Raw genomic sequence first — 69,408 nt, forward strand, 5'->3', positions numbered from 1 at the left:
ATTTGGAGCCAAGGTGCCAGCGATAACTCTCTGACTCTTCGTGCAGTAGGATATTTAAAATCCATCAACTAATGCTAGTCGATAGGACACCCAGTTGAACGACCATCTGAGGGATGGCACACATATTGATGTATTGCTCTGCCAGCAAAACATCAGGGTGACAGTATATATAGCTCTTCTGAGATTTAAGCCAAGGCCAGACAGCTCAGTGGCGAGTGTTCATACCTCTAGGTCTAGGATATCCTGCTCACCCTCAATTTTTGTGCTGAGAACAGGTTGCTTCTGTGGCAGTTAAATACTGAATCTATAAAGATACAATCACAATGATACACAGAAATACTGCAGAATAAACAGATTGTGCTCATGACTCGCTTTGTATCATAATGCAGTACTCAGCCATGCGACCCCCTCTATCACTCCCCTCTTTGCCCACACCCAACCTACAAAATAGACAGTGCAACACTGCTAACTTTACGGATTCATCTTATTTTAGGAGATACAGTCTTTATTCTTGTGAATGCACTCACCCAATGCACAGCCATACTCTTGATGCCAACCCAGATGCCTTTCTAGTGACAGGTACTCAGTACAATTGAAAAGACCAAGTTGACATGATCAACAGCTGCTACATAATATATATATATATATATATATATATATATATATATATATATATATACATATATATATATATATATATATATATATATATATATATATATATACATATATATATATATATATATATATATATATATATATATCTGTTAGTTATGGTAAGAAACAGGTGGCTACTTGGCACAAAGATGAATGCAGCAAAAAGGGTGGGTGAGACCAAGCATCGTTGTCCTCGAATTTGAAAGTCACAAATGTCATGTTCTTCATGAAATAATGCATTGTCAATGTAGAAGGTACAAAATTGTTCAAAATATTTGTTCAAAATTGCGATTGTTCAAAATATTTCTCCCCTTGCTTAAGATGGTTGATTAAATTTACTGTATTCTGCAGAACTTTGGTATCTCCCGCGATGAGACTGAGTCTTTGGGCCTCTCACTCTCTCACCGCAGGCAGGCCAGTGGTCTTTCCATCTTCTACCGTCTCCTCCCTGGTTTCGCCCCCCCTGCTCTGTTTTCGATTTGTCCCCACCATATTTCTGCAAGGCACTCAAGGTCTGCCAACAACCCCCTTCTGGTAAAACCACCAAAATCACGAATCACTGCTCACCTTCATTGTTCATTCCTCTTTTTCCCTGCCTTTGGAATAAACTCCCACACTCTCTTCAATCCCATTCTTCCTTTCAGACCTTCAAAACACCTGTTCACCACCACCTCTTATTGTCTCGCATCTAAATCCACAATCTTTTCTATCCCCGTTAATCCACCCCAAACCCACCTCCTTCAAATTCCCTGCTTTCCTTCCTGAAAGTCCCTGTAGTACCATCTTGTTTACCCCATGTACCCCACGCCCCATCCCTCTCCCTTCTACAAATACCCTATTGTCTTTGTTCCTCACTATTTTGTGCTTCCCTCTTCCACCCCTGCCTTGTTATATGTTTCTGTGTACTAGCTCCGACACGAGCCTCGACTTGGTATACCCGTTAAACCACCCCCAACCCTTCACAAAATTTTGCTTCTGTATAATCTTGTCCACCCCTTGCGTTCTCCCTTCCCCCTCATCATTACTTGCATCGCTTGTTTGCCCGTCTCCATCTATTTTCTCCCCCTGTGCCCTGCTGTTGGAATTTTCCCCTTCTCCTCCTGCTGTTCTTTTTATGTGATGTCATATCCTGATCTGTGTTGTGTTCTCGCTCTTCCACGAGCCTTGACTGTTTCCAAAAAAAACTTAAATATTCAACCTGGTGGTGGTATAAGCTCCACCGAGTGCCGTTTTACTTTTTCATCACGTTTTTCAACAGGAATTTTACTTTAATTCTCTTGTTTTTTTTCACAAGAGCAATCACCTATTTATTGTCAGGTCTGGAACCTTTCTAATGACCCTAATATAGATCTGTTTACCAAAAAGCTATGCATTTTATGAAGGAGACCATGGTTCAATTCCACAACGAGAACCCCTTGTCAAGCCACAGAGTACAGAGGGCGAGTGTTCAAATTGGCAGAATTTCCAGGTGTAATTCAGCGACAATAAGGGCTCAAATATTCATGGTTAAACAATGGATCATGAAACAGCCTTTTCAAATAGCCATTGTTCCACAACTTGCTGTTCCTCAAACATTAGCTTTTGTTCCCTTTTTCACGTGTTCATAATGCATAAAAGAACAAAGCTACAAGGACAAAACTTCGCTCAGACTTGTAATGACATGTCTACAATTGCAGTCAAGTTGTGTTTGGATAACAACATGCACGACAAACAGCGAGGTCCAATTTTCTTTGAACGTGCTCTTGAAATATAATGCAAGTCAAACAATTGATCAAGATTGTCCTTGTAAAAGTCATGCAGTCGGTTTTCTTTTCTCATAGAAGAGAATGCCTAGCTGTTATGACGGCTCTCGTCCTCACGGTGTCGGCAGTATTCATTCATGAGCTTGAGTGGCCTCATGTGGATACGGATATACTGCACTGCAAGGTTTAAGAGTTCCTTGTGAAACTGGGAAAGTTGCTGCACTTGTGCAGGAAGGTGCAAGCATTGCTGCTGGAACATTATTTGTGTCTGATCTTGCAATCTTGATCTGACCCATGTGTATCTACATTCTAGATTTCCCACTTCCTGCAGTTAGTGCTAATTATACAGCTAACCCCAAGAAGGATAGTGACACACCATTGGTTATTGGCTTTGTAAGACACTGCGGGGTCTTGTTTATATCTGTACTAATAAACCCCAACTCATGGAAAAGGAAGTAACTAAGATGAGGAGTCACAAGCGATCATTGGTGTGAAGTGAAGCAAAGTTTCCCGTGTCGATGGCAATGTGCGGACTGGCATCAGGTGTGTGAAAAGTGTTTGTGATGAAACCACACCAAGCAGGGGAGAGAGATTACCCCCATTCTAAAGTTTGTTAATGATCTGGGTGGGATTTTGCTGACATCACATTTGTGACATTTATTGAGATGAGCCCAAATTCCAGAAGCTGGGATGCTAGTCCAGATTCCTCACCTGCAAGGCCATACTATACCCACAAATATTAACGTTTACAGTCTAAATGCAGACAGTTACTGCCAGCTTTAAATCTTCTTTAAAAGCATGGTGTGCTACGCTTCACGATCCACCCCCCCCCCCCCCTGCTCGCACTGCATCAGAATGGGAAGCTTTGAATATAATTCAACCTTCATGGGAATCAAGCTTGGAACTCACTGGCAAGCATGCCAACCGACTGAGCAATAAATAACACAAATGTAGACCATCTTCAGATAGTAGACCACCTTGGGATAGCCACTTCTGAAGCCAAATCCCATTATGGGCGACATTGTATGAAAGACAATCATGAACCTCAACTCTCTTCGAAGCTGACAATCAAAACGTATCATTGTTGTGGGTGGGAGCACATTGAAGAATTTCAGTCACGTGGAAGTGGTTACAAACACCACCTTTTATAACAATTCGGACCCAGCAGGGTTCCTTTAATGGACTCTGTTTATGAAGTTCCCTTTTCTGGCATTGCACCAGAACAGGAGTTTTAAACAAAGTCCAGCAGGAATACATCCTTCCATTGGGACCATACTCTGTGCAGAGGGTTCCTAAGCAGTCTCCTCGGCTATTGGGTACAATCCTGGACGGGTCACCACACTGACACAGTATACCAGCAAGCTGGCACTCATTTTGCCGATCTCGGAAGGATGACAGGCAGTCAACCCCACCTGGTATTAATTCAACAGCCGAGGGGGATTTGAACTCAGAATTCTCGGATCCCAAGCCCACCACCCTCACCATTATGCCAACACCAGGCATAGCATGAATTGAACCAGCATAATTCAGGTTTAATGGCAACCACACAACCAACAGCCATCTATCTAAAATTGCAGCAATCTCTGTGTATCTGTCTGTCTGTCTGTTTGTCTGCGACTGCCGTTTCTCGATGACCGCCGGTCCGATCTCATTGAAACTTGCCAGGAATATTTCCGGGGACCCGCGGATGTGCCTTTTCAAGGTTTGATATCGATCGGACGAGCAGTTCCCAAGTTATGGCCACTTATCTGTCGACCAATGACAGGACACGGTGCTATGACATCACGAATGACGTCACAATTAATGTTTATTTATTTATTTATTATTTATTTAAAAAATTTGCACAATTGACGGTCCGATCTGATTGAAACTTGCCAGGAATATTGCTGGGGACCCGTGGATGTGCCTTTTCAAGGTTTGATATTAATCGGATCAGCAGTTCCCAAGTTACGGCCATTTATCTGTCGACCAATGAGAAGACACGGTGCTATGACATCACAAATGACGACACAATTAATGTTTATTTATGTATTTATTATTATTTTTTTTTGCACGATTGACGGTCCGATCTGATTGAAACTTGCCAGGAATATTGCTGGGGACCAGCGGATGTGCCTTTTCGAGGTTTGATATTAATCGGATGAGCGGTTTCCAAGTTACGGCCATTTATCTGTCGACCAATATCTGTGAGAGAGGGGGACGGGAGTGGGGGGGATGAGAGTGGGGGCAAGAGAGAGGGGCGAGAGAGGAGCGGGAGAGAGGAAGGGTGAGACTAGGGGGCAAGAGAGGGGGGAGAGAGAGGGAGTGGGAGTGGGGACGAGAGAGAGAGCGAGAGAGGGGAACGGGAGAGGCGGTGTGAGAGGGGGTGTGAGAGGGGGTGTGAGAGGGGGTGTGAGAGGGGGGGATGAGAGAGGGGGAGATAGAGGGGGAGAGAGAGGAAGAGTAGAGGAGGGGTGAGACTAGGGGGGAGAGAGGAGGGGGAGAGAGAGGGGCAGTGAGAGGGGGAAAGAGGGGCGAAAGAGAGAGGGGGCATCACAATTCAAGAGAGGGGGAGAGAGGAGGGGGCGAGAGAGGGGGGTGAGAGTGGGGGTGAGAGAGGATTTTTTTCTTCATTTGATATGATTCTTCTTCTTCATCACATCACAATTCTTCATTTGATATGACGTCACAATTGATGCTGGAGACCTGAATATGTTTCCCAAGTTATGGCCATTTATGATACGGTTGGTCCGATCTAATTGAAATAATGCCCCAATCCAGTCATCGTTTACGCACCTACGAGCCCGCCCCTACGGGCCCATACTAGTTTTATAAATGTGGAAAAAAACCCACTCCTTACCACCCAAATTTCATCTATATTCTCCTGTAAATATGTTCAACGTCATCAACAAGGCATTCACATCTCTAATACAAGAAAAAAGTGGAAAATGAGAAATAATAAGCAGAAATGATTGCTAAACCCAGTTGGGCCTACACTAGTGCCTAAGAATCAGCAGCTGAAACCCAAGGGGAATGCCTTGAAGCATAACAGTGATAAGACCCTCATGGGTTGTGAGGGGAGGGAGGCAACAATAGCCAGAGGGAACAGCATCCCTCAGCAACTCTCCAGGCTTATACATGGCCTTATCTCTCAGCTGCCAGGCCCTGGGCCTACAATCAAGGTCATGGTATCAGAAGGTTGGTAAGTCTTACTTCATAAATCAGAAGGCTATCCGCACTTTATAAAGTACACAAAATGTTCTGTAAGAAGACCACTATACAGATTAAATTAACTTTGACCAGTCAGACAATTATGAAATTAAAGTAAAACTTAACGAGCAAAGTAATCACGTCAAGATTTGTTTTGTTTTCTTGATATTTATAAGCGGTGAAAGACTAGACAGGGGATAACTGCAGTATATGTCAATCAAAGATAAAGATTGCATGTTGCAGGCAATGAATGTCATTATGTTAAGATGTGCAAACCTCACAATCATTCCCTCTGCTAACACACCATGCCTGGTGTTGGCTTATCGGTTCGGGTGGGCTGGCTTGGTATCTTTAGGTCCTGAATTTGAACCCCTGTGAGCTGGTGAATTAACACCAGGTGGGGTTGACTCAGCCTGTCATCCTTCTTCAGTTGGTGAAATGAGTACCAGTGTACTGGTAAGAGGGGCATTGCATCAGTGGCACAGCTGCACCATCAGCCAATGATGCTACCAAAAGGAGGAGAATGAGCTAACACTCATCCACTATGCTTTCAATGTACACAGAATGTATGATCTTTGGAAAATTTCAACAAATGTGATGACATATCAAGATTTTTCAAAGTGGCGTTACGTGTGTGAACGACAGTACTTCTAAACATCCACAAATGATATAATTGTCGAAAGGCTACATACAATAATATTTTGCACAGATACAACAAACTCATGGACTTCAATCTCATGTTTCATGGCATTCTGATATGATGGACTGGGGTCAATATGTGACTGGAATTATAAATGTGAACGTCTAATGAAAGTCATTCATACATAATCAAGTGGATAAGAAATGCAAAACTGTTTCAATAGTGGATGTATTGGAGTAAACTCTCAGTTATCCTTGACTCTTCTATTTCTTCAGCATTAAGTTTGGAAGTCTCTTTGGTCAAGATGCATTTCGGAGAACACCAAACTTTTAAAGCGGACTTAAAGCCGGCTGAACATGAATGTCGAGAAAGGTGACAGAGTTACCTATAATTTCCCACGTGAAATTGAGTTCAGGATCGAAGGAATTGAAAAGTTTGATAAACCATTCAAGATCTTCTCTACTGCAGGATGCAGCATCGATGAAGTCTTCAATGTAGTGGGCGAAGAATTCTGGGGTGGGATTGTAAATCTGGTCGAAAATTTGTTTATCAGTGAAACGGAGGAAAAGATTTGCATAGTTGGTACCCATTTTGGTAACCATGGCAACACCATTCATCTGCTTGTAGAATTCGGAGGCAAACGAAAAGCAGTTGAGTGTGAGGACCAGTTCTGCGAGGTAGAGAAGAGTTTCTGGATTTGGTACCTTGGTAGTCCAGGGGTTGAAAAAAATGTTAGGAATTACAATGTATAGAAATTTGACATCCATAGTGAACAAAAATTTGTTATCAGAGGAAAACCTGAACTGTTCAAAGATTGTGAGTGCATAATTGGTGTCGTTGATAAGGAGGGTGGAGATTGAACAAGAGGAGTCATCTTATAATGATAACTGGAGATCAGTTTGGTGAGGCAGCTACAAGTAGAAATGAAAGGAGGGGGGGTCTGGGTTATTGGCCTTGTTGATCTTTGGTTAAAAAGTCAAGGTTTGATGCTCTTGGACTGGTAATGATGAGGTTGAAAGTAATCGGTGGCAGTTCCTGTTTGGAAACCGTCTTTAATGGACTCCTTGACAACATTTGGTTCATCGAGTTAAGGTTTTTGCTGAACTTGGAGTAAAAAACCAGTTTTGTAAATGGGAACGGATTCCCGTTTTTAAAGGTCGGTGTGCCGAACTGTTGCGGCACCACATTTGTCACTTTGTCGGCCAGTTTGACGACAATATCCAACCGTCTCCAGAGAGATTTGTTTTCAATTCTCTTTTGGTAACGTTGGAATGGATGATACTGTGGTTTAGGTTCAGCTTTTGGATGTCGATTTGACAAATGTGTCTGCAGCGAGGTAAGGGGTTCAGTTTAATTTCCAAATGTTGCACAATTCGAACTCATCTTTTAGGGATTGGTCAGGATTATGTTGCTCATTCTGAAAGAAAGCTTTGAGTTGAACACAACAGAGAAATGTTTCTGTTTCTTCTTTCGCAGTAATTTGGTCCACTGTTTTTGATGCGGGTTCAAAGTTAAGCCTTCACTGAGGACCAATTTTTCAGCCTCCGAAAGGCCTTTTAGTAAATTTAAAGTTGTTTTAGATTGTTTATCTGACGGTTTTCTTTCTCTTTTCGATTGCTTCCCTATTATACCCCCCTTTTCTTCTAGACCCCTTGATCTTTCACTTTTGAATTCTCACCCTCCCTCGAGTGAAATCAAAATGAGACATTCCCTCTCCAGACCCATGATGTCGCTCTGACAAACACACACCTCTGACTCACCCCCATTATATAATCACCATTCATCCCTCTCCCGTCTTTCACTTTTGCTCCGACGAAGGGTTTATGCCCAAAATGTCAGTTTATTTTTGCTTCCCATACTTCAATCAACATTCTTTTGATTTCTTCAATTGTTCTACCTTTCCACCAATGCAGAACGATACTAGAATTCACGATCAAGATCATGTAGTTCTCCATTCTACTTTGAGACTCATGGAACCATCAACCTCAAGATGCCGAGTTTGAAGTTTCACCAAGTTGCTGAGCCACAAAATCAAGGACGTTTTATAGTCACGTCAACTTTATTGGCCGGTGCTTACAGTCTAATATCATCCTTCAATGTTTCCATTCCACATTACAACCTTCTGCTTCTTTCCCTCTCGTGTGAGCGTTACCTACAAGAGGTGGAGAGTACTTGTTTGGCTTTTTTCAAGGTGTCTCATTCGATCCACGATATAGACCGTCTTCAAAACGTAAAGGACTCAACCTGGAAATACTTATCTCGCACTTAGGTTAAATTAAACTGTTAAAACTGTCACTTAAAACACTTAGGTTAAATTAAACACTTAAATGTTAAAAAACACTTAGGTTAAATTAAACTGTTAAAATTAACTGTCCTGCCATCTCAGTTAACGCCATACATCTCAACATTATGGAACTCAACTCCAAGCTCTTTCATCATCTATAACTAAAAGGAGCAGTGTGTGTGTGTGTGTGTGTGTGTGTGTGTGTGTGTGTGTGTGTGTGTGTGTGTGTGTGTGTGTGTGTGTGTGTGTGTGTGTGTGTGTACACGTGTCCGTGCCATCACTCTTTTTTTTTTTACCATTTGAGCTTATATCAATTTTTCAACAAAGCTTTATTATGAGAATATGGAGAACACAAATTAAGAATTTGGTCAAAACGTCAAAAGTCAGTGTCACATAAAATCATCAATTTTTATCCAATTGACCTGAAATTTCAATTAACATTTGAGCTTTGATAAGCAATTTTTCAACAAAGCTTTATTATGAGAATATGGAGAAGACAAATTAAGTATTTGGTCAAAAGGTCAAAGTCACATAAAATAATCAATTTTCATCCAATGGACCTCAAATTTTAATTATCATTTGAGCTTTTATAAACAATTTTTCAACAAAGCTTTATTATGAGAATATGGAGAAGACAAATTAAAAATTTGGTCAAAAGGTCAAAGGTACCATTTAGCAAATGGAAGAAGAAGAAGAAGCCTGAATACAAAGTGGATTTGCTTTGCGTTTCCAGATGCTTTCTAATTTTAGATTTGGATAACTCGGTCTGTGTAATCAATCGTCGTTAGTAGCAATTTCTGCATTTATTTACTTTAAAAAAATGTCTCTGAGATGAATTTAGATAGATATAATTTTCCCATTCAAGGAAACCATCCAGTTATCTTGGTCGGTAATAATTCCTTCATTATATGTTTTTTGCTGACAGTGGAATATAAACGAGATTTTTAGGTTCCATATTTAATTTTGACCTAATTAGGGTTGAGTATACGCTTAATGATAATATTACTTGTCTTACTCCATCATTATAAGTTTCATCAATGAGTTTGCATTTAATCACAACTGAATTTATACCTGAAGATGTATGAATAACATCATCGCTGGAAAACACTTGGTTTCAATCTCTTTTTGAGGTGAAACCTAATAACTCGAAATGAATATTGTGATTTGTGAAATCAACTGTGTAATTATTTTTTAAGCTCAATACTTGATTTTGAAGTATGTTTTTGAATACCTGCAATGATATTATCTGGATCATCACCTTATTTTCATTAAGCAAGCAATTTCAGGAGATATCTGGGCAATTTAATATGCACCGAGTGGGACTGACAACATTTTATATTCACCTGTCCCGGGTCTAAATTTTATTGTTTTTGTGATATTAGAAAGGGCATAGTAGGTTTCCATAGACAAGAATGTTGCTTCATTTTCTTTTTTGGGACAAGTTGTAGTTGGTATGGGAATGAAGCAGTGTAATCAATCATTATTAAATTAAAGCCAAGGATTGTGCATCTCCGCTTATTTAATACTATCAACTACAACCCGTTACTTTGCTAACGGGAATATTAAGAGGGGGTGTAATAAGGAGGAGATGGAAAGAGGAGGGAGAGAGAAGGGAGAGAGGAGGTGGAGCAAGGAGGGAGGGAGATTGAGGTGAGGTGGAGGAGCAAGGAAGGAGAGGGAGTGAGGAGGGGTGGAGGAGTGAGGAAGGAGGGGAGAGCAAGGAGGGTGCAGAAAGGGAAGGCAGTGTAAGGGGAGGGTCCGTCCGTACATAACCACTGCCCAGACACGTCCGGAAACAAACACCATCCGAATACATCCCAAGACAAACACCATCCAGACATGTCCGGAGACAACCACCGAGATAACCAATGTCCGGACACATCCAGAGTATCAAAGAATTGTGGATACAGCTCTCTGGACATTTATATGCATCACAGCTTAACCTGAGTCAAATTTCAAAATTTAAACTGTGGAATTGACCTTAGCAGCAGTTACAACTGCAAAAAAAACATGTTCATCTGTCCAATTTGCAAATTGTTTGACACTCCGGAAGTCTCTGGTCGTTTCAGCTCAGGTTATATTATATAAAAATGTTTTTTCAAAGTGAAAAATCATTTTTGAGAGCTTTATCGTTAAGAAACCTTTGCAGCCTGTTCCAAATCAAGGCATTGTTGAGCAGGCCAAAAAAAAGAGGCGAATTAACACCCAAGTGAGGGAGAGGGAGGTGGCGAAGGATGATGCCTTTATAAAGGATAATTCAATAAGGCTGTAAATTATCTTTAAAAGGGGTGTGTAAATAAATCCAAACACAGTTTTCATCCATACACTACTTTGGAGTTCCCAGAGTATGCATGCACAGTTTGGGATCGCTAGGTTTCAAGGCTTTGGAATTATGGAGGACACACACACACAAACACAGACACACACACATTATGATAAGATATGGGATAAATATCTTTGTATTGAAATTTATGAATCAGTTTTCATTAACTGGTCTAAAATAGCAGATGCTTCATTAAAACAGTTGCTATTTCTGGCCTCATCACTGCCTAATAGTAATAACAGTTGACTTCCAGTTCTGGGTCTGTGCACATTAGACATTGGATTGTGCAGTTCCTCCTTCCAGGTCATCAAAGCCAAGTCTTCCGGATGAGATCCACTGTGTCTTTCTGTTATATTTTCCTCCCTGTTTTGCCTTTTGTGCTCATCCAATTTTCCATGTTGAACTGGACCTTGCTGGGGGCCATTCAAAAATTATGTAATGCATGGGATTAGGGGGTGTATGTTTAAGTGTTACGGAGTGCAACAGGGGGAGGGAGGGTGTTTCCAGTGCCGTTACGTCACGCTCAATGAATCAATGACAACTTTATTCCAGGCACACTATATTTATATGCCTGGTGTTGGCTTAATAGTTAGGGTGAGTTTCTTGGGATCCAAGCATCCTGAGTTCAAATCCTGCTCAGCTGTTGAATTAATACCAGGTGGGGTTGACTCGACCTGTCATCCTTCTGAGGTTGGCAAAATGAGTGCCAGCTTGCTGGTATCCTTTGGCGGAGTGGTGACCCATCCAGGATTGTACCCAATAGCCAAGGAGATGACTTTAGCAGCACCAACGCTCTGCACAGAGTATGGTCCCAACGGATGGACACTATTTAAAGATGCAAGTATTACATGATACACTTATTAAATACATTAATGATAAAACAAATCGCTTTGTTTAAATTCCATCATTGCTCTTCCATAATCGCTTTTTCCACAGACACTATATCTCATTTGCAAATGAAAACAATTGAACATATTTAGAAAGGATGACATCACCCTGAGCGATTAGTCTGATGATGTCATTACAGGGATTCCTGTAATTACAGGGATTCCGACTGCTGCCTGGTCTTGTTGATGGTATACTGTACCACCTTTACTTTATCGAATATAGTTCACAGGAACTGAAGAAAACGGGAGAAATAGCATCCTAGGATTAAGGTACTAAATCGGAGGAGGGACGTCTTCATCAAGGGTTACATAATATTTTAGGGGTGTCTGTTGAAGCATCACAGAGCGTTACAGTGGGGTGGGATGGTGTCAGAATTGGGGGGGGGGGTGGGTTGCATAATTTTTGAATGTCCATTGTGTTGTAATGTCAAATTTGTGTCTGTTTGATTGCCTGGCCTACTAGCCCATGTCTCAGCTAGTTGGCGTGCAAATTCTCTGCTCCGATGCCACATGCCTCATCCTACTTCCTTTCACCCAAGTATTGTCATTTCAGATTTTTCAAGTTTATCCTATTCCCCCTCCTTGCTTCAAAAAGCTTTTTTCACTCAAAAAAATCACAAACTTATTCTGCCTGTACTTCCTTCCTTTGTTCCTTCTTTTTCTCAATTTCTCCAAATTGCATCTTAAACAAATTGCTTCTTACTTTTAAAGCTGTTATACCATATTAAAATGCCTCACTTTCCTTATTTCTCCATCAGGAACACCCTGCTTGCTCTTCTTATTCATCATGATCAATTCCTCCTCCTCCTCCTCCTCCTCTTATTCTTCACAACGCTGATTTTCCAAACCTGTCTCACTCCTAAATGCTTGGTCAATCAACCCTCCCATACATACAGCACCATTTTCATTCATGCCTTTAACAACCATTCATTTCATCCCTCCCATGATGTCTGTCTTCATATATCCAGATTGGGAATCTTGAGGAGTTTAGTTTGCAGAGGTTATCTACATACGGAAAATAATTCCCCTTCACATCCATTAACTGTGTCAAACCGCTCAATGTCAGTAACCCCCCCCCCCACATCTCCTGCATGCCCGGATCACACCCTCCCAACCCCATCCCTTCTGTGTGTCTTCCCTCTTCAGAATCCCTCCACTTCATGTCCCCTCTTTCTGAATCTCCCTCGCCCCAACCCATCAAAGCTTCTCCCTCACCCTGCTTCCTACCTCCTTAATCCTCCCCCCATATTCTTACATGTCCCTCCTCACCCCATCTCCTCCAATCACCCTACTTTCTCTCAGCTTCACCCTCGCCCCTCCCAGATTCCCTCTTGGCATCCCACACACTCCCAACTTCCCCTCTGTCCTGCCCCTCTCCTTTCTCCTTTCTACATTCCTACACTCTGCTTACAGCTCCTCCTCCTTCCCTGTCCTTAACTGGTTGAGGCTTCTGCTCTAACCTGATAAATTTCTCAATCCATGCCACTGCTGATAAACTTGAAATCATCTGTTTAACAGAGTCCTTCCTCCACAGGATGTCCCTGACTCTGTTGTGTCTCTCCCGAGCTATTGTCTCCTCCAGTTTGATAGGCCTGAACCCCATCCTAGTGACACAATTGCACTTTACATCATGATCTCCATTTCTCACTGTCTGTGTACTGCTCTTACATCTCCAACCCAGAGTATATTTGGCTGCGACTTCGTCTCCACACCCCCCTCTTGTTTGTCTGTGTTGTACGGTCCTCCAAATAGTGACGACTCCATTTACATCTCTCACTCAGACAACACTAACCCACATACAGTTGAACCATGCTCTATCCTTTAAATGCTGAGCATCAAACTAGGAAGCAGCACACACCATTATTAAAGTCTCTGGTAGGAATCAGCCAGGGTTGGAATCAAACAACCGACTTCCCAGACTCAGAGCAGCTGCTCTAACCATTATGCCACTGATTGGTTTGAATGTTCAAAAATTTTAAATTTTAAAGTTTAAAGCGAAAGGAATTATCGAGAATCTAGATGGTGACACAAGGAAGATGAAGAGGCGAAAAAGGATAATGAAGAAACATGTGCAGCTGGTAGTCTAACGGTTCGGTACATATTTAATTAAAGCCCTTTACCTTTGAAAGGACTACTTCCCAGGGCTAATGAAGGTGTGAAGATTTTATTAATATTAGAAAGGTTCAACCATTTGTTTTACTGAAAACTCTGCCTTCATTAATCTACATGTCAAACATGCACATTACGTCACTCCCACACAGATTCTTTCTTGGTCTTGCTTTTTAACTGGTTTACTTGATTTCTAGCCCACTTTTCTGTTGAATTAATACCAGGTGGGGTTGATTCTGCTTGTCATCCTTCTGAGGTTGACAGAATGAGTGCTAGCTTTCTGATATCCTGTGTTGGAGTGATCACCCATTCAGGATTTTGTCCAATATCCAAGGAGACTGCTTAGGCAGCACCAATGCTTTGCACAGAGTATAGTCCTGATGGAAGGAATTCCAGTTTAAACCAACATTAAGATAACTGGTCTTCAAAATGTGTCCATTTATCTTAGATGTACATGAGACAGCATCATGAAACATATTCTCACATCAAGTCACCATTTTGGAGAACGAGATTCAAATCATAGTGGAATTATGTATTTTTGGTTTCAATACAAAAGGTGTATAGATGTGGGATTGAGACCACAAAAGCCATCCCAAAGGTTCACAAGGTTGAGCTACAGGTGTCAAATCTTGTATTTAAGGTGGGTGGGAGAGTACGGTCCACTTATTATTTGTGATGGTCATTGACGCTGTCGCACGACAGTCCGGAGGTGGGACATTGTCGTGGTGAAATTGTCATGTCGTTTTTTTTAGCTGCATTAGAGTTCCATCTCTCATGCCTTCATTTTATACTCTGAGTTAGTGATTGCGCCTCCACGAGTTGTCTTTAATTTCCGAATGGGTGCAGATTCATGACACTTTAGCTTGGCACTTCGTTTTCAAAATCAAATTGATGGACCATGAATCCATCACTGTGACAATGCAAGAAAGAACACTGGAGTTGATAAATGCTTTGCATGACCTGAATCGAGAAAGATTCCAAAATGACAATCAAAGAAAGGTGATGAAAACTTCTGTCAATCGAAACTCTCTAAAATTGAGGGAAAGTATGATATAAAGTATGATATATGAATTTGATTTGGAAAGAGGACGTTGTGTGTCAGGTGTCCGATCGAAGCGGGGCGGCATGGTTTTTTTTTAACCATAGAAATTTCATGAAATTTTCACCATAGATGCAACTACTCATGTAGAATGCTTATGCGATAACTATGACGTTATAGGTCACGTGTTGTGGCAGCCATGTTGAAAGAAAGGAAAAACTTTGGACCTCTGCATCTCCAAAACCGCGACATGGGAAAAAATTGAAACTTGGCACGTGTGAAGTACTACTTCCCATGGGAAATAAGGGTGATTTTTTTTGATAATGTCATATGTGCCTTCCTTATGACATCATAATTTCATGTCAAACACTTTATCCGATCAGTATGAAAATTTTTGAGGGTCAGATAGGGCTAAATTGTAATTGGCAAAACAAAAATGATGACATCATCGGTTACGTGGTTTGGCAGCCATGTTGTTTTTAAAACGTAAAACCTTCAAAAATGTTCTTCTCCGTAATGGCTGAACAGATTGAAGCAAAACTTTACAGGTGTGATCACAGATCCATGAGGAACCAAAAGTTCTCCACCTCTGACGTCATAGGTTACATGGTTTGGCAGCTATGATGTTTTTTGAAGAATAAACCATTAAAAATCTTCTTCTCCAGAACGGCTTGACAGAGCGCGAAGAAACTTCACTTGCATGTTACCCAAGCCTTGGGGATACTAGGGTATCCACAAATATAATTAATGTCACACGGTCTGGCAACCACATTGGTTTGAACAAAATTCTTTTTAAAAAATCGTTCTCTTGAACTGCTTCATCAATCGATGTGAAACATCCTAGTTAGGATTGAGTAGACATGTGGAATATATGTTTTAAATTTCAACCTGATCAGATGCATGGTCTGGCAGCCAGAATTATTTCATATTTTAAATCAGGGTTCAGGGATTTAAATCAAACTTGGTACAAGCATGTATAATGATGTAATAATGTTAGCAGAGGCATATCTGGTGGCATCATGACATTGAAGGTAGTTGTTCTAGTTTTTATATGTGTTTATATTGAAGTGATGGGTAGATAATGAAAGCCAATGGCACAAAAATGTTAAACAAAGCGATGTCGTCGAAAAATAAAATTGCACATTTTCGGTGGGCAAGGAACTGCCTGAGGTACCGCACGGCACCATCGGACCTAACACAAGAAAGTTGGTGAGTCCTGAACTGTACGTCGATTAATGTGTTCAGATTGACAGTGTGGGTACTTTTGCCGTGTATCACCCTTGCTTTGAAATAAACAACCAAGCAGCTTGTGGAGTACTCGTCAAGTAGCTTAAGCACCCAAGAAAGCACCTCAACAAAATGGTTGATAAGGAATGGCTGGCTTTGCAAGTGATTTGCCATCAGTTATAACACACCACTCAGAGATGCCCGGAATGTCAAACAATGTCCGAATTGAACAAATGAACACATTTTTTCTCGCAGTCGGAACTGCTACAAAGGTAAATTCCACATTTTAAATTTTGAAATTCGGCTCAGGTTAACGGACCCAAATGCAATACTCTCTCCTCCAGCGAAGGTAATTATCGGATCCACATCTTCACCAAAATCGAATCAATTCTTCTTTGTCACACACCCATCCAGTCCACCAAGTTTTGTCCGGATCCGTCCATAACCTTTTGAGATATCGTACGATATATCGTTTTTTTAGCCCTGTGTCTCAATGGTGAAGAATCACACAAAAAATTATCGGATTCACATTTTCACCAAACTCTAATCAATTCTTCATTGTCATACACCCAACCTGTCAGCTAAGTTTCGTCCGAATCCGTCCACAACTTTTTCAGATACCTGTTCACAGTCAGATAGACAAACAAATAGACAGAAAGGGGTGAAAACATAACCTCTGTCCACCTCAGTAGCAAAGGTAACAAGAGATGTTCATGGTCATAACAAAGAACAAACTAGAGAGTTCAGAGAACACCTTATCCCACGCAGTCTTCAGAAAAAAAGGACACGGCGGGGATTTATTGGTCATGATGATATAAAATGCTGTAACATTTCGTCTAAGTACTTGCCACACTGCTAAAAGGATGGTTTTTGAAAGTGGCAATAAGACGATTTTTGTCCGACAACGTTCAAGTGTATAATTCAATTAAAATAAAATAAAGATTGTAAAGGTCGATGGAAAAAGTTTTTCAGAAGTTTACCGCCATTGATGCAGCGTCTTTCACACCAACTTATGGAACATGTTACATTAGTTACTCGTGCCTGCTGTTTGTTTCCTTTATGACATACTTTAAAACCAAGTTTCCTCTTTGGAATGATTGTATGCTGCTCTTTCCCAATTCCATTTCCAAACAATGCATGACGTCATCACCAGGCACCGAAGGAAGGTATTACTCGGTTTTTACTCTGTTTGTTTGTTTTCTTGTTTGTCCGTGCGATATCTCAGCCATCCTTTGAGCTCGGAAGCTGAAATTTGGGGACTAAAGTGAAGATGTGCTTTGGCGAAAATGCTATTTTTTATTTTTTGTTCAATTAATTACTTAATTACTTAATTGTTATCGATTTATTAATTCCTTATTTATTTTCTTTCTCATCTGGGCAATATCTTAGGAACCTTTTGAGATAGGAAACTGATATTTGGACATGACAGTGACCAAGTGATTTGGCTATAAATGGTATTTTGATTTACTGGTTAATCAATTGTCGATGAATTATTCATTTTTTGATTAATTATTTAATTTTCAAAAAGTTACAGATTCAAATGAAACAGTGGTGGTTTAGGTATGCTATTTGGCGATTGATTGAGAAATCAATTATTTTATGATTATTATTTATTCATTTTAATTATGCAATTAATCAATTATTCCACACCGCTCCCTCCCAGTTCCGTCTCCATGTGCTGCACGGTCACATTACCAGGCGCCAAAGCTTCCCCGGCAATGTCACGCGCTGGAGGATTTGTTATTTATTATTTGTCATGGGGGTGGTGTACTTTGAATGTACCTCGACTTGTTTTTAATATTTCTTGGCTGCCAGACAGGAAGACAGAGTCAAAAAATATCATCTCACTCTTCTCTGCTTCTGTGCGATCGGATCAAATTCAGAGCCAAAATACTGTTAACCTGCAGGTTTGTTTTCCAATTCATGTTCGAAATGTAACATTCAATTGAAATTAAGTTGTTCCTCAATCATAGGCTGACATTTGTAGACAGAAGAACAGACAGACAGACAAGAACGAACCAATTGTTTAACCCCACTTTTCGCTTTGTGCGCATGGGGTAATTACCGCTTACTGTAGCTACAGGTGAAGAATATTGTAAAAAAAAAAAAATTCAAGACACTTGCAGAAGAAAGCATGAAAGCATTTCACAAGATAGTTCAATATGTGATTCTGTTAAGGAGAGAAATTAATTAACATACACCGGTGATTCCTTGTCTTGGTTTGTACTTTGCTGTAAACATGAAGCGAAGGTAGAACAACTGATTTGGTTCCCACCTCCTTCGAAATTTCCAATTTTTCCCTCCTGAGAGATTGCTTCTGTTTCCATCTTGTCCACATCGTGTGTCCTTCCCTACCACTCATTCCTCCCCACACCCATTATTTGTCCAAGTCTCTCTCTATTTTATCCTTCAAGCCCACTGTTGGTGTTTCCTCCCTCTCTCTCTCTCTCTCTACTGTTGCGTGCTGATCCGTTCAGTGTTTTAGCTCTTCCACAAGCCTTGACTGTAAACAAAAAGCCTAAAAAAAAACCAGCTCCATGAGCTCAACTGTGTCCAAAAATCACTCAATCAAGCAATAGAGAAACCCTTTATAACTCTATTCCTTGCTTGTTGGTCAGACATTTCTCTTAATCTTTAGAAGTTATGTTACATTACCATTATTAACCATCAGACAGTCTGTTCAATGAGACAATACCATAATGGATATCATTTTCAACTTATCCAACTGGTTGCAGTGAAACAGAGCATGACTCCAAATTTCGAATTGCAATTCCACCAAATACTACTTGTGCTATCTTGCTCCCCACAGCACCCACTGAAAACTAAAACAATTATATGTTAAAAACATGAAAGTAAATCTTCTTTCCTATGAAGCACAAGGTTGTGGGGTAGCATCATTGACTGAGGGTATGGCCCTCTGTAGTTTAGGGCAGGAATTTGGAATATGTTCCTGGTGCTGGTGATCGCTCACCTACTACACGTGAAGGACACCGTGGGATCTTTAACGTCCACCAACGAATATTGGCAGACTAAATGCCAGATTAACGTCCATATGAGGGATGGCACACACCTTGATGAATCGCTCTGTCTGTGAAACACCAGGATGGGACTTTATAGCTGGGTCAGGATTCAAACCCAGGCTACACAGCTTGGAGCCGAGTGTGCGTACTTCCGGGCTCTCCTGCCAGCCCATTAAAGCAAGTAAAAATGTAATTTGAGATTTTATACCAACTGTATCTTCATATTTACCTCTCTTAATTAACTCTTGAGCTCTTTGTTTTTTGTAGATTGAACTGATTTTAATCATACAGACACATAAATGCAGGCAAATAACTCTTCTTTGGAATTATTTCAACTCCTCTTCAATTTCAAAACATCACTACTTACACAGAAATATATTTGTAGGAATATAAACAAACACACAATAGCTTATGTAAATATCAGCCTGCATGAATGCATTAAACAAAAGCACAGACAGACAGAGAAATCCATCAGTGTAATCTTCTCTCATAACCATGACAACAGACCAGCTATGGTGTTTTAACATACTCCATTACATTGAATTTGTTTCGAATTAAAATGCCAATTAGGCTTTGCCAACAACATGTGGACCTAGCATCTTGGTAAGATGACTGGAGCAGAAATCTGCATTAGAGTGGTTGGTTTAGGCATTGAGTGGGAATGGCAGACATTGAGCAGTAATAGGATATATTGGTGGAAAGACCAGGTTCTCATCAACAAGACTGGAACAAAGGATATAATTAGTCATCTTACTCTCACTGCTTTCATCAACTTTGCTTGAGAGTTCAAAATTAATATTAAATTAACAAAAAAACAACATTTTAAATAAAATATCAAACAAATATTTTTTTGTTTTGTAAGTCATATGAAAAAACAATCGTGTTGCAATAAGGATTTTGCTCCAAAACACAAGCTCAGGAACCAAAGAACATGAAAAAAAAATGATGTTTCAACACCCAGTGCAATGTCATGAGCAGTATCTATTGATCTGATCTCATCCCTCTTGTGAAGGTTTGACCATTCATGGAGTTCGACAAAGACACAAAAATAATGACATATCAAAGAGGTCATAAATGAAGAAAGATTGTTAATAACATGGCCAACTCCGAGGGGATTTATGCATGCTATATCAAGGTAAAAGCTTATTCTTACAAAATTATACGATTATACTAACATTGCAGATTACACAGCTGGCTTAACAATATCTTCAAATGTAAGCATGATTCGCAACGTAGCACACTTTTATTGCATTTAATAGAACTACAAACAACAGCTCCCTTCGGAAGCAGCCTTGGGGTGGAGGGCGAGATTGTGGGGGTATAGTGGGGGTGGTGGGGCAAATATATTTTGCACTGCGGCTATTAATCAATCTCCTGTCTTCAGCAGGGGTCAATAAACCACTTGAACTGTGGCATGTGCATAGGCAAAAATTGTTAGTCGTCTCCCACCCCCTCTTGCGAGAGGGATTTTGTTTGTGCCCATAACATGACCCTGGGTACTCCCAACACTTGTGCAATTTATTTTATTATGCACTAAAAGGAACACAAACAAACGGATAAATGCTGTTTATTTATTACGTCATAAAAGGTGCCGTTACTATTCTCCCATTATTTTGATAGAAATTTTATTCTGATGAAATAACACTGAAATCAAACCCAGAATCAGTTTAATATAGTAAGTATAGGAACTCAACCATTTGTCCTTTATATTTTTAGCACTTTTTTTTTTTTACAGGATATAATTCTCATCGTGGAGCTGACACACACACACACACACACACACACACACACACACACACACACACACACCCACACACACACACACACACACACACACACACACACCCACACACACACACACACACACACACACACACACACACGACAGGACTGTGAGACAGGACAAACACAGCTACTGAGCTTTGGGGAAGCACTGTCAATTCCCATGGCACTCTCACACCATCACTTCCCGGCTACTAGTGACGTCACAACAATAGCACTGCCTTTCTCACCACACTCAGTGGGGCATTTCCTAAGCATGAATTTCCTCCTCCCGATGGATGCCAACATTTGGGGATTGTCTATGCTCTATCCTTTTAAATGCTGGACGTCAAGCAAGGAAGCAGCACATACCATTTTTAAAGTCTTTGGAATTACTTGGCCAGGGTTTGAAACTCCAACCTCCCAGACTCAGAGTGAATGCTCTAAAAATTACACCACATACTCTGTGTTTCCAGAAAACATTTCATGTAGAAACTACAACATTTTAGAAAGCAACCCTTTATATTTTGGAATTTGTGGCTCCAGAGTCAGGGTTACCCGGAAGTAGAATTTTAAAATACCATATTTTGAAGGCAGCAGCTAAAACTTCAAACGATTCGAGACATTCAAAAATTACTGTGCTGATTATAGAATTTGTATAGATCACAAATCAAAAGACAGCACAAAGGTCAGGTCAGGTCAGGTATGGGAGCATGCGCCATAGCAGCGCATTGCTGTGTCCACTTTCCACCCATACTCCAGGGGCCTCAATATGGCCATCGCCCAGGCAGATGCCTGGCCCATCCCCATCTCCTTGAGATGCTAATCAACCTGCTGCAACCATGAGGCACGTGGTTGGCCCGTTGGCCTCCTCCACTCACGAGACTCCCACGCTGAGAGAATCTGGTAAGCAGGATCAGCGTCAGGAAAACGAGCCACATGTCCATACAGCCGCAGCTGACGCTCACGGATTATGTAGGTAATACATGTCATTTGAGTCTCTCTCAGCAACCGCTCATTGGACACAAAGTCCGACCAGCGATAGCCAAGGATTCTCCAAAGAGACCTGGTACCAAAGGAATTAAGTCTCCCTCTCAGATCCCTGGTCAGAATCCAAGTCTCACACCCATAGAGCAAGACTGGAAGCACCAAGGACCTGAAAACTCGGACTTTCGTCCTCCCGCATAGGTAGCGACAGCGCTATGACTGAATCCATGACTCCCCAGGCCCGACCCAAACGTCTGTTGACCTCTGAAACACAGCCAGCAGAGACATGAATATCCCTGCCAACGTAAGTGAATCTCTCTGTGAGCTCAACATCCTCACCACAAACAGGCACAGACAGGACAGCATCATCCAAGATGTCATTGAAAGCCTGGATCTTAGTTTTTCCCCAGGAAACCCATAATCTCAGTGGTTCCGACTGCTCATTCTGCACCTCGAGAGCCCACAAAAGGATATCCACAGTCTCCGCAAAGATGACTGAATCATCTGCGAAATCAAGGTCAGAGATCTTGACATTCCTAAATGATGCACCGCAACTTGATATCTCAGACATCCTCCCCAGAATCCAGTCCCGACAAGTGCTGAAAAGTGTGGGAGCCAGTACACACCCCTGATAAACTCCAAGAAACAACTGGAAATAAGTCTGAGATGGTATCACCATGCCTCACAGCACTTTCAGCACCAGAGTTTGTTCAGACATCAGATCGATCAGTTTTGGTGGCACCCCACGAAGACCAAGAATCCTCCAGAGGGCATCCCGATTCACTAACTCAAACGCTTAACGGAGCCCAACATAGGCTGCAAGCAGCCCCTGCCGAAACTCTCATCTGCGTTCGGTGAGGTCCTGAAGAGCAAGGATACGGTTAATCGTTGACCTCTTTGGTGTAAAGCCTGACTGCTCTGGACGCTGGTGCTCAAGCAGATGGTGGCGAACCCTATCAAGAATTATCCGAGCAAAGACCTTGCCCGGCACTGAGAGCAGCGTCACCCCTTGGTAGTTGTTGTAGTATTGGCGATCACCCTTCCCTTTCCAGAGAGGGACAACAAGGCCTTTCTTCCAGTCAGTTGCAATGATGCCTGTGTTCCAGGCAGAGTACAGAACTGTATGCAACGACATGGGTGCAGCATTTCCACCAGCCTTGAGAAGTTCAGCATGAATGCCACAGATCCCTGGAGCTTTACCCCATTTCAACCGGTTCACGCAGTCTGTGTTTCCACAAACTAAGGTGGACCACAGTTGATTGGAAGGTCAGCAACAGGGATTGTAACACCACTGATGTCCAACTCGACAGCTGGTGGATCAGCCTGGTAGAACCGCTCAAAGTACCCGGCCCAGCAGGCCTTCACGTCGGACTCCTCTGTCAAGAGCCCACCACCCTCTGCTCTAACTGCAGTACACCGAGGGATGGGTTTGGACGAACACAATGCGTGAATTCCCCTGTAAGCGGGACGAGAATCACTTTACCACAGGTGATGCTCTACCCCCTCACAGATTCCTTGCACATAAGCCTCCTTGTCCACCCTTCGTGCATGTACAGTTTTATGCCTCAGCTCCCTGAACAGCTCAGCTCTGCCATTCAGCCTGGCCTTGCGACTCCGGGCAATGGTATCCAGTGTCCCTTGAGACAAAATCCTTCTTCACCCTCCGGTAAGTTCCAAGACATCCACCAGCAACAACAAGGATGGTGGTCTTGAAGGCACTCCACAACTCTTCAGGATCCCCCAAAGCACCCAGACCTCCAAAATCTACACTCAGTCTGTTCGCAAACTCCTCAGCGACCATCTCATCCTTGAGCTTGCCAACATCCAGCCTAGGCTGGGATGGTACCATTCTCCTGGATTTAAGGTGCAACTTAACAGTTGTTACAACAAGCCGGTGGTCAGTATGGAGGAACTGAGCACTCCGGTGGACCCTGCAGTTCTGGATCATCCTCCAGCGACCATCAACGAGGACGTGGTCAATCTCCTTTGCCACACCACAAGCATTGGAATAGCACAAAGCTTGGTCAGGATTTTCACTGCATGTCAGGCAATTGTGTTCTCATATTTTTCTGTACTCTCAAAAAGGTTAATTTTTTTCACTCAAAAAAGGTTGCACTCTTGGTTTCACTCAGCGTCAAAACCGTGAGCTACCTATACCGCCCACCACTAAATGGTGGTGCATCATTGGGTGGGGGAAGTTGGATTTGTCTAAAAAGAGGACAAAATAAATATATTTTAAATTGTTTTATACTCCATGAAGATCTCTATTAAATGTCCTTTAATCCAGCTCTTCATGGTGATATTAAAGATTGCTGGAAGGGACAATAGAGTGACTATATTTTATCAAGAAAAGTGAAATGAAAATGCAAAATAACCAATCGGTAGCTTTTCAAATGCAGCACAGGAAGTAGCCACCATAAACAGGAGACAGACGCGCAGACATAACAGTTGACAATATTATATATGATCATGTCGTCAAAAAAGAGATTTTCAATAACGTACCTTCGGGTTGTTAAATACCGAGAAATAATTGATTTCTTGCCTCGACTCACGTAGCATGACCTGGTAATGTCATGAATGGCCTTTAGACGAGACTTTAGATATCAGTTTGTGTTTACCCAATCTATCAATGAGAAAATTCTGTGATGGAATTTGATATTCTATGAATTTTGAGCTTAACACACAATCACTGAATCCCTGCAAGGAGTATCAATTTGAGACTGTGGAAGAAGTTTCCATTAAAAAAGGAGAAACTTGGAATTATCTTCTTTTTTTTTTATCAGACTCGTCATCATGGTTAGAGCATCCGCTCTGAGTCTGGCAGGTCAGCGGTTTGATTCCAATAATGGCCCAGTCACACCGAAGACTTTAAAATGGTATGTGCCACTTCCTTGATTGATGCTCAGCATTTACAAGGATAGAGCATGGGTAAATCCTGTGGTTTAGCATCCATGGGTAGGAGAATGTTCCTCATGAATCGGGAAAAGCTGAGTACAGAAAGAAATGCAACATCATGAAGATCGCTTCACTGATACCAACCAAGAGTGCTCTGAGAAGCGATGTCCCGCAAGTTCTGCACTGTTTGTCCAAAGTCAAGTTCAGTGTGTCCTCATATATTTATCTGCATACGTTTGCGTGATTTTTGTTGCCACTCTTCCACGAGCCTTAGATACTACAGGAAAAAAAGACCTACAATTAAGAGTTTAAAAATATCTTCCGAATTGGCATATTTTTTGCATCAGGATGAAGAAGTAAACGGTGACCAAGATAACAACACTAACTGGTAAGTTGTACACTCTGTGCTGCAACACAATTTCTATCTTGTTTTTGGCAAATTTGCTTTAAAAGTACAATATTTGCCTTAAATTTCTCCGGCTTCTCAGGCTACAAAATTTGCAATCAAAATGGTTCATCATTCATGGCAAATACTGCACATCCCTTGTTATTTTAAACAAAAAGAAGGAAACGCACTCCTCGTGGCGTTGTCATATTTTGTATGCCCCTCGAGGCATGGTGGTTCGGACAGCGACTGTCATGGCTGACCTCGTTGGCAATTCAGCATTTTCCACATTTTACTCTTGACGTTTGATTTACCACTTATATGTTGAATATTGTTGGGATGGCATCTGGCTTCAGTCAATTTATTCCCAAGTGGTCACCAATTCTTGCCAGATCTTCAACATTTCTGGGTTTTTTTTTTGGTGGAGCACAATCTGCTTTGCTTCATTGGAGTGAAATCCTTCTGTTTAATATTATGTATCCAGGCCTTTCTAATCACCTGACCATTCGGGAGCAAAAAACAATTCTGAACCCCTTTTCCTCTGTTGTTATAAACCTTTTGCTGCACAAAACACCATTTTGCCACTCAATAGTACAATGTTCATACGCACCTCACTGACATGATAATGGGCAGCTGTACCCTTGCCGATCATTGATGTTGTCATGCATTGATGATAGATAGTCGAGTGCTTCCAAAGAAGATTGAAATTACAGCTAACTATCGATTCTTTTTTCTCTGTCAACCATAAGTAAACCACTTTTTCTCCCCACCCACATAAACATATTGCTGTTCTTGAAATATTTCTTTCCTTCTTTCCCGTCCTTTATTCTCCTGCTCACTGTTTATTAACTGATTACATATTTGCTTTTATTTTGCATCGTTTACAGCTTGCTTCTGTAATCCCTGCCACAGTTTACTTAGGCCTCAATATTGTGCGTGCCAATAAACGACTGAAATATTTTTCGTATTAATTTGCTTATCTGTCTTTATTCTTTTGTTCTCTTTTCTTTACCTTGCTCTTCTTTTTTTCTGTGAAAAATATAAACTTTTCCCGTCGCTTGGGACGGGTACTCTTCCTCGGTTTTTTTTTAAAATCAGAAAGAAATATACTTGTGAAAGGCACGGTATAAATGTACCAGCAGATAAACCCGTTACACCAGGCTGTTGGAAGGGAACCCGTTCCCAATTGAGAGTGGAATATTTATGGAGTTTGACAGGAATATCCTTTGACAGCATAATGGCAAGGACCAGTGGATATTACACGTAATGTAAAATGTGACTTCAAGTCCTCAACCCCTTTCTTCTTCAAGTACTTACTCCCCCACCTCCCCCCAGCGTCAACGCCACCTGCTATTACTTCAATAGCCAAGTGGGATGTGATCCTAGGATCCCAAGCCTACCACCCTAACGATTAAGCCAACATCAGGCAGCCCCATGTCCTCAACCAGTCTTCAATCCCACCCCAAGTCTTCAAACCCCCCTCTCCTATGCTCTCTCACTCCAACTCTCTGTCCTCCACTCCCCCTTTCTTTTGCAAGTTCTGAACCCCCCCCCCCCAATCTCAACCCCAAGTCTGCATAATCGTCACCAACTGTCAAGACTGCTGAGATTAATCAGTGAAGGTTACATTGACAGCATTAACTGAAGAGTTTGTGGTTATATATTTTTTGCTTCCAGAAGGTATGTGAACCAATAACAATGTATGTGTATATATATATATATATATATATATATATATATATATATATATATATATATATATATATATATATATATATATATATTGTTGCGGCCACGGGTACCAAGACACCAGCTTGTCACTCAGGGGGATTAATCCCCGGTTGTCCTCGGTAGAGCCGGACCTGGAGTCACCGCTCTGGTCAAATCTGTGGTAATTGCCTCCTAGTATATCTCGGTTCGGACAATGCTAGGACCAATGGAAGGAAAGGACAAACATGGACAGGTTGGAAATCGACAAATAATTTATTAATAATAAAATAAACAAATAAAAATAACTTTATTTTCTGAGGTAAATAAAGAATGAATTTCAAAGCAAAATCAATCAAAATGCCAGGAAAGAGACAAAGAGCAGATGCTTATCGGGGGTCGACTTACAGCTAAACACAGACAAGGGTACCAAGCAGATCATTCAGGGGGAGGGGAGGGGGAAAATCGTGTCGCTCACCAGAAAGTCGTCCGTGAAGCAAAAACATCCTGAAAGTGCGTGCGTGTCACGTCCGTCGCCAGCACCCAGCCCCGCTCACCCCGCCCCACTGGGGCACGGTTACCATGACGACCAGTGCGTGCGCTCTCAAAAAAGGCGGGCGTCGGAGCTCACGAAAGATTGCCGCTGAGGAAGAATGGGGCGGGCTTCAGAGCTCGTGAAAGAAATGTGTGTGAACGTGTCTGTCGTAAAGAAACAAGGACAAATGTGTCCAAGGGCCGCGTCCTGAAGGTTTTGTCTGTCCTGTCCTGAAGAAGAAGAAGATGAAAAAAAAACAACTTCCGATATTTCGTCACGTGCCTTGACTGAGCCAATAGCGATACCCGTCCTGGTCGATCGTCGTTCATGACGAGAAAATAATGTATTTACGCAATAACTACACATTAAATGGAATAATCTTTAAATAGTAACGTGAACTTTTCGAAACTTTAAAGCAAATGTCCGAATATATTTAAAAGTTCATGATAGACGCTCTCAAAAGGCACCCTCAATGCGAGGATGTGTATAGGTGTTTAGTATTTAAGGCGATCCGGATTCCACGTATAAAGAGCTGCGTTCTGAAGGTTTTGTAAAAGGAGAAGGAGAAGGAGAAGGAGAAGGAGAAGGAGAAGGAGAAGGAGAAGGAGAAGGAGAAGGAGAAGGAGAAGGAGAAGGAGAAGGAGAAGGAGAAGGAGAAGGAGAAGGAGAAGGAGCTCTTTCCAGGAATAACTGTCTGAGGACCTGGATGTGTGAATACATTCATCAGACCGGATTTCCCGTTTATATATTTTTTCCAGCCTTTGGAACAAATATTCATGTTCTCTCCAATTGGTTCACGAGTCAGTAAGTGACCACTATATTCGTTATTGTTGTCTGTCTGTCTGTCTGTCCCAAGCATAGCTCTGTGGGTTTTGATCCGATCCTGATAAAATTTTGGTGCAAGTTTTATATCATGATCTCGTGTTTTCCTGAGAATGGGCGTGGTGCACCCATTATGGGTGGAGCCACGCCCAAAAAACGTGTTTTTAGGGGGTAGCCGATTTCAATTTACATCTTCTCCAAGGGGGTTTGTCGAATCTGGCAGGGGTTTTCGGTATTTGGTTAGCCCAATGGCACCTGCATAGCCCCACGGAGCTCGAATTTTCATTTTCGTCACAAGTTCAAGGTCACTAACTTAGAAAATTGCGAATTTTGACATAAAAATCATACGACCACCCAAACTTTGAGAGCTCGGATGACAATATTTTTTATGCATAATCTGGAGGTCATTCCCCACCTAAAGTCTTGAAACCATTTTTGCTCTATCTCGAACACCTTGCCCATGGCGCCCCCTTCAAGTTTGTTTTTACACTGATTTCATCAAAGTATGGATAATCCGAGGAGTGTGAAATGCCATATAGCCTATATGACGTTATATTGTTCCTGGAATGTTCCAGAGGAAGTTTTGCACCAAAGGTCATAATCTTTGACCTTTGACCTTTAAAGTTCACAAAGGTCAAATTTTCAAAGTTGTGGGAATCAAACCGGGATTTCGACCTTCTTCGACGAATTAACTCCATTAAGCTATAGCACGTATCCTGTTTCCTTATTTTAATGTCCACAACATTGTTTTGTGACCTTTAAAGGTTATGCAAAGGTCAAATTTTGAAAGTTGTTGAACGAAACCAGGTTTTCGACATTTTGCAGCGAATAACCTGTCACCCGTACCACATCATGTTGATCATTTTTATAACTTGATCAAAAATAATCACATTGTCTCATCCTTGACTTCTGAAACAATCTACATCGTCAAATACCGCTCGTGAACCATCATCGTCTTCAGACTTGTCTCATTCTTCCATCCAAGTCTTCAAGAGAGTTGTTCACCACCATTGCAAGTCATCCAAAACCACGATCTTTTCTCCCCCCCCCCCCCCCGTTAATGCCCACCAACTTCCAAATTTCCAGATTTTCCTTCCAGAGAGTTTGCTTCTTTATCCAAAATGTCCACCTCATATGTCCTTCTCTACCCCTCACCACAACCCCTCCCCTTCTGCTCCTGTTCCCTCTTTATTCTTTCATTATTATCGTGCCAAAACTAAGTTTTTGCAAGATATGTTAGTCAGCTTGTATGTTTTTTTTTTGTTTGTTTGTTTGTTTGTTTGTTTGTTTGTCTGTAATCACGTATAAAAAATTCTGCATTTTTTCTGCAAAAAAAAAATTTTGATCGGATCATCTTCAAACTTCATGGGAATATAGTTCATGTTCTGGTGTTCAGCTGATTAATTTTTGGTGGCGATTGGCCTTGACCTTCATGGTTAACGCCTCAGGTCAAATTTTGAAATCTTAGATACCATATCGAGTAATACCTCATATGAAAGCGCTTGATAAGTGCTTTCCAGATCTGTCAAAAGTTTGACGCTATAACGTCATCAAATCACGTTATGACGAAAAAACGGATTTTTAATGAAAATTTTATCATCTTGGCAAAACGAAGTTTTTGCAAGATATGTTAGTCAGCTTGTATGTTTCTTTTTTTGTTTTTTTTTGTTTTGTCTGTAATCACGTATAAAAAATTCTGCAGAGCACAGTTATCATCGGAAATTTTTGTAACTTCGCATATCAGAGGCCAAAAGAGGTCCCTTTCTGCGCACAAAATTTTGAAGGTCAAGGTCAAAGGTCAAGGTCACTTTGTCGCAAATTAGGGGAGTCGACGAAACCCTTATTTTTTGAGTAATTTTGATCGTATCGTCTTCAAACTTCATGGGAATATAGTTCACGGTCTGGCGCTCAGCTGATTAATTTTTGGTGGCGATTGGCCTTGACCTTCATGGTTAGCGCCTGAGGTCAAACATATTTGACCCAAAGGTCAAATTTTTAAGTTTTAGGAACCATATCGTGTAGTAGCTCAAATTGAACACCTCGATGAGTGCTTTCTAGATATGTCAAGCTTGAGACATTATGACGTCATTTGGTGACGTTATGAGGCAAAAACATATTTTTCATGGTTACTCTGTAGAACGATTCTCATCGGAATCTCTCGTAGGCAGATATTCCTCAAGGAGTCGCTCCTGGTGGATAGCAGCTCTGTTCACCTCAGTGTGACCTTAAATAAGTCACACGTGGTCACCTTTTGGCAAGATAGGGTCACCCTGCGGGTGACATTGGTTTATTTTTTTGTTTGTCTGTAATCACGTATAAAAAATTCAGCAGAGCACAGTTATCATTGGAAATTTTTGTAACTTCGCATATCAGAGGCTTATAGAGGTCCCTTTCAGCGCATAAAATTTTGAAGGTCAAGGTCAAAGGTCAAGGTCACTTTGTCGCAAATCAGGGGAGTCGACAAAACCCTTATTTTTTGAGTAATTTTGATCGGATCGTCTTCAAACTTCATGGGAATATAGTTCATGGTCTGGCGCTCAGCTGATTAATTTTTGGTGGCGATTGGCCTTGACCTTCATGGTTAGCACCTAAGGTCAAACATATTTGACCCCAAGGTCAAATTTTCAAGTTTTAGGAACCATATCGTGTAGTACCTCAAATTGAACACCTCAATGAGTGCTTTCTAGATATGTCAAGCTTGAGACATTATGACGTCATTTGGTGACGTTATGAGGCAAACGCATATTTTTCATGGTTACTCTGTAGAACGATTCTCATCGGAATCTCTCGTAGGCAGATATGCCTCAAGGAGTCGCTCCTGGTGAATAGCAGCTCTGTTCACCTCAGTGTGACCTTAAATAAGTCACACGTGGTCACCTTTTGGCAAGATACGGGTCACCCAGAGGGTGACATTGGTTTATTTTATTTTTGTTCCATTTCTGCTTCATCATTTGTTTTCCCTTCCACTTCTGAGATTGAGTTTGCACCTGCATCCACCCTGTGCCATCCCCCTCCCTCACTTTGCTCTCATTACCTCTGCCACTAAAGGTGGATGGAGGTGATGTTTTCACCCCTGTCCATTTGTCTGTTTGTCCCACGATTTTCGTCAACAGTTTTGCATCAACTGTTCTGAAAGTTTCTGTGTATGTAGTTGGCTGGCCAATGACAGCAACATGCAAATTTTGTCACCATCAGGATCTGCATTAAGTTATGGACGGATATCTCACGATATCTCAAAAAGTGTCGCGAAACTTGGTGGACAGGTTGGGTGCATGAGAAGGTAGAATTGAGTCAATTTCTGTGATGCATACATAGTGGGGTCGATAAAGGCCACAACAGCTGAAAGCAGCTTTGTGTTGGTTTAATGGTTTAGGTGGCTGGCTGGGGAACTTTGGTTCCTGAGATCGAGGCACTGTTGGCTGTTGAATTAATACCACGTGGGGTTGACTCAGCCTGTCATCCTTATGAAGTTGGTGAAATGACTACTGTAGCAGTGTACTGGTAATTGGGGCTTTGTATCAGTGGCACAGCTCTGCCCTCAGCCAATGATGCTACCTGCAACCTTGTGCTGCACATGAAGGAAGAAGAGGAGGATCCGATGGAAATATACAATGACAAAAAAAGATTCTAACGCAGTGCTTGATGTTATATATATATATATATATATATATATATATATATATATATATATATATATATATATATATATATATATATATATATATTTATATTCTCATTAAAACAGAAATGTAAGCATGTTTACTTTCAAGGAATCTTGCGCTGCCTCTTTCTCTTTTTACAATTGTACTTTGTGTTGGTGGAAATCTTTTCCAACTTCTTTATCCACTTTTTCAAAGAAGAAAAAATCCAGGATAGATCCAAAATTATGAACATAACACCAACAATACTTTCCCACGACACTTCCACAATCTCTTCTTATTATTCTTCCACATATTGCGGTGAATCGAAGTCCAGACATTCTGAAGGATTTGGGTATGGGATGAGCAAACAATGGGTGAAAGGAAAGAGAAATTTTTACTTGGGTGACTAAATTCAAATTGAGCAAAACAAACACAGAGCAGTCATTCCTCTCTCCAGATTTCTCATTGAGGTTTAACACGGCGAAAGCTGTTACCACTTGCAGGTATGGAAAATTATTTTGATGCTAACATTACAGTGTGAAACTACAAGGAGGCATTAAATGATTTAAAACTGCAAAAATTATAGTTATATAAGTAGTTCTTCGCAAACTGTTGTTATATCTGAAATGAGGAAATTATTCATGAAAGGTACCACATTGAAACAGTGTGCTCATTTAGTTACTGCTACTTTCTTGTTCTTTCAACACATTTTCCGATCACCATTGAAATGAACTTCCCGTGCACATCCACATCATCCAGAGATATGGGTTCCGGCTCAGTTCCAACGATCTCATTCACTGGTGTCATCAAAGGTGTTGGTGCATCCATTTGGGGAGCTCAATATCGAGGTATCGTTTTTCATCGAGGCTGGGGAAATCAGGTGTTGGAAGAGGAAATTATTGAGGAAAATGTGAGTAAAACAAATTTTATAAAGTGATCCATCGAATCATTCAAATGAAGGAAAAATGAACGGACTCAGGTGATTTTTGCTGTTTTTGTCACTGAAGAGTGACAGCACTGATGTTATGTAATGAAAAAAAAAACAAATTAAAACCATCTAAAAATAGAATAAGCAAAATTAGACATAATAAATAAATAAATAGTTGGGTCTCTCAAGTGGTTCTTCCAAACCTGTTGTTATAATAATTGCTATAAATAAGTAATTCAGGACAGTACAATGCAATGAAATGAGAAAGCGTAACTACTTGTCCAATGTCGTCTGATACAACTCTCAAGCAAACAATCTCAACATACTTTACAATCTATACTAATAAGTGTGTGTATGTGTGTGTGTGTTTGTGTGTGTCGCCATTCTTATCAGGGATGGCTGAACAGATCTTCGCTAAACTTTCAGAAGTTCATCAACACGGAGTGTGTTAGGCAAAAAAAAGTTTGAAAATTTTGAGAAAAAAAAGTTAGATTTTAGGGGATTTTTTTTTATCGTTCTATAGTACTGAAGCCTTTGTGGCTTTATGAAAGGTAATATTAAATGATCCCCGAGCCCATTCCTTTGTGGATATAGGGAGTTTTTTTTGGCCCCCACAAAAATATCTCTTCAAAACACCAATAGGATGAGGACAGCACCGGCAACGTCGGGTACCCCTTGCTGATAGCCAATAAAGCACTGTTCAGAGGATGGCAACCTCAGAGGATGGTCAGAACGAAACAACACACAGTTACCATAGCACATTCAAGGCCTAGACCCTGAATGATGCGAAACTCAAACTTTCTCACAAGCTGAGAAGAAGCGGTTGTCACCAGTTGTGATACAGTGCTGGTTACTCCCTTGCCTTTTATAAAATAAGACAAAAATAAATTTAGCCCCATCACCCACCCCAACACAAAAAGATTAACATAATTGCAATACAAAATAGCGAAAGCTGTTGTAAACTGTTCTTTATGAAATAAATAAATCAATGGTTATGAAACACACGGTATAAACACAAGTCCCGGAAGCCAAAAGACAACCAATCTCTTACTTCCACCCCATCTCTCCCTCCTTCCCCCAAACAGGCTACACAACACACATAAATTGAGGCAATAAAACAAGACCCAGGCAGTGCAACGAGGAAGGCGTGTCGCAGAAGCATGTATCGCTGAGGCAGGAAGCTGGAGCATACATAACACAGAGTAGGAGACGACGCACAGAGTCTCGTCTCAACCAGTGCACGACCATGAGCATAAGAAAGAGATGAAGAAATGGAAGGAAAGTGAGAGCGAGGATAGAGGAGAGCAGTTCATGTTGGATCCAGATTTATCAACACAACGACTGTCATAACAACCTGCAAGGGATCCCCCCCCACGCTTTCCAAACAATCGTAGACCCCCAGGCATTCCACCAATCAATGTTCTGAGCCCACAGAATTCCCCGCCCTGATACCCTCGTGAATCTCTGCCATGCGACGCCCACCATTGCCAAGACCAATCCCCACCCTGAGGACAATGACCAATCCCAAACTTGGAAATTAACAAATTGCTGCTTCCCATGTACTAATGGACCTCTGCAAGAAGGGCACAATTCAACACTGGGGCCTCTGGAGACATAACGTCACCCGGTTCTGCCTTGATGTTGCAGAAGTAGAAAAATACTCAATGGCTTAATTGTTAGAACCGTCTGCTCTGAGTCTGAGAGGTCGGCAGTTCGAACCATGGTAGAGTCATACCAAACATGAAAAATGGTATGAGCTGCTTCCTTACTTGAGGTTCAAGATGTGAAGGACAAAGCATGGAAAAAAAACACCCATTGGTTGGAATCCAAAGGGAGAAGGAAATGTCTTCTTGATTTCCTTGCTAAGTGCAGAGAGAAAAGTGATGTCACAAAGATGACGTTGCTGGTACTCAGGGTGTTCTGGGAAGTGATGTCACTACCCTCAATATCAGCGGCTGTTTTTGTATGAAAGTCACATGTAACGTTATCCCATGTATCTGCTTGCATTGGCGTTTGAATTGTCACAGCTCCTCCATGAGTCTGAGAGACTGTTTCAAAAAAAAATTAAAAACACTTGAAACCACAAAAACCAAATTCTGTCTCAATCAGACAACACCTGTCCTGTTGCAGGCAACATTTAAACACACCTTATCGAAAACACACACTAAACACAGGTTAAGAGGTACTAAAACTACACAAACATTGACACCTTTTATGGCCTCAATCGACCTGTTGTTCCCTTCAACATAAACATATCAATTTATTTACTCATCACACACAAGCAGATCCTCACCGCATGCAGAATTGTAGGGACACGAGCTGATGTCAGCTGGTATTTTCTCAGGAATGATCGAGAAAATAATGGAAGAAAACCAAGTTCAGGAAAATGGCATTTCGTCCCAATGACATATTTTACCCAAAGGATTATTAAATGTTCAATAAATGTAGGTGAGTGTGATCTTTCCCCCACCACCCCACACCCTTTAGAAGGCAATTTCCCCCCAACTATATGATGGTGTACCCAACATATTTTTTCCAAACTTACTTGTTCCTCTCCAGTTGTCGATTTCAAACTCGTATTCTTCTCAAGCTCCAGCGCATTGTCTTTCGGAAAGGCTGTGGAAGTGAAATGTTGCATAAGGAAGATATTCAGAACATTGTAAATAAAACAACAAATTAAACAAAGGGACAAAATCAAAACAAATGAAAGAAAAACAAAACCTTGTCGAGTCATTTTAACTGTTTTTTTGCCAACAATGAGTTTTAGTATTATGATAGATGTTATCTGCGATATATATAAAATGATGATCACAAACATCTCACAGGAGAATCAGCAAAATCACACAAAATTATCCCCCATCCCTGGGTTCATACCCCATCCCAAACCATGATATTTTCAACCCAAATTAACCCCCATGTTCAGTTGAGGGTTCTCTCTCTCTCCCCCATGAGACTTGACTTTGAAAACAAAAAATGATGAGATCTCGCAAGAACAAGACATTCATAAAAACTTGTTGTTATAACTGAAAATAAATAATTATATTCATGATAGTGGAATAAGAAATGCTGACTGTCCTCCAATCGAGTCTGTCACTACTCGTTATGTCAAAATTATTTCCAACGACCAACAAAATATATTTACTAACCGGACACAAACAGATCTTCCCAATACACAGATGTGTTGCTTGAGGCCATCGTCATGGGGAACCTCCAGCGAGTGGGTGCAGCCCACCTTGTGGAGCTCCATATCAGGGGCTCCCTTGGACAGGTGTCCACAGGTACTTGTTCTGGAAGGATCTACAAAATAATGTAAGAAAATTCAGTTCAGTAAAAATATCATTTTCTCCCATCACGATGGTTACCAAATGTTACAAGATGAGCTGATCATGCATTCAACAACATCACGAAAGTGTATTCACGATCAAGCGTTCATATTTCCATTGCTCTCCCACCCACCGATCCCCTTTTCCTACCTGTGCAGGTACTTCCGTGGTGTTCAAAATGATCGGTTTTTTATGAACGAGGGAATAAAGAATGAGTAAAATCAATTTGAACAAGCTAAACACACCGCTAAAAACCACGACATTCCTCTCGGGCAGCACGATCACAATTAATGATTGTTAACGAGTCACAAAAAGAACAAGTGAAATACGTGCCTGTGACGTCACACAGTGCTACATGACGACGCAGTACAGCGCTACATTCAAATTTACTTTACATTATATTTTCCAACCAATCTTTGAAAAGGGGTTATTTATATAAAAAACAATCTTTGTTGTTCCTTGTTAAATATTCGGAATACATTTGAGGGTTTTTCGGATGAATCCCAATACAGTTGCCGATAATGATGAAATATGGTTCGATTTTTGATATGAATGTATATTCCCAAATCAATCATTGGGTGAGACCTTGAGGTCTATTTATTGTTTCATAATTACATTATTAATTGGAGCGAAAATAATTGATAGTGTTTATACATCTGTTGGACTAAAAACTCAATGATTCCAACTTAAAAACACCTGTTTTACTACTTCAAGCTCATCAGGATAACAATATTGATCACAGAGTGAGTCACTGTGGGAGTCTCCAAAGCTATAACGAGGAAATTGGTGCACGAGGAAGACATTCGGTCCATCATACCTGCACCACACCAATACCAGATTAAACTGGAACGGAACTCAGGAGAGCGCATACCTCCACCAGGTAGGCAGGTTACATTTTGTACCGAACTGACAGGTTGGAACTTGATCTGGACCTGAACCAAAATAGACTCGACTTGTTCTTGTCACCGATCCAACTCATCCACCTGGATTCATCAGAATCCATCCAAATTGTTTTGAAATATCATGCTATACTGTACATACATTTTTTTGGTTTGATACCTCAAAGGTGAAGAATCATTTAAAAAAAAATTAAATTCTCCTATCTGCATCTGGATCTATATCTTCACCAAAATCGAATCAATTCGTCTTTGTCACACACCCAAAGTGTCTACCAAGTTTCGTCTGAATTCGCCCGCAACTTTTTGAGATATCGTGTTATATATATCGGTTTCGGACTTTCTCTCAATGGTTAAGAATCACTTAAAATTTTCTTGTAATCGGATTCCGATTCGGATCTTCACCAAAACCGAATCAATTCGCCGTGTTCACACACCCAACCTGTCCACCAAGTTTCATCAGAATCCGTCCGCAACTTTTTGAGATATTCTGTACACAGACAGACAGACAAATAGACAGAAAGGGGTGAAAACATAATCTCCTTCACCATCGGTGGCAGAGGTAATAAACATGTAAAAATATATAAAGCATGTTAACATTATGCCTGGTGTTGGCTTAATGGTTAGGGTGGTGGGCTTAGGATCCGAGGATCCTGAGTTCAAATCCCACTCGGCTGTTGAATTAATACCAGGTGGGGTTGACTCTGCCTGTCATCCTTCCGAGGTCGGCAAAATGAGTGCCAGCATGCTGGTATCCTGTGTCGGAGTGGCGACCCGTCCAGAATTGTACCCAATAGCCAAGGAGACTGCTTAGGCAGCACCAACGCTCTGCACAGAGTATGGTCCCAGTGGATGGATGTTAACATTGAAATAAACATGTAATTAAAATAAATACTCCATAAAATAAAATAAATTAAAAAACAAGATTTACCTTCTTAATTTATTCCAAAGCAGTGAGGTGGGTGAGGGTAATCATATGATGTAATCGATTGTACTGTATTCTGCCATAAAAAGAAAACACAAGACTTAGCTCGGAGATGATGATGATGATGATGATGCTGCTATAGGGTGAGGGTGGAGGTTAGAAAGATGTGGATGTCGAACTTGTGATGGCTGTTGGATCAGTTCGGTCCCGGGTGCCTCGTGGAATCGTTGGTAAATCTGAAATGATTTCTCCCATACACAGGTTAAAGGCATTTTTTTCTGTTTGATCCTCGATCCAAACATTAAGCACTTTTTCCATCCTTCCAAGAAGAGCATTACAGGACAGGAATGAGACGTTTGCGCTTTGCGGAGTGGAAACACTTGAACGGATATTTGACTCATGTTCACACACAGTCGATTTTCATTGATCCCGTAATGGTGGCCCACAGATGCTACACTTTCACCTCTTGCGAACATATTGAACAACGCGATTTTTTTTGCACAATATCATAACCTTTCTCAGCCTTTTGGCATGATTAATTTTGTCCATCGTTTTACGTTTGAGCGCTATTATTAACTCTTGAGTGTCTCCGAGATCTTGCAGATCTAGTATTGCAGGATCTCCATTTGTCATTTCTTGTTGATGACGATTCATTGTTGAATTTACCTTTGTTCCTGGATGCTGGGCTCATTACTACAATCAACTGTGCACTAGAAACAAGAAAAGGCTCCGAGAGGTAATCGTACACGCGGACGCAAACAATGACTCATCTTTGCTCAAAAACCGCGATTGGCCGAAATTAAATGGAGCGATAACGCAACAGGTTGCCCGCGATTGATCCGAACCCACTCTATTAGAACCCGCGATATTTGAGGGTCTGCTGTACTCTACTTTCCAAGTGAAAATATGCAACAGGCTGAAGTGATACAGGTTGAAGCGAATATAAAACAAATGGACAATGGCAGATTAGTCTCTGAGCAGGTGACTTCATCTCACCATTAGTAGCCTGTACAGGTAACCATATCCGGCACATGTATTCACGCATGTACCAGGCATAATAAAGTAGGACCTTAATATCACCGCACAGACTGACCTTTTTGGCCTGCGGTGTTAATTTAGTTTAGGTACAAAGAAAAACAGTTCTGGCATAGATGTATAACATGACCAGGATATTATTAATCATTGCTGAATTCCAGTATGTCACAGGGCTCTTGTCTCCATTAACAGAATATAACTTCGTTTGGATCAAATAATAATGTATATTCATGTATAACAATGGTGATAGAAATGGTGGTTATTTCTTTTTTCATGTATTTTGTTTTTGCAGTAACTAACAGGGAGAAGAGGTCTCTTGGAATTATTAAAGCCACCTTGTGGACACTGTACTACATGCAAGATGATCAAGTCTGTAGAGCAGCCTTGCATGATGAGAGTAAGGTTTACATCACAAAAAAGTCCCCCTGGATGGATATGAGCACCTTTGAAAATGCTGCTGATATTATTTTGGTCCTTACCATGACACAGCAATGAAGTGAGTTTTATCCATGTCTTTGAGAGTTAAAATTAAGATAGAATACGTTTTAGGAAGGGAAGGGCATTGTAATTCAAGCTATCAACTCTGGTTAAGATTTTTTTTTTTAAATAGGACCACTGGACGTGTAGCTTATCGAAGCCCTGACCTAAGCTATCACCCAAATTTGGAAGCATTCTGACTGGTGGTTCTGGAGAGGACGGTTTTTGAAGGAATTAACGTGATTTTCCCAAACATTTACTAAGTCTGCCATTTTGACACACTTTTGCTTATCCGATCGGCATGACCTCTGGAATTGAACATCACGACCCTGTCCTAATGTTGTCACCCAAATTTGGTAGCATTCTGACAGGTGGGTCTGGAGAAGAAGCTTTTTGCAAAAATTTACTAAGTCTACCATTTTGACATACTTAAAGTCATGTGACCATAATGGGCTTTGCAATATTCCTGATATGAGTCGGGAGGGGAACGTTGCTACCAAATTTCAGCCGGACCGGGCCAGCGGTTTGGCTGGAGAAGTCGAGAAAGGAGACGATGGACAATGCGCGGACAATACCTTATCTGGAATTTAAATTCCAGATAAGCCAAAAAAAATGGTGAACAAGTGAAGTTTATCTGAACAAGTTGAGGAGATCCTACATTTTCCACTATATCTTTAATGTTGTGATTGAAGTTAAGAATTATTTTGACCGATATTGAAAAATCCTCACCAAACGGTGATATTTACCTCTACAACTGAAGGTGAAGGAGGTTATGTTTTCACCTCTCTCTGTCTGTTTGTCTGTGTACAGGATAGCTCAAAGAATTGTGGACAGGTTCAGTACGTGACAAGAATGAACCGATTCGATTTTTGTGAAGATCCAGATCCGGGATTTTTATTATTATTATTTTTTGAAAATACTCGAATTTTTAAACTGATTCTTCACCATTGAGAGATAGGGCCAAAAATGATATACAGCACGATATCTCAAAAAGTTGTTGATCGGATTTGGACGAAACTTGGTGGACAGGTTTGGTGTGCCGCAAGGACGAATCGATTCGATTTTGGTGAAGATCTGAATCTGGATACGAGAAATATTTAACTTTTAAAGTGTAGTCTCAGTCTCGTACAAGTAGTCTCATTGAGAGATAGGGCCGAAAATGTATATTATGGTATTTCAATAATGTATTGGGCCCGATATGTTCTCGTGGATCAGGCATTACGCGGTGGAGGTATGTGCTCTACCGAGTGCCCTTCTCGTCCTTTTATGTTGTTGAACCACGTAAAGTTGTCAAGAAGCAGAACATTTTTTGTGATTATATGTTAAACAGTCTGCTCCAGAAAAAGACCTATTTTTATATGACTTTGGGGTTTCCCCATCTCTGGAGCCACAATTTCCAAAATCTGAGGTACGGCATGTTAAAATTTTGGCTTTTCAATGAAACACTCCAGGAATATAAATATTTAAAACAACTTTGAAACAGTCAATCGGGGAGGTTCCTTGGAGTTGGTTGATTTCACAGGGATTGACGACTCCATCCACAATCTGAGTAGCTAGCATTGGTCGTTTACAAAAGATGGCATTGCTCATACACTGGTGTTCAGTGAATTCCACTTTCCACTGTAATTGTTATTGACAGGCACGTACAAAAACCGTTACAGCTGAAACCTCTGGAGTGCCCGTGGTGACAAGTAGTCTCAGCAGGTGACATAAACAAAAAGGAATTTCAACCTGAAGGATAGAAATATCAATAAATGAAATATATTCAGCCAAGTAAATATAGTTGCACAAGAGAAGCAGCTACGAGTGCGCAGCATCTATTGACCCAATGATATATTTTGGTATTAGCGTTTTTGTTCACCTCCAAGGCTTTAGATGTGCTGCGTTATTATTGCGACAGAATAATTTCTCCTTTTATATCTTCTCCATTCCTGCTTTTCCAATAGCCATTGTTTTGTTTATATAGCACAACCTCATTGGAATGTGATTTTACAACATTGTTATTGGCTGTATGCGCAAGGCACTGTTATTATTGTTTTCCTTTTCTTGTTTATCTTCACAGATGAGAGTTGACACATAATAACAGGGCATGCATTTGTAAAAGAATCAATGCAATATTTATCAGTTATTAATTTTATAACTCATGAGAAAGCAACAAAGGTCTTGACTTAAAGGACTTGATGGAGCATTCTAAGAGGACTATAAAGAGGAGTACATTAGATGAATATGATATTCTGTAATGTCCAATTTTTAGATCCTCGTGGAGGATCTCTAAGTCTTACTCACGTTGTTGTTCTTGTGGACTTTTTTGTTTCACAGCCTACAGTTTTCATTGAAACTTCCTGAAACTTGCCATGTATATGCAGAAAGCCCACGCGCAGACAGTAACCATCTCCGATTTTGAAAATTCCTCCTAGAAAAAAAAGTTATGACGTCAAAATATCTCCGCTAATGGAAATCGCCTAAAAAATTATCTCCGAAACTCGGCAAACTTTTTGAATTCTGTTTGTGGGAATCGAACAGGGCATTAGCAGAGATGAATTACCGCACATATGAGATATCACTATGACGTCATATCAAATTTTATGACGTAATTCCTATTTTTTGACATTTTTTGGTTTTCTTGTTTCATTTGTTACACAGCCTACAATTTTCATCAAAACTTCCTGAAACTTGGCGTATATATGTAAAAATTCCCCGCACAGACAGTAACCATCTCCGATTTTGAAAATTCCTCCTAGAAAAAAAATTATGACGTCAAAATATCTCCGCTAATGGAAATTGCCTAAAAAATTATCTCCGAAACTAGGCAAGCTTTTTGAATTCTGTTAGCGGGAATCGAACAGGGCATTAGCAGAGATGAATTGCCGCACATATGATACATCACTATAACGTCATATCAATTTTTTTATGACGTCATTCCTATTTTTTGACATTTTTTGTTTCACAACCCAGAGTTTTCATCGGATCTTCATGAAACTTGCCATGTATATGCAGAAAACCCATGCACAGGCAGTAACCATCTCCGATTTTGAAAATTATTCCAAGAAAAAAAGTTGATGTCATAATATCGCCGCTAATGGAAATCGCCGATACCATTATCTCCAAAACTAGGCAAGCTGTTTAAATTTTCTTTACGGGAATCAAGCCGGGTATTAGCACAGATAATTTATCGCAAACCTGATACATCACAATGACGTCATATTCGTTTTTATGACGTCATCATGAAGAGGACGAGGATCTTAGTTCATTCGAGCTTCTTAGGATAGGGTTGGCACGCAAAAAACTTGTTTTGCTCAAGTTTTTCAGAAACTAGCTGTCCAAACCAGGGTAACAGTGTTAACGGGAAGGGCAATCGGTAGAGCGCATACCTCCGCCCTGTAATGCCTGATCCACAAGAACATATCGGGCCCAATACATTTTTGAAATATCATGCTATACAGTACGATATCGTTTTTGGTCCTATCAATGATGAAGAATTACTTTATAAATTAAATAATTATCTTATCCATATCTGGATTCGGATCTTCAGCGAAATCGAATCAATTCATCCTTGTGACACACCCAACCTGTCCATCAAGTTTCATCCGAATCCGTCCACAACTTTTGAGATATCCTGCACACAAACAGACAGACAAACAGAGAGAGAGAGGGGTGAAAACATAACCTCCTTCACTTTTGGTGGCGGAGGTAACTATAACAGCACTCGGTGGAGCGCATACCTACGGCAGACTGAACAGTTTACGTTTCGTATCCCACTGATTGGTCCGGATGCAGATCCAGCTTTTTATCCTTGTCCCACACCAAAATCTAATCAGCTTCTTCTTGTCACCGACACAACTCATCCACCAAGTTTTGTCAAAATCCTTCCATTACTTTTTGAGATATCCTGCTCACAGACAGACAAACAAAGACAGACGGGGTGAAAACATAACTGCCGTCCACCTTCGCTGGTGGAGGTGACTAGCCTACTTTTTGGGAAAAGATGAGGAACTTTAACGCCCATCCATGAATGCTCGAAGATGGCACACCCAGTTGAAAGTGTCATCCAAGAGATGGCACACTTTTGATGCAATGCTGTGTCTGTGAGGTACCAGTGTGGTAGCTTATACAAGTTAGGTCGAGAATTCCCATTGTTTGCTGCCTCTTTGGCTGCTGGTTGCATCATTGGTTAGGGGCGTGGCTATGCCGCTGATGCGGTGCCCCTATTACCAGTATACTGGTGCTCATTTCGCCGACCTCAGAAGGATGACAGGCTGAATCAACCCCCTGGTGTTAATTCAGTGGTTAACAGGGCTCAAACTCAGGACCCTAGGATCCCCAGCCACCATCCTAACCGCTAAGCCAACACCAGGCTAGTCAATAATTGAAGCAGACTCAATAGCTCACAAGAGGAACACCTCTGCACCATCCTGTTGGACAAGAAACACATCATACATACTTATATTGAATGTAAATAGGAGCTGGCAGGATAGCCTAGAGGTATGTACACTTGCCTGTAAGCTGTCTAGCTCTAGCCTGGGTTTGAATCCTGACCCAGCTGCAAACTGTCATCCTGGTGTTTCACAGGCAGGGTAATTCATCAATGCGTGTGCCGTCCCTTGAATGGACGTTAAACTGTGTGTCTCATCTATGTTAAAGATCCCACAGTGACTTTCATGAAGAGTTGACGAGCTATCACCGGCACCCAAGCCAAATTTCAAAATCCTGCCAAAACCAGCAGAGGGCATTGCATTAGCCGCACCGCCATACCCTCAGCAAATGATGCTTACCCTGAGCTAACCTTGTGCTGCGTATGAAAGAAAAAGTATAGAATATTAGAATGTACTGTAAATGGGTAAGGAAATGCTTTATAGAGAAATAAGAGTCGACTTAACTTCCCCATTTAAATCCTTGGTCCATGGCTGGGATCCTATCTCCTTGTTCCAGGACGCTACTGTGATTTGTCCATTGAGTATTGATGCACTTGTAATGCGTGTAAAGGTGCATTAATGTCTTTGTTCTGCATGTAATTTATTTACCAGCTCCACGATAAACCATAGAATAGTATTTACAAAATAAAGATGGATACACACAGCTTATGTGACAGTCCAAGCATGGTAGCACCACCACCTGTCTTAAATTACATGCAAGTTTTTCATTGAGTGCAGTATTCTTTTAGGTTTGTTTATATATTTTTCAATTACCACCCTGATTTCCTGGTGAGGACATTGACGAATCATCCTGCCTGTGAAACACCGGGATGACAGTTTGCAGCTGGGTCGGGAAGCAAACCTTCGACAGCTTCGAGGCGAATGCGCATACCTCTAGTCCAGGCCATCCCATTGTGGAATGAAACAACCCACTGTAGTCCCACACTTGTTTTGGCAAAGTAGTGAGAAATTTCATCTTTCTGCTGGAGGAAACTCCAAGTAGAAATTTACGTTGAAATGCTACCTTAAAAATAAAGTAATGCCTTTTACCTGAGCATGCATCTCACGAATATGCCTGGTGTTGCTTTAATGGTTATGGTGGTGGGCTTTGGATCCGAGGGTCCTGTGTTCAAATCCTGCTCAGCTGTTGAATTAACACCAGGTGGGGTTAACTTGGCCTGTCATCCTTCCAAGGTTGGCAAAATGAGCGCCAGAATGCTGGTATCCTCTGTCGGAGTGGTGACTGGTCCAGGATTGTGTCCAATAGCCAAGGAGAATGCTCAAGCAGCACCAACGCTCTGCATAGAGTATGGTCCCAATCTCGTCCTCTTACCCAACGAAATGAAAGAATGAAATGCACACAGCTTCGGTGTATAAACATAGTGTGCAAAAACGCACATACAAAGAGCTACCTGGAAATAGCAACACTCAGCTACTCTAAAAAGTGCCATTCTGTGCAAAAAAGAAAAAGTGGATGCAACTGACATATTTGAGCTGCTTCTCAGACAAAGTGGAAGCGTTTGATGCTTTCAGGGCTCGGATTCCAAAAACTGGATATTTAAACGGCTTATCAATTTTCCTCCCTTTTTCATGCATTTTCATCTTTTCCTCTCTCGGGGCTTTTCATTCTTTTCCTACTTAACTTCCATTATCGAAGACACTTTGTCTTCTTTATTTTTCTGGTCTCTGATGGGTTGCTTTGCTTGGCGTTCCCGTCTAAGAACTTGCCTCATTATCGATGTTGGGATCCCAAGATCAAATTCCATGCAGTAATTAGTTTATGAATTATTTGCTCATGTTTTTGCAATCCATGGAGTATCACTAATGTCTCCTATTCTTTGCATGCATATCATGTGTACAGAAAAGAAAAGATAGACAAGACTCCAATACGAGACAAAGAAAGTCAGTGCAATGAAGAAAACGAAGGCAGGCACACAATATTGACTAACATTAGCAATTTCGTTGCATACCTGTTTTATGTTTGGGATGTTAGCTTTTTAAATACTTGATGACAAAAGAGTTGGATTCGGGGTTGGAGCGCTGAAACCTGCACGCGGTGGCTGTTCTTTGACTAATCTCATCAGAGCAACGCCGAAAGCTTAGCAGCGATTAATTAACTCGGTAACCCCAGGAAGTGCCAATGACCAGGTAGAAGAGCACCTGGGTAGGGTTGTGGAACCTTTGATGGAGGAAATGTTATCAAAAGGCAGACAAATTGATTCTATATGGTAGGATATTGATCAATCAACAGCATCCACAAAGGCTTGCTGTGAGTAAAGCATGAGTCACATTTGCTCTACGGCTCGGATACGGCGGCCGTACCCCCCCCCCTTGAATTGACAGAAACGTGCGGCGGCCGCAGAGTTTCTGAGGTGGCCTCAGGGTGGCCCTACGCCGTATGGCTATCTTTTACAGGCCGTAGGGGTCTCCGTGGAATTAGAACGCGGAGTTATACCTTTTTTCATTTCTAGGTTGGCCGTAGCAATTAAACAAGCCATAGCCATGACGTAGATGTGTTCCACGTCGACCGTACGTAGGGCGTATGGTGGGCTTGCGTTATTCGTGCGTTTTCCGTAGGCTCTTATCAATGAAAAATGAATTTTGCCAACCCCCCAAAAAATTACGGCGGCCGCACTATTTCCACGTTCGCCTTAGGGCCCCCCTGTGGTTGCCTTGCGGGCACCTTGAGGCTACCTTGCATCTGCCTTGAAAATTCTATGGCCGCCGCAGGGACGCCCTAAGGTCACCGTGCGACATCAAATCAAAGACCGTACGGCACGCCCACGTTTTCGGTCTCCACGATTTCTAAATACCCCGTGCAGCTACCCAAAAAACAAAAACATATGTGACTGCTACATTGTGTGACCGTAGAAATACTGCGGCCGCCCTATAATTGCTAGTGGCCGTAGATTTTTTTTAGACCCTACGGCCGCCGAGCCAAATGTGACTGAAGCATAAGGATCTTTGAATTGAAGGATAAAAGAAGCAAACATGAGAGCAAACCATGCTGCAGGAGTTGCGACTGCAGTGATTGCTCGCAAAGGAAAAACTAATGATGACTGCAAATAACAGCACCAGGGTTAAAGCTCGTGATGTCCTCTCCACCAGAGTGCTCACACGTCAGTTGACTTCTTGTCTTTCGAGATCTTATAATACACTCTCAAACCGGCAAGTACAAAGGGAGAAAAAAAAACTCTTCCATTGCAACAATCAAACGAAAGTAGCAACAATGAATGTGAGAACTATCCATCCACCGGGAACAAGGAAAGACATTGAAATGCTTGGGAAATACAAAACATTGAAATATTGGAATTTCAGAACATCAAATGGTGCACAACGAACCAATTAGATACAAAAATATTATTAGGACAACTCTCATCACTTCCTCAGGAGGGTCCAATGATATGGAGGCTGCTGCAGGATGCGTTGGGATACTACCGAGTAAGAAAGGCACTTAAAGCTTTATCAATCGTTGACTCCTTTAATGAAAGCATACTTATGGTAAATTTCTTAGGAAACCCATCAATAACAATTATTGTCACCGACTGTCCCACAAATGTTGAACATGAGGACTGCAGAAGTGCACCACGATAGCCTGAGAATGGCAATTGAAAAGGCCCCTGCCTATAATAGCAAGGGACTTAAATGCACGAGTGAGATTGGATGATACTCGTTTTCCCTTTCATGACATGACAAATCGCAATGGACAATTTTTCATCGGCTTCACAACTGAAAAGGGGCTCAAAATTGTTAACACTTCCTTTGGAAATGAAGAAGGAAAACGCTGGATTCTGGACTTGCATCAACCCAAATGGCAGCAGGTATCAGCTGGACTATCTCCTCATTCGTAAAAAGTGGAGAAACCATGTTGAAAGATGCTGAACTATGCATTATCTTTGTAAGTATTGAATTGGACAATCATTTAGTTACTTCAACTGTCAAACTTCGCTTGACGTAGAGTAAAACGCTGCCGTGGGAAAAAGCAGTTAAAATGGCAGAATCAAGCGTGGTCGTGCAAGGAGGATGCCGGAATGACGACCGAGGCCAAAGAGGAAGAGCAGCCAAGCAGGTGGAACTCAAGTCGCGTTCGGAGTGAGCTTGCTGTCGGGATGAACAAAGAGCTCCAGGCGCAGGAGCGGGTCGCACTTGGTCTCGTGTTGATCTGCGGGAACACACCATCCCAAGTCCGCAGCTCCTGCTTTTCTGTGTCTACAGGTTCGTTCGCACAGCTCGTTTTCAAGGCCTTGGCACATCAACTGCAGCGGTGCTCACTCGCTCTGCGGTCTGTGCATTCCCTGGGTGCTCACAGGGACCGCTCGACATTTGCGGACACAGTGCAGGCAATCTCGTCGCTGATCAAGATGGGTCAGTTCGACATTTAAGAAACAAAGAAAGCAAAGGTGGCTTTTGTGGAAGGATAGAGTTGTGGTGAAGACGGTATATCACCATAACTTCGTACAGTAAATGGTGTGTCTCTCAATACTACAATTCTCGACATGAAATGTTATTTTAACGCATCACTAATGAAAGAGGATGTGCATAAACAACGGTCAATCTCAAATATAGTTCCCATCCCAAAATAAGGACATCTCAGACTTTGCAGCAGCTATCAAGGTATTAACCTAATTTCAATAGTTGCCGAAATCTACATTTAAATGGATTTTGGGTCGAAAGGACAACTGTTGGGGGGATGAGGATGATACGCACACCTTCGGGATTTCCTTCCCTTTGGTGTGCGTATGTGGTTCGTGGTGCCAGACTCAGCTTGTCCTCGAACGATTCCAACCAAGCTTTGAGCTTCACAAGTCTGGACGAACGTACAGGTCAGCTTCCACTCAAATAGGATCTTTGTCAGTAGGTGTCTGTGACTTCTGAGTGGTGTTACAATGACCACATCAATAGCGTAACGATTTTGAAACTTGTATTTCAAACAAACAGGTCCAAAGTCAAATGAGGAAGTTCATCGTTACATGCAATGTCAAACTCCGATTCCCGTGTTGGGTTTTTTCCGCCGCCCAGTGTTCCCGTCCTGCCGGCAAAACTCACGCGTCTTCACTTATTCCTTTGGGACTGTCGATCGTTTGATTCCCGTCGCAGTGTCCTCTCGTATGATGGCCCATCGAGATGATTAAAGAGCTCAAAGGAATTATTTCCCGATACGCAATCTTAATGAGTTTTAATCAACCTGATTATGATCGGCTCCACGCGTTAACAGTCACTCTGGACATTAACACCTCATTCACTGAGAGTTAAATCGAGCACGGGGACGATGAAGCACACAGCTCGTCACATATCACCCTTCTCTACACGTCGCTCTCGCAGGTTTATATAGTATCACAGAACAATCCCGTGTCCTCCAGCAAATGCGATTCTAGTCCGTCCTGGAAGTTTTGTCTGAGAATGTTCCAGCACATACATGAATCTCACCAGGCAGTTTACAGTACAATACTACCATCTGCAGTCAAAATTATTTCATTACATCAAGCAGTTTAAATGACAATTTACCAATCTGTGCGACACGAAACTTATAACATGTAACCATAAATTTTAATCGTTCATTTATATGAATTTATGAGTATTTAAATTTTCCACAACATCGAGCTTTTAACTGACAACAACAGTTGGACACAATGTTTTACTGCGAAGACGAATAGAAGGAATTTGTGCCCATAACCTTCCTGCAATAATGACATTCATTGACTTTTGAAAAGCCTTGGACTCCATCCATCATGGAAGACGATGAAGAACCTATCAGCATATGGAATCCCTGATAAACTTGTGAAGGTGATTTCCAATATGTATAGGGATACATATGCCAAGATACCCTCACCCAATGGAGAAATGCAGATTTTCCAAATTCGAGCTGGAGTTCTACAGGAAGACGTCCTTGCTCCTTACCTGTTCATTATCGTGCTTGATTACGCACTCAGAATTTGGGTTCCAACTCGAACTAAGAAAAATTTGAAGAGTCAAACCATAGGTTCTTACTGATCTCGACTTTGATGATGACACAGCTTTATTGTAAGAAGATATTGAACAAATGCAAGAACTTCTCAAGAGACTCAAAACAAGTGCCAGTAAGATATAAGGCTAACAATTCATGCTAATAAAACTAAAGTTATGGCATTCAACCAGTTGGGAGACTTGTCTCAATCATATCAAACAATGGAATCAAACTTGAGACATTCAATGGACTTCAAGTGGAGTGCTTTCGTTCCTGGGTCAACACAACTGCTCAGAAAGCTGCCGTGTCGAGAGCTTGAAAACAACTTTCAAGAACATGGAAGTGGACACTCTCTCGGTATATCAAGGAACGACGGTTGATGGCAACAGCTGAGTCTGTCTTGCTTTACGGAAGTGAACCATGGATCCTCATTGTGATTCACAAAACGGGTCTTGATGGATCAAAATGGGTCAACTCGACTTTTTCGTTCAGCTTTCAATGTCCATTTGTCTGAACATATGATAAATATTTTCAAGCGTGAGTGCATTCTTTTGTGCATTGTTATGTCACGGCCGAACTGTAACACCTATAGGCCCAACATTTTGGGTGTTGGGATGTTAGGAATCTGAGCAAGGTTGTAAGCTACCCCCTTCCCCTTCCCTCACAAAATCCCCTTCCCCTTCCCTCCTCAAGGAAAAAAACCTACCTGTGCCACAGGTTCTGGCACATGTGCATTGAAAACAATGAAATCATGTAAATAATTTCGTTTGTGTGTGTTTTTGTGCATTTATTTGTTTCTCTTTCATGGCTGAAACCACCACCGGAAAACTTCCAAGGCTGTCAGTTAAAGGTAGAGCACGACATCTCAGGTTTGCTGTGCACTGCTACCGCCTCAAAAACAAACCTGTTTCCAATCTTATACTCTGGACACCTAAACATGAAAGGCCGAAGTAGGGCAGAGCAGCTCTCAACAATGTGAATATGTCGAAGTTGGACACGGGCTTCGAGACAGAAGAACTCCACACACTAATGCTTGAACATGAGGATGGGAAGCTGAGGATCAATGTCATCTAAGTTCGACCTGAGAGCCCACTAAAGAAGAAGCAAAGACTTGAGAATTGTGAAGAAAAAAAAATTGAGAAAGAAATGTGAAAGGAACAAAAAAACATTTTGATAATGAAAGTATTATTGTTGTAATAAGAGTGATAATAATAATAATATTGTTACAAGGAAGGAGGGGGGAGTGAGGTGATCCATAGCGGGACTGTGGTAAGTGTATCACGGATCGTGTGCTTCGAGTAGATTAGATTGCCATGTATCAGGGACCTGTCAGAATGCGGCGTCTTCTTACACGCGTTGCTGAGGAGGCAGAGTATATAATATATAGACGGTATCGTCAAGGTAAGATTTTATGTGTTAACACCTCTTGTTAGTGGGAGGGGCCAGATGAGGGGTTTTGGCCAAAAAAAATACACAACAGGAGAGCTTCACCCTTCAAAAGGTCTGATCACAATCTGTCTGGTTGGTGTGTGCAAGATATGGTGGCGTAATCTGCTGCAGGGCCCGGAAGAGGTGATGGACTTCATTATTCTCGCCCGAGGAGATGGTATTACATTTGGGTCCGTTTGTTTTTTTTTGTCCACACAGAACTTTTGTGGGTTTTTTTTGATGACATCATCGGTCACATGATTCGGCAGCCATATTGTTTTTTTTTAAACACCTTCAAAAATCTTCTTCTCTGAAATGGCTCAACAAATCTATGCGAAACTTTACACAGATGACCGCCTATCCGTGAGGAACAAAAGGTTCACACACATGATGTCATAGGTCACATGGTTTGGCAGCCATGTTGGATTTTCCCTACAACATATAAAAATCTTCTTCTCCAGAACAGCTGGACAGATCGAGGGGAAACGTCACATAAATGTTCCCCAAGGCATGCGTGCACACGGTTGTTAAGGAATAATTGATGTCACGTAGTTTGGCAGCCGTATTAGATTTAAGAAAATATTAAATAATATTTTCTCTGGAACTGCTTAATCAATCGATGTGAAACTTGACAATTGTGATCTCCTGGTGAGGGGGAATACATGTTTTAAATTTCAAATTGATCGGACACATGGTCTGGCAGGCAGAATTTATTTTTTATGTGGGTTATTTATTTTTAATAAGGATCACTTGGCTGTGCCTGGACAGAGGAGTTTTGAGGCTTTGAGGGTGGAGGAGTAGCAGATGAAATGCAAATCCTGTCTGGGTTCCTCCTGATGACTTCATCTTTTATTTTTGCTTGTTTGGGTTCCTTCTGATGACTCCAATGCAGGGCTGTACCGATTTGGTCTTCCATTGATCTGAATTGAATATATTTTCATCCCATTCTCAATTCAATTGGATGATAATTTAAAAAAAAAACATCATGGGTCAGCGTCAGGTGGCCAATCAAAGTGAGGTTGCATCAAAGCGGGATGCCTTGGTACCCGGTCATCACTGCCGGCAGTGAAAGTGGCAGTTCAATTTATGTCTCATTAATTAAGTAACACACCAGTCCACAAACGCTACACAAAATATACCATGCAAAACTACACAAACACCACACAAAACAAGTCCTGGCAAGGGTCTGCAATCTCTGACTGCTCTTTTTCTTGTTTTTATTGGGGCCGCCTTGCAGGTGGGACAGCCTAGAAGATGCCGCCTCCAACGAGCAGTAAGCAAAGAATGACGCCCCCCCCCCCCATAGGAAAAGGTGGTCCCAGAGTAAGGAGGACGGATGAGAGGACAGGCCATGTAGAAGCTTGGGGAAGAAGCTCTGTGTGGAAAAGTACATGGTCATGAGGGCTGGGTCCAACATGCACATACCAAGGAGAGTGGAACCTTTGGACAAAAGTATGTTCGCTCTGTTTTTCACTCCATTGTCGTCTCAAGCTTTCTTCATCACTGGCGCTCCTCGTGTCTGGCTCTCTTCATCACTGGCGCTCCTCGTATCTGGCTCTCTTCATCTCACTTTGCTTCATCATTGCTCAAGGAGGACTGCTCTGTGGACATGCGGATGCTGTTCCCGAGCTGCACCATTGCCCTGCACACCACTCAGCATCATGAAAAAGGGAAGTCCTCACCTGCATTTTTCCATTGTTTATGAAAGTGTGGTCTGCAGCTCCGAGTGAGGTTAGGAATTTTTTTTTTTTCATCACTGTACATAAGTTGCATTTTCCCTTCTCTCTGCTCATGTCTGTCAACTTCCATGATTTGTTCAGATTCACCTTCCTATCAGTGCTCCTTATAAATAAACCCTTAAAAAGGTAGGAAACGTGTTCCATCCTTCTGCCTCCTGTGCTTGCTGCCAACAGATTCGGTCTATTCGGGCGACCTTGGGGAGCGGTAAAGTTGTAGATACTTAAATTGAATGCAGTAGTTAGAAGTTGTTTGGCCCAGCGCAGAGGCATATCGTGTTAGCGAGCCTCAGACGTGACATTTGGTGATCAGGAGTGTGGGATTCATCCCAAAACCGTCCCCAAGAAAATTTTAAATCATATTGGAGCGCAATTGAGCATTGAGAGGTTTTATTTCTGAATTCAACCACGTGGGAAGAAGTAAAGAAAATGGCAGATGTCCACGTAATGGCAGATGGTGGTGAACATGTGCTCGGAAGCGAGCTGGGGGTGGGGTTTAGCGGGGTGGAGCCGAGGTTAGGAACCTCCCTCACTCCTGATTTTGCTCAATGTCCCTCTCCTACAAGCAACAGTGGGGGTCAGGAGTCTGGTGCGACATCCACTGCAGTCTGGGTGCACCAATTATTGGAACAAATGAGAGAAATGTGGGATGAAATGAAGAAAAACCACAACATTTTCACAGTGCAGTTCTGGGTACAGGTGCCGGCACAGATGAAAAGTGTAATGCCTTGTTGGTTCCGGTGAATAATGGGGAAAAAAAAACATTCCACAGGGACATGTTTGGAAAATGATAATGGCTTGTAAAGATGTGTGGATGTCACTTTGGTCCGGTGGAAAGAGACCATCCAAGTGGTGAGCCAGTTAGAGGGAAAGACACTTATAGTCCACTAAAAATTATACTTATAGTATAATCCTGTACACTTATAGTCTCAATTAAGCCTTTTTGTCTGAAACAGTACAGATGATGAGTGTGGCAAGGGGTGATGTTGGTCCAGGAGCACCACACACAAACTTGCAATGATGGTGTTGTAATGTCTGTGGTTGTCATCTATCTCGTACCGTCTTTCCGCAAGACTCAATTGCCAGAGATTTTTTACCAACCACCATTGGTTCGATGCTTGCTTTCATAACCTACACTCCAGCTTACTAAGGGAGACAGTTGTCGAGTATGAACACTGGAATTGAACGTTTATAACATCTCGTGAAAGTCAATAAATCCCATTTGGTAATGTTTAGTGGGGGATCTCAAACAACCTTTATGAAACGTTTCAGATCATTCCTAGTGACGATGGATTCGGGATTCAAATTTCAGAGCCATCAACTCACAAGGGTGAATATGGACCACACAAATCCATAAGAATGTTTCCATCCTGGCACTCGAGTGATCACCTCAAGAAACTTTCAATCTACCAAGAGCGCATGGCATGAGAATCATAGCCAATGTAACATCAACATTGCATAGACGGGTGAAAAGAGTTGCCTTTCTGTAGCATTTCATGTTTTTTTTTTGTTTTATTATTTAACGAGACTAATTTTGATTCCATTTTTAGTGGAAGATAAGGTATTGAGTGACATTTTAAACAAGGAAGAAAGATATCAAGCAACCCACATGTGACATTTACCTTTTTATGTTGATTTGCATGTCTGCCAGAGTGGCACCGAGTTCAGAATAAATATGACATGACTGTCTTTTCCTCCTGTCATGGCAACCACCACATTTCAACTCGTGTGTGTAGAGAGTTTCAGGATATAGGACTATGCAGTTTCAGTATTAGAGAGCTTTGAGCAATGATGTCACATTTTTGGATCCTCTTGGAAAAAAAAACAAAAAAACAACCGCTTGCTGCCACACTCCATGCTGCAAGGGGATATTCACATACAAGCTTTCCATGACTCCGAAGGAAGTCAAGACTCCGATTGCGGAATCTCTTAGCACTGATGGCAAGTGAGCTCAGCTCTGGGTAATGGACCGAGACCCATTTCTCCACCGTGGTATTGCATGCAGAGGGCATGGTGAGCCGCGGGCATTTCAGAGCAGGTAAAATTAACATTCTGCGTGTTCTCCGCAGCACCGGAGCTGCTCTGAAATCTGGGATTCCAGCTGTGTCTCGTGCGAAGGGAAGCAGGATTTGCGTCGGCATGGGGCTTTGAAATAACATTTTATTATGCGATTCAAATCGGCCGGAAAGCACTTCAATCTGCTTCAACTTCATCATCCTTTGGAGTTTGTTCTAAATTTCCGAGTTGGTGTGTTAGTGCAACAAAATGTATGCATGGCAAAAAGTTACTACATCATCTTAATGCAGGAATACATTGATAATAATTGGACATGTTTTATACAGAAACACGAACATTATTAAAATAAGCATTTTTGTTCTGAGGCTGATAGTCTTGGAATGCATCCAATGCTCGCAATAAAGCAAGTAAGCAATAAAGCTAGTAAGCAATAAAATATGTCTTCAGAGATATCATGATATTGCAAGAAGACGCAAAGTTCAGCATTGTAGATCTTTGAGAAACCCAATGATAACTGGAAGGCCATTCGGTAGAGCGCAAACCATCACCACGCAATGCCTGATCCAGTAGGATCGGGGTTGGGGGAAGAATTTTTTGAGATATCGTGCGATATAGTTCTATATCGTTTTTGGCCCAATTTCTCAATGGTGAAGAATCACTTTGAAAATTAAATAATTCTCGTATCCAGATCCGGATTCGGATCGTCACCAAAATCTAACCAGTTCGTCCTTGTCACGCACCCAACCTCTCCACCAAATTTCTTCCGAATCTGTCCACAACTTTTTGAGATATCCTGCATACAAACAAACAAACAAGCAGACAGACAAACAGACAGAAAGGGGTGAAAACATAACGTCCTTCCACCTTCGGTGGCAGAGGCAATCGACATTTGTAAAGCTTTAAAACATGTACCAATTCATGGAAGGACTTTTCCTTTTGTGTCGAGATCTAAAGCTGATGGACGAGTGAGTACATACTAGGACAAGGGCAATTTCCTAGTATGTACATGCAGGACAAGGGCATTATGATGAGACATTAATATACCGTCACATGATTTACAAGAACAACCGATGACGATTGACAAATCAACACAGTGTATCTGGGATTTGAAGCTTGCTGGGATTCTGAGATGTTGAGCTTGGTGCTCATCTGATGGGAAGGCCAAACAGGCCACCGCAGCCTTCATCGAGGTGTTACCGAGTGTGCTTTCTTTCAACTTAACATCTTACTGGAAATGCATCAACATCATCAACACCATACCTGTATAAATCTTTAAGGTATGGAACCCTACTGATTTACTGAAAGGAAAACTCAAAGCTTTCATGTTCTCCATCACTCAGGCAAGCAGCCAAGAGCTTTCTCATGTTGACAAAGATAACAGCATCACAAGTTTTCCTCCAACCAGCTTAGGCCACACTTGATACCAAATGCCACAGGTTAAAGCTCAGACCACTTGATTATGTGTCCCCCCCCAATCCCCCAACACTCCACTTCTTTTGGTGAGATTAAATCCTTAGCTTGCGCCGGTTGCACTTTGGTCACACAGCCTTTGGCACCAATTGCGATGGACGGCTTTATGAGAACTCGAAAGCGACAAAACTCTTGAAATTGCACTTGCTTTTACGAAGACTCTCATGTTTAACGCCTCCTGGCACAACACTTTATAAACTGCCATCAACATATTATGTGAGCAAAATGGTGGAATTTTGACTTGCTTCTCATAACTCTGATATTTTGTGACATAAATTCTCCATCCAACTTCTTTGTTTTTACCCTTCCCCCTCGCATCTCTGCTTCCAATTATATCAATTAACCCTCCTCCTTTTTATGCACAAAATATGTAGACATCCCTTGAGAATTTACATGCGGCCAATGAAGTAGTCTCCGGTTTTAAACTTAAATCAGTTAGTTATTTATTCCAAAAAAGTCAACTTGATCCATTTGCTGACATTAGTTGGGCAACAAAGCTCGTAACAGAGTGGACCACGTGAAGGTTGGCATCTTCTATCACTGAACCACCCCAAGGTGGACCACGGGAAGGTTGGCATCTTCCACCCCTGAACCACCCCAAGGTGGACCACGGGAAGGTTGGCATCTTCCACCTCTGAACCACCCCAAGGTGGACCACGGGAAGGCACACTAAAGTCAACCCCCATTACCGTGGCTCTCTGTGCCGACTAAGATCGCATCCCGGATATTCGCGGGCAAGCACGAATGCCTCGAGTATACCTTCAGACACAATACAGTGCTGATCTGCCAATCCAAGAAAAGCTACTTAATCCTCCAAGACTTTGATTGAAGTCACGGAAGCCATTTTGGACCTGTAGTGGCCAATACTAATGATAAGTTGTGCCGGCAGCAATGGGAAAAAGCAACAGGTCGAAATGGCCAACTAATCCAAGATGCCATGCAGGAGCCCCCAGGCTTTGGCCTACAGAGATGCCAGTGAAGTGGTCTTCACCGACTGTGAACCCGACATGCAAGGAATGATCATGTATTAGTGGAAACAAGCTGATCGTCCAATGTGTACCTATGGCCATCGAGAGCAGACAATCCCACACGTAGTACAGGACTGTGTGTAGAGGAGATTCAGTGGGTCCCTTGCAGAACTACAAAGGGCCACTGGTGCTGCAATTGAATGGCTCTCATCACTAAATCTTAAATTATAATTGACTACAAGGATCATATAAAAGAAGAACATTCCAAAAAAGTAAAAAGTAGTCATTAAGCAAGCTATGCACAGGAACTGCTGGATCAGTTCTTTTGGAATTATCATTTAATTGGAGTTGTTCGGGTTTAGGTTGACCCGCTTGGCCTTCATTTTAAGCAGACAGCTCGTGATATTGAGATCCCAGGTTCAAATTTCACATCCAACACATTGGTTTGCTCAATGTGATTGAATACCTCGATAATTCACAGAAAAGTACAACAATGTCCTTGCTCTGCATGTTACACTGTTCCACCAGGAACAGCTCCGTACGTACAAGCTCCATCAGGAGACTGAGGCAATGCAGAAAATACTAGAAGGGCACTTGGTAGAGCGCATACCTCTGCCACGTAATGCCTGATCCACAAGAACATATCAGGCCCAATACATTTTTGAGATATCGTGCTATATATCGTTTTTTAGCCCGATCTCTCAATGGTAAAGAATCACTTTTAAAATTGTTGCGGTCGGATCCGGTTCCAGATCTTCACCAAGATCTAATCAGTTCGTCCTTGTCACACACACCGAACCTGTCCACAAAATTTCATCTGGATCCGTCCGCAACATTTTTGAAATATCCTGCACACGGAGACAGACAGACAAGCAAACAGACAGCGGAGGGGTGCAAACATAACCTCCGTCCCCCCCTTCGGTGACGGAGGTAACAATGGAGTAGATAACTCCTGATAGCAAGTCAAGTAAATGGCACTGGTGAAAACAAATCAACTTAATAAATGCAAGGCTCACATTTTTCTCTTTGTTGTGGTGTTTCAAAAAAAAAAACAGAGAAAGATTTATGGTTTGCAACAATGCCATATTCTAGGAAATGACAGCAAAATAGTTTCCCATTTGCAGCATTCATCAAGCACAGCTGTCTCTTTACTCCCGTTTTCAACACCATCAAGAAACCATAACATTTCGTTATTTGTCCGTATAACGTTTACTGCACCATCTGTTTGATGATTCGCACTCTGGACTTAGCATCCCTCAACCATGTCGTGTGACTAGAGGGACCCAGAGGTCCAAAAGCATCCCACAATCCAAGTGGATGCAATTTGAGCCTGCCAGGTGAACCGTGGAATATTGGGCCATTATGAAATCCTCTTGCACTGTTTGTAGTACACGCAGCCCAACTTGATTCAACCGCATGTAGGAGTTAGCCAACACCGGCAGAAGGATAATGTGCTTTTGTTTTTAATGGCATGAATCACAAAACATAAACAAGCATTCTGGGTATCTTAACCAAATACCTTTTTGTTCTCTTGGGCATGACTTCTAACACGAGCAAAGGTATTCTTCGTCTCCTACAAATGGTTTTTCTCAATTTATTATTATTATTTTTTTTGCACATTTTATTAATTCCCAGACTTTCAAAATCATTCCATCATGACCGTTTGATTTTGTCTGAATTCCTTCAGCACAATTTTGTCTGTGCTCAATTACGCTTGCCATCTGTTTGCAGGTTTGTCCTTTTTTCAGTTACATGGTACCTGCAATCTTCCTATCGATCAAGAGCAACACTTTGTTCTTCGACGAATCCGTCAATTGCTCCAAAACCCATCTAAGAAGCCACGTAACCTCACAACCTGCTCTTCAAAGTCCCTACAGCCGTTTGTGTTTAATAATTGTGATCATTGCCATCATGTGATGCCCCTATCTGCCCCGGGTTGAAATGAAAATCGTGGCTTTAATTCATGATGCTTCGTGGGCATGCGATTTATCACGCTGCTACAGAAATGAAGTGTCGCTTCGGGAGCGCGTCCACGGCGAGGAATATTCACATCACATATGCTTGCTTGATGTTTATGCAAATGGCCCGAATAAAAGTGGGGTCAATGGGCAGAGATGGGTTCAATCAGGTAAAGCTAACTGTTGAGCATTTCCAGCATGTAAAAAGCTACCAAAAGGTAGCGTCCTGTCCTGTGATGAGGATCATGCCATTTTTGCTTCCGAAAACCTATTAGAATACCTTATTAACCCCCAAACCCCTCCCTAGTATAGTTATCTCTGTCGTATATATTGTGTAGCTAACATGGGAATCCTGCGTTCAGTACGCAAAGGGAAAACGCGTTGTGTTTGTTGTAGCATCAAACCCCATTGTGGTTCTTTTCCTCCCTTTCCCTTTCCCTTTCCCTTTCTCTCTTTTGCTCTCTCTCTGCATCACCACAGCGAATCCAAACACGCTTTACAGCACACTTTCCACAGTGCCACACCATGGATCAGGCTGCTCCACACACAAAAACCTGTATTCGCCATCGAAGGCTGAACAGACACGGCAGCCAGGATAGCGTGAGAGGGGCTGAACATCGGCAACGATGCGGCAACGAAAGGGCGCTAGGCCACAAGGGAAATGCCCCAACAGCAATAAAATGGCGTTAAAAGGAGAAGCGTCAGCGCAGGACCGAGCGCTCGCCACCGCACCGCTGGATCTCTGCCCCCTGCCGTACTGCCAGGCTTTGAGGTGGCCAATGGATTTTTCCAGGTTGCACAGTCGATCAATAGGTAAGCGATCGGATCAAGAGACAAGCGGGCATGGTGGAAGGACATTTTTGGTGATAAAGATTTGTGCTGGAGTTAAGAACAGAGCCACATCTATGAGTTGGGAGACCGAGTAAGCTGGAGCCTGGAGAGATAGCTAGTGCCAAGAAGGAATGCTAAAGCCTGGAGGCCAAGCCAGAGTGAATGAGAAACCAGTCCGAGGCAGAAGGGCCGATCCAGCGAGAGATCCTGGGTACAACTATCCAACACACTGACTCACACAGACTTTCTTCTACCTCAACCTCCACCTCTACCTTGTTCTTAATGGATGACGACAGCAATCAACAAAAGCACCAACTATCCCTTTCAGGGCTAACTGACTTTCACATTTCACACCTCCACACCCCTAATCTAACACTTGCACATTCACTCTCTGCACCTCCCAAAGCATGCACATCACCCCCCCCCCATATTCAGACACACGTGAAACTGCCAGTTTATGCGCATGTGAGCAGGGGGGGGGCGGAGTCACAAATACATCCCATCTCCTTCACTCATCTGTCTATATTCTTACTTCTCTCCTTTCCCCCAGAATGAAAGCGATGCCCATGTACAGTATATGTGATAAGTTGACTGAGTAAGGGGCAGCTGTGCTTAGAATAGGGATTTCTCTTTGTCACACTGCTTGAACTGTACATATGTGCCTTTTGTTAAGGAACAACTCTTTTGCAGACTGTCTGGTTGTCAGATTCTGTTGATTAAACATAGTGTGTTGCAAAACAGGGAGTTCTCCCCTGCTGTTCCATTATGGGTCGTCTGTAGCCAAGTATCCACCGATGGTAATGCTCAGCCATATCTTGATCTTGGTGGCACATTGGAAGCACAGTTCCCCATCTCAGGTGTTTGGTTTACTGGGAAGGTAAAGCGAGTTTGGACACTTGGACCCGACAAATTGTGCGTCTCAGACGGCATCTGTGGTTCCTTCAACCCGTTGTGCTGCGGAGTTATCCGCAGTACGGCGGCTTCAGGTCCACTCTCGGGGAAGCAATTGTAAGAACTTCCCGTAAAATTCACCCTGAGGAGGATCCGTAACAATATGTTCTCTTTCGAGGAATTTCAACACAGGATGCGGCCATTAGATCCATGAAAGCCTGTGCTATGATTGTCACCTTATGATTGGTGGTTCATGTTCTGTCCTTTTAAATGCTGAGCATCAAGCAAGGAAGCAGCACATACCGTTTTTAAAGATTTTGTGGGGACTTGGCTGGGGTTCGATCCACCGACCTCCCAGGCTCAGAACAGACGCCTCGAACAATTGAATCACCGAGTCTGGTAAAAGTATTCTTGAGGTTGCACAATGACAGATATTACTGTTGCATATGACATCAGACCAACATATGAAGGATAATTTATCAATTATAATCCATTACCTTGAATATTTCACAAAGTAATTGTATCCACGTGCATTTGATGTCAATGAATGCGGATTGGACCGGAATTCAATTTTGAATTCAGCCCACCAGTTACATAATTACTGAGGTATTGATGCAGTGCGACTGCACATTCAGGCAGAACTTTATCATTTAGCCAGGGTGCTGGTCACAACTCCTCTTTGTCAAAGACATGTTATGGCAGAAACCTGGAACATCCAAAGTTCAGGCTCATTTACCACATGTCTCAAAATGCCAGTCACGACAAGTATTTAGAAGGAAATGACTTCTTAACACACCGATTGAAGTGGAATAAGCTTATACTATGCAGTTGCTATTAGAGAATAATTCAACAATCAATACAGTAATATACAACATATCAGGCCATGTCAGGTATGGGAGCACATGCCAGAGCATATCAGACAATCAGTATTATACAGTACTGGATATGTATAAAATCCCATGCTCTTCCAGCCAAATAAAGCTGCATAAAGCAACCAAGAAAAGCAACACAAGGTAAGCCCTTTGCAGTTTCAAACCTTACCCGGGTTCCGTGACAGCTGCAGGCATTCACAAGTAGTACATACATGAGAATCTCAACGCTACATGCCCCTCTCAGCCACCATACCGGTTTCATCACTTGTCGGCAAATCATCAGAGGGCACCTGGTGTTGGCTTAATGGTTAACGTGGCTGGATTAAGATCTTTCCTGGTGTTGGCTTCATGGTTAGGGTGGTAGGTTTTCGATCCTAGGGTCCTGAGTTCAAATCCCGCTCAGCTGTAGAATTAAAACCAGGTGGGGTTAACTCGGCCTGTCATCCTTTTGGGGTCGGCAAAATGAGTTCCAGCATGCTGGTATACTGTGTCGGATTGGTGACCCATCCAGGATTGTGCCCAATAGCCAAGGAGACTGCTTAGGCAGAACCAACGCTTTGCACTGAGTATGGTCTCGATTAAGATCTTAGGGCCTCGAGTTCAAGCCGCTCCCCTCTGTTGAATTAACACCAGGTGGGTTGACTCAGCCTGTCATCCCTCTGAGGTGGGCAAAATGAGTACTTGCATACTGGTAACAGGGGGGCATAGCCATACCCTCAGAAAATGATGCAGCCAAGTAGCCGTGGACTGCATATGAATAAATAAATCAGGTTACTAGAGCTCTACTGAGCTCATACCTAAGAGGTTTAGCTTATGTAACTGTTTAGCCAGAAGAGCCTTTTTAAAATTTAAATTGTTCCTGGCTGCTCCCAGGACAGTTTTGCATATCACAGATAGGTTAATTTGTGGCAGGCATTTCCTGTTAGTCAGGATGCATGCAGAAACAGCTGGTGTGGTACTTGCTTCTTGCAACCCACGACAGTAATTAAAATAAAAACCTATTACTGCGCCGTATTCGCAAGAAGGAAGCCAGACATAACAATACACGAGCACACGCACACACACGCACACGCACATACCCATACACCCATTCATGCGCATACATACATACATACATACATCCACACACATATACAAACAAATACACATATATAAACACCACACATACACACACACACACACACACACACACACACACACACACACACACACACACACGCACACGCACATACCCATACACCCATTCATGCGCATACATACATACATACATCCACACACATACATGCACACACATATACAAACAAATACACATATATAAACACCACACATACACACACACACACACACACACACACACACACACACACACACACACACACACACACACACACACACACACACACACACACACACAGATATATTATGTAGTGGGAAGTACTTATGCCTGGCGTTGGCTTAATGGTTAGGCTGGTTGGCTTGGGATCAAAGGATCTGAGTTCAAATCCCGCTCGGCTGTTGAATTAATACCAGGTGGGGTTGATCTGCCTGTCATCCTTTCAAGGTCGGTCAAAATGCAAAAATGAGTGCCAGCATGCTGGTACACTGTGTTGGAGTGGTGACCCGTCCAGGATTGTACCCAATAGCCAAGGAGACTGCTTTGGCAGCACCAACACTCTGCACAGAGTGTGGTCCTAATGGATGGATGGATGGTCAGTACTTACAAATGCTATTTTATTTGAAGTTATAACCTTAACTTATAAGCAATTTACTGATTTCCCAACTGCCTGGATCATCAGCTGGGCACCGTTTTTCATTGAGGTTTCCATCCTTTCAGCCCAGTAACTCCGAAGTCTGATCTGAGTCAATGAAGTCTGATCTCGAGATGATATATTCAGCGACATGACAGAAGTAAATAGACGCCATGATTTTTAAAGAAGTTATTTATTTAACATTTGAAGAACATTTGATCCATTTTAATGCATCCACGAGTATTTTGTAGATTTGCCATTTGCAGATTTCAACGCTTTTACTCTTTCAGACACAGGACTAACGAGTTCCGAAAATTTCTCTTGTGGGATTTCTGCCCAGGCTTCCTGCAAAAAGGTTGAGCAATTCTGCCCGTGATGTTGGTTTCCTGGACTTTTTCCGCACAGCTTGATCCAATATGGTCCAGAGGTGTACAATGAGATTCATGTCAGGAGACTGACTTGGCCATGGAAGTCGCTTGATCCCATTTCTGTCCTGCCATTCTTTGGTCTTTTTTGCAGTGTGGCATGGAGTTCCATCTTCCATGAACAGAGTTGTTTATGACCATCTGACCAGTGGATAAGATGGGAAGAAGCCCATCGTCAAGGATAGAAATGTGTATCGTATATATATATATGTGTATCGTATATATATATATGTGTATCGTATATATATATATATATATATATATATATATATATATATATATATATATATATATATATATATATGTGTGTATATACATACAGGAGGGGGTTGCTGATGCTCGGGAAAAGGAGGATTTCACAAAATCTTGGGTCCCGCGACGAGCGTCTCCACCACGACCTCGGTCGCGCCGCCGGCCTTTCCCTCCGCAGTTCCCCGAATCCGACGCGAGCACCCCCTCAACCGCCTTCGCCGCTGCCGCCTCTCCACAGCTCCGTCCTCTTCACTCCGACTCCGCGAACTCCCAACTGCGAACTGCCACTTCAACTCAACTCTTCCTCCGCTTCCAACTCGACTGACTCGACTGACGAACGCAGTCGTTTTTATAAGCCCCGTGGCTTCGCTCTTTCATCTTTGACCCTCTGCCTCCGACCTTTCACCTCGCTCCCCATTGGCCCGAGGAAAAGTGGGCGTGAATGCTTTTTGATCCATGAATTTGCATAAAGCGACCGCCCTCCAACGCCCTGGAGGCGGGGCCAAACCGCCCCTCGCTCACCGATTGGACGGAACAAAAGTGGGCGTGAGTCGTTTTTGATCCGTTTTTCTGCGGTAAGTACGCGATGCTTTTGAACAGGCTGCTCGGTGCGCGCCCCGCACGAGTCCAGCATCGGTGCCCACGAGTGGCGCGAGATGACGGTGATGCGATGGTGGCGAGTTGTGACGGTAAAGGTCGTGGCGGTTGTGGTGAAGCGGCGTTGTGGTTGGTGGTTGTTGTGTGATGGCTGTTGAGACGTGGTTGGTGGTGGTAATAATGGCGGCTGGTCCAAAATAAAGATAGTAAAAGAAAAACAGCTATCCTGAAGAGTCGCAGCCCTCATGAATGACATTTATTCCCTCTAGACAACGGGTTTGGGCCTAACTACACATATACTTACCGAGATATCTCACCTAAGGGACCTGAATGGTGGTTTGCGAATTTGGTCAACCACAACACTACCCCCTCCCCTTTTTACAGACTCGTCCCGAGTCGTCAAATTTTCGTGTGCCATCATGTGTAGTTTTCCCCTAGTACATTTTACCTACGGATCCCTGAGTGCGACATTCATGGTATTCGTGTCCCCAAAATAAATAACCTAAGGGCTGAGTAACTACCTAAACAAACTCACTCACACGGACGACTTAAATAAAATTGCCGGCGCTAAGACAAACATGCCGGGGGCGCACTCATATGTACAGTACATCTTAACCTTAACTTACAAATTTTACACTAAACCATGGCCCAGGATCACTGAACTCTGCAAAAAGAAAACAGTTAGCAGGGAGCCAGGCTGCCCGCATGCAGTCTCTGGCTCAAACAATGCAGGTGACAGGGAACGTGGCCGGCTGCTCACACGCAGTCCAAGGCCTTCCTTTTTGAACTGAACGCAGTGAACCACAACGGTGCATGGGCTGCACAAATGCAGTCTCCGTGCCAGCTCAAGTGGCACACGCAATGAACACAACGAATGGATGGATGAATGGTTTGATCTGAACGCAGTAAACCACAACGGTGCATGGGCTGCACCAACGCAGTCTCCGTGCCAGCTCAAGTGGCACACGCAATGAACACAACGAATGGATGGATGAATGGATGGACGCAAACACGGTGCACGGGCCGCCACTGCAGGCCCGTGTTGTAGCTGCCAACAGGGCAGTTCTCGCAGCTTGCAAACTGTTGCCTTGATCCTGGCGTACATGGAAATGAACAGGGGGGGGGGGGCAAAGCAAAAATTGAACGGGGCTGGTGAACGTGGGCAGTGGGCATGGCATGGCAAAGGCATCAGGCAAACACAGCCCGCAGAAGAAGGCCGCTGCAGGCAAACACAGCCGGCAGATGAACTGGCTGGCACAGGCCTTGAAGCACAGCAGCTGCAGACGATCCAGCCGGCACAGGCCTTGCAGCAAAACAACAGCTGCCGATGAAGTGGGCCGGCACAGGCCTTGAAGAAAAACAGCCAGCCTGCAGATGAAGTGGGCCGGCACAGGCCTTGAAGCAAAACACGGCCAGCCGATGGCACAGGCCTTGCAGAAAACAGCCAGCCGGCAGATGAAGCTGGCCAGCCTTTGCCGTTCCGTGGAGGTTGGTGGAGGGAGTGCGGTGGTGCTGGCCACTTGGAAGGCGGGCTCGGACCTACCCTACGGTCTCCCTCCCAACCTATCGCCTTTGCCTGTCACTGTACATACCCACTCCCTTAATTTGTCAAACCCCAATTTAGCCCCAACTTATTTTTTTTTTTTTTTTTTTATTTCCCCACTATAAATCGTCCCCTAACCCCCTTTATCGTCATTGTTCGGCTAACCTATCCTGTCACCTAGCCTACTCCCAACCCCTACGTTCCCTTCTCGGAGGGGAAGAAGGGAGAGCAAACGTCCTGTAACGAGGCCCAACGAAGCCTCAGAATGGCCTCCCCAGAGTTCGGCGATCTATAACACGAAGTGGGTCCAGCGGCCCACAACGAGAGCGAGTGGATGGATGGTGCGGAGGGGTACACTTCCTAATCTACCCTATCCATTTAACTGTTAAACTACCCCGGGGCTTTCAACGAGCGCCTCTCGCTTAAACTATTGGTTCTAACAACCCAGATTCCTGTCGCCTGTGTTGATGTCCTCACAATTTTGGGCCTCGCCCCCCAATTTTCTCTCCGTGCCCTCACACGGTCTCATAGCTGGGACACGTGGCCCCCTTTTGCAGGCACGACCCTCTGCCGAATCTCCAGCTATGGCACCCCCGGGCACTACACTGCCTCCGAGCCTACCAGCTCCCTAACACCGGGGAGTGCCCCCCATGGCACTTCCCCTGAAACGCACACGTGGCAGGCTGGCTTCCCAGGCCCCTTTCCGAGGGTCACCCGTGCCCACAACACTGCCCACGCGGCTAATGGCGCCCCGGGCCCCCGCACCAAGCAGGCGCACCCGTGCCCACTACGCTATCCCGGCCCCCCATGGGCCCTTGGCCTACCACGGCCGACTAGCCTGGTGCCCGGGGTATCCACTCAGCGATACTCTTCGCAGCCACGCTCCCAGCCTGTCAACAGGGCTCCTGCACCCCTCCAAACGGGTTTCGAGCCTACACTCCCACCAACAACAAAACGACCTCCATTTTTCAATTTGACAAACCCAGCTAACTCACTTTACTCTGACCCCGGGATCCCTTGGGCGGGAGTCACTCCTCCCCCCAATCACTCATCGCACCATGCATTCCCCATTCGCTCCATTCACACAGACCCGCTGGCCTCACTCACTCATCATGTACTCACCTCACAACTCACCAACTCTTCAACACACTCACCGCTGAACTCTGCCATCCTTCTAACTACCTCCCCTAACTAACTCGTGCTCCCACGTCGTCCCTTACACTATAGCACGTTCCTTTTAACCTAGGTAGCTAAACTACATCCCCACAACACATCCACAAGTCTGTCCATGTCCTCAAATAAATCATTTTATTTCCCAACCTAAAGCTCACTAAATCCCTCTACCTAATCCATTCCACGGACTCCATGAGGACTTACCCCTGCCCCATGAAGTCGGTCTAGCTAAGCTAACCCTTCCCCCTAACTAGTTTCCATCCTGTGCCCTGGGGAAGGGGGTCTTCCACCCCTTGCCCAGGAATCCTGTGCACCCGAAAGTGAGGCTTGTTTTTTTTTTTTCTTTTTTTTTTTCCTTTACCTGCGCAGCACCAGCGCGGCAACTCAGAGCTAGCGCACCCTGCACCTGCCCGCGACGTCGTGCAGCTGCACGTGTACCTCGTCCCTCCTTGGACGGTACCATCCGGCAGGGATACCCCTCCTGCCGGATTCCAACCCCACGTGCAGCCATGGCGTCACCGTGCGCATAAAAAAAAACAAGCCCCACGTCTCGAGGGGTTCCCCACGCGAACACATGTGCTTTGCCCGTTGGAGCTTAACACACACGATCGCGTGGAGAACCCGTCCGGTCCAAATCCGTTTACCTGCCTAAACTTTGTCCGTCCGCGGGATCGGCAAATCCACCGCGTGCGTTTCCGTACCGGGACTTCATTCCCGCAAGCGAGCACGTGGGGGTCTCGTGCGTTGCACAGCACGAACCTCGTGCTCACTGCTGGGTGAACCCGGCACGGTTCCCAAAACAACTACAGCCGCTACTCGGCTTTCTTTCCTCACATGTCGCCGTCGTCGCCATTCGACACACACACACCTGCGTGTTACGACGCACACACTCCACTCCATCACATTCACACCGGGAGACGCGGCTGCGTGCTCCCGCATGCCAACCGACATCTCCATCACATACCGCTCTCTCACACACACGGTCTCCCTTGCACAAACCATACCACTCACACGTGGTGCTCCATTCACTCGCGCGGGGGCACTCACCCGCGGTGCCTCACTCACACACGCGGGGGCACTCACCCGCGGTGCCTCATCCACACACCGTGCCTCACTCACACACGCGGGGGCACTCACCCGCGGTACCTCATCCACACACGGCGTGCTGGAAGCACGTACTCTGGCACCATCGCCACCACACCACTCACACACGGGGTCGCTTCCACACACGGGGACGCACTCACGCCTTGCACCACACACACAGGGACAACCACACTGGGGATTCGTGTCCCCACAAGAATCTCCGGGGCCTCTATACCCCCCAAGCTCTCCGTGCACTTGTCCACAGCACTCCTCCTCTCAACCTCGCAAAGCACGACCGAACTCACCTGGTCGTGACTCGCCTCAAGGGGGCATACTCCCTCCCCTCGTTCCTGGAGGAGGCCTTCCAGGTGCTCGCACTGGGTCCCTACACGCTCCACGAGCTCACCCCCATTGTCCTCCACGACCTCTGTGTGTGTCTGTGCGTCACTTACCCCGTCTTCATCGTGCAGTCTTCCCTCTATCGTTCCCATCTCCCGTGTCTCTGCCCACTCAGTCACATCTTCACCCTTTACCTCCCTTGTCTCTACTATTTTTATTTCCTTTGTCGTCACCTCGTGTCTCGTCTCGCACGTTTTGGTCTTCCCATTTAATTTTTCCCTTTCGGTC

At 42.8% G+C, this 69,408-nt stretch overlaps 1 long non-coding RNA gene across 1 annotated transcript; it reads right to left on the reverse strand.

Moving 5' to 3' along the window:
* Positions 1-31,981: 31,981 nt before the first annotated feature.
* LOC147019657 (uncharacterized) lies at positions 31,982-36,278 on the reverse strand. The gene is made up of 3 exons (XR_015062038.1): positions 35,925-36,278; positions 35,324-35,394; positions 31,982-32,717 (listed from the first exon to the last, which is right to left on the reverse strand). It is a non-coding gene; the product is annotated as an uncharacterized LOC147019657 (long non-coding RNA).
* Between the last annotated feature and the right edge of the window lie 33,130 nt (positions 36,279-69,408).

This window comes from Eptatretus burgeri, chromosome 9 (genome assembly GCF_056783735.1).
Source record: "Eptatretus burgeri isolate ZD-2024b chromosome 9, Ebu_testis_v1, whole genome shotgun sequence".
In the NCBI taxonomy this organism is placed as follows: domain Eukaryota; kingdom Metazoa; phylum Chordata; class Myxini; order Myxiniformes; family Myxinidae; genus Eptatretus; species Eptatretus burgeri.